This window comes from Lynx canadensis, chromosome B1 (genome assembly GCF_007474595.2).
Source record: "Lynx canadensis isolate LIC74 chromosome B1, mLynCan4.pri.v2, whole genome shotgun sequence".
NCBI classification, from domain to species: Eukaryota; Metazoa; Chordata; class Mammalia; order Carnivora; family Felidae; genus Lynx; species Lynx canadensis.
Window position 1 is genome coordinate 71,168,896 of NC_044306.2, and position 72,089 is coordinate 71,240,984.

The following is a 72,089-nucleotide window of genomic DNA, read 5'->3' on the forward strand; positions in this document are numbered from 1 at the left end:
AGAGAGATGGTGCGTGGGAGCAGGGCAGAGGCAGAGAGAGAGGGAGAGAGAAACCCAAGCATGCTCCCGCTGAGAGACCCCTACGCCTGACGCGGGGCTCGATCCTACGCGGTGAGATCATGACCTGAGCCAAAATCAAGTCTGATGGTCAACTGACCGAGCCATCAGTCTGCCCTCTTATAACCAGTTTTAAAATATGTACTTGAAAAACAAATTTGTATTTGTGATTTCAAGTTAGAAGTTTACAACTAATAGAAGCATTTAAAAGAGCTTAAGAATTGTCTCATTTATAAATGCATTTATTAGATTTACAAGACATTTCAAGTGTGTGGAAAGGTTTTATTTATTATGACAGACAACTGAAGTATTTGTAAGGAAATGGAATATGTTAACTTCGTATACACATACTGAAATGACTTAGAGCACTTAATTGTTTAATGCTTAAAAATCCTTATAAAATGTAATAATATCTACAAGCAGAATTTAAAATTTCCAGGGGAACTTCACTCTTGACTTTGTGATTTTTGTTACATTAAATAAATATTAATAATATTAATTAAAATTAAAAATCATTTTATAATCATACATTATATATATATATTATAATCATAAATTAAAATCATTTCTTCTATCATTTCTATCTAAAAAAGCTAGCTCAGGACCACCCAAATGCTCACACTGATAGCTTAAAAGGTACTGTAAGTATTTCAACTCAGGACAAATGACAATGTGATGCTGGCAGGGACGGGGAAATGGTACAGACCATTAAGGGAGAATTGTCAGTGCTCTGAAATGTGAACAGTTTGGTTCCTATTCAAACAATAGTCTCTGAGTATTTACTCAATAGTTAGTGGGATCGGGAAGAAGCCAATTTTCCATTCAAAGACAGTGCATGCACGAAGAGATCCACATAGCAGCCCATTTCTACTGGAGAAGGCAAAATCAATGTTAGGATTTTTTTTTTTTTTTCAAAGCACTTTCCATTTCTCTATGAGCGAGCATCAGTTTTGTTTATTAGTTCATTGGTATTTTTGTTCATGTGTGTGCTATTTAGCGGGGCTGACTTCTCTGGAAATATTAAGGAGTTTAAAGTTTAGATTAAACACTTAAATCACCAGTTTCGTGTACATTACAGAACACATTATTGGCTTCCAGAATTTCACCAGATTGCCAACTGCAATTGTGTGTGCACATGCAGAAACACTCAGTGAAGATTGGTTGGCCTTTTAATTTTCTCTCCAGGTTGCTAGCTGCTCTAGAGGGTAAGATGAATTTACATTCACAGTCACAGAAAGGATTGTCTGAGGGAACATTTTTTTCCCTTCCCAACCCTTGATAAGGGCTCTGGAACAATTCTATCAATTGTTAGACACAGAAGTTACAAGACGTAAGTCAAAGAGTTCCCATAGTTTTCCATGGTGTGGAAAGTGATGTGGGGAGTGATGGTGCCCTTACTGGACATCGGGAGTACTGAGGGGGTGGAAGATAATTCGTTCGTTTGGGGTTTGAAATTCCAACTGGCTGGTGGTTGGAAATGTAGGACTGAAACAAAGGCCGGAAGCCAGAGTGAAGGAGGAAGATTTAAAAGTTAAGTTTTCAGGAGGTGTCTGGGTGGCTCAGTTGGTTGAGCATCCAACTTTGGCTCAGGTCATGATCTCACGGTTCATGAGTTTGAGCTCCCATCGGGCTCACTGCTGTCAGTGAGTGTCAGTGAGTGCAGAGCCTGCTTGGGATCCTCCTCTCCTTCTTCCTCTGCCCCTCCCCTGCTAATGCACTCTCTCTCAAAAATGAACAAACATTTAAAAAAATAATTTTTTAGAACCGATATAGAAGCCTAAGATTGCCCAGAAAGAATGTGCGGAGAGAAGGGATCCCAGAAACATCTCCATACAGCGTACGGCAGCCTGAGGGGAAGCTTGAGACAGAAATGTGCACGTGGGACCTGGAATTGAACCATGAACTAGAATCTGCCAAGGTGTATGTGGCTCACGCAGTGTGGGCCGCGCACGCGTGTGTATATGTGTGTGCAGTAGGTGTTTAGCATGAGCCTACGTTTAATGTGGGCGATTACACATGCAAATATAAATTCTCAAAAAGTCTCCAAGAATTCTCTTTAGGGCACCAATTCGTGAGCGCTGGGAAGCAGCTCCCTGTGGGGGCGGGGCATGCATTTTCGGGCTTCACTGCAGTCCACGCAACTCACACAATCCGCGTCTATTCACTTTCAGGCCCACAGCTCCCTGCCTGTTGTTATCCGCCTGTGTGTTTTTGAGTTCGTGATCCATGGTTTGCGGGATTTAAACAGAAGAAAGTTTCGTCGTGGGTAGTGGGCAGTGTGGTGTGACATTTTGGGCTGAACTGTTTCCATTAGCTTTCCTTTTTGTGAACACCTACTTCACTTTGGATAGTGTTATGCGTTGAACTGCATCCTCTCCAAATTCATATGTGGAAGGACCAACCCCTGGTACCTCAGGATAGGACGACATTTGGAAATGGAGTTGTTACGATGTATTTAGTGAAGATGAGGTCACGTTGGAGTACGATGGGCCCCCAATCAAATATGACCGTGTCCTTATAAAAGAGGAAATTGGGACACAGACACATATACAGAGAGAATGCTTTGTGGAGATGAAGGCACAGATCTACAAGTTAAGGAACATCCTAAAATTGCCAGAGAAGCACCAGAAGCTCTAGAAAAAGCACAGACCAGATTTTCCCTTACCTCCCCTCTCCCCTAGGAGGAACCCCCCGCCCCTTCCAACACTCCAGTCTGGGACTTCTGGCTCCCAGAATAGTGAGACAATAAGTTTCTGTTATGTAAACCACTGAGTCTGTGGTACTTTGTTAAGGTATCCCTAGCAAACTAATGCAGAGGGAAAGAATATTCTTACTGAAGACAACTTTTTGCCACTTTTATTTAAGATCACAGGAAAACATCTTTTTTCTAGAGACTATGAATTATAAAATTTGATAAAGAAACCATGCATAAGGATAACATTTGGCACATTTAGACAAAGATACCCATTTAGTTAACTGTGTGAACAAATCTCACAGCTGAGAGACAAGCAAGCCTAGGTTTGAATCCTGCTGCCCCCAGGACTGATGTGGCTTTGGGGGCATTGGCTAATGTCTTTTTAGCCTAGGTATTATTTATAAATATTAATCTCAAGAGTCTTGTCATATAGCAGTGTTTTAAGGCATAAATGAGGAGAAAACAATAAAAAGGCTGGCGCAGTGCCCACACAGGATAAACATTGAACAAACTGTAGCTTATATTATAGGCACTTATCATTCTTACTATTTCATTTTAAGAATCACACATCAAAGCATCAAAGTGGTGCCCAAACTCTTGGGACTTTAAGGAACTTGACTTTTTTTTTTTTTTTTTGGAGTCATGTTGAGTTATGATATGCTTCTAAAAAAAGCTGAGACTTCTTGGTACGCAAGTGTGGAGTTTAAGGAAAAATGTAGACTACCCCAATTTAATTGGAGTGGAATACTCTGACCCTGTGAGTGTGTCATCCAAAGGTGCTTGCTTTAGAACTGGTGTGGAGTTCAAATCCTCAGAGCCCGTTGCTCATAGTGGCTGCCAAGTGCACTTTACAGGCGTCTTACCCCATTCGATGTCATGACCGGTGTATGAGTTCATTTCCGCACCACAATGGGAACTCCTGCAAGTAGAGACCTAACTTCAGTCTCTTCTTCTTTATCGAGACTGAAGACACAGATTCATGCTTGCTGGATACGTAGACAGTAATTCTCAGTAAGCAAAATAAAAGAAACAGCAATACTACTTAAAAGATGGTGTTACTGCTGCGGTTTCTTGGTCTAATGAAATTAAAATTATACTGCATGAAGTGTTGGTTAGGGTAAAGTTATGGATAATAGTATCTTTTACCCTGATTTCGTTTCTCCCTTTAATGAAACTATCTATTCCCTCTTAAGATTAGAAGAACACTTTTGGATGATTTATGTTAAAGGGGTACCTTTGTCTGGGCTCTTTTCCAGACCTTTTCTACAATTATTACAGTTACAACTTCTGAAAATGCTTGGCTACAGTTATGCCTGGTTAAATATATTATCCAGTCTCTAAAGCCTAGAGTAGACATTTATGCGTGTATTAAAGTAAAAAAATTAACCACTTTACATATAATTTTATTATTTCTGATCCACTTTATAAATCCCATCTTTCTAATTCACTTAAAAAGCAAGCTGTCCTGCAAAGAGTTATTTGTAAAACAAAACAAAACAAAAAAATGGGTGAAGAGACTGAACATAAGACATCTTTTGAAACAGAATGTTGTTTCTTGCTTCGGTGTTATTCCACTAGCTGCCATTCTCTTTTCTTTGTTACTCTTTAAAGTACAAACCAAGGGGCACCTGGGTGGCTCAGTTGGTTAAGCGTCTGACTTCTGCCCAGGTCACAATCTCATGGTTCATGAGCTCAAGCCCTGCATCAGGCTCTATGCTGACAGCTCAGAGCCTGGAGCCTGCTTCGGATTCTGTGTCTCCCTCTCTCTCTGCCCCTCCCCCGCTCACGCTCTGTCTCTCTTTCTTTCAAAAATAAATAAGCATTAAAAACAAATTTTTAAGTACAACCCAGGAATTAGACAGTCCCAGCTGAAATATAGGGTCAAGAGCTAAACAATATTTCAGCCCAAATTTTACGGAAAAATACGTGCATTTGATAATCTGATAAGTGTGAAAACTTTTACCTGAGGTAAAGTATTGCAGGACTTTATGTTTTAATTTGCAAAGGCATTTCCAGAATAGTAGAAAGAGAATAAGCAGTATTTTGTTTCAGCTTTTAGCAGCTTTCGTTATTTTAAATATGGTTTATATTCATAATGATGGAAATTTGTAGCTGTTTGTAGTTTGGTATCCTGTGGAAAATGAGGGGACCTCAGTTCAGTCCTCAAGGACAGCATTGCAAAAATACTTATTCCTTGCAACATTTTGTTTATAAGCAAAGAACTGAACAAGCCCAAAGAGTCACCTTTACTTTTAGCTGACTTGGGAATAAGCAGTGTATGTGGGTTATTATTCAAGATTTTGGTTTCAGTTGGCTTGAAGTCAGTGTAAGAGGTGTGTGCGTGTGAGCAAGAGACAGAAAGAATATCAATAGATTTTCTTGAGATGAATAGAAATCGATCTTAATCAGGATTTTTGTTTTGGTTTGGTTTTAAGTTCATTTATTTAGAGAGAGCACGAGTGGGGGTGGGTGGGACAGAAAGAGAGGAAGAGAGAATCTCAAACAGATTCTGTGTTGTCAGCACAGAACCTGATGAGGGGCTCGAACTCACGAACCTTGAGAAATAACCTGGGCCGAAATCAGGAGTCTGATGCTTAACCGACTGAGCCCCGGCTGGGCGCCCCTCAATCAGGATTTTTTGAATCAAACTTCACTCAAATATCACCTGCTGGAGTCAATCCTTCATGCGCATGGAGCGTCCTTGTGCACACTACCTGCTTGAGTTTGCCAAGAGTGCAAGGCCCTGACCACTCTTTCCCTGGGCCATTTCTTAGGGTGGTATGTTTGTCCTTTAAAGACAAAGAGCAGACTTACTTCGTGCTTGGATTTCCCAAGCTGTGTTTATCAGCTGTGATGCAAACCCACCAAGCGTAAGACTGGCCTTCTGCGTCCCACCCGGGGATAGGAGGAATCAATGCAAACTTGATGCTCATGCTACCTGCTCTGCTGTTTCCTTGCCTCTGACCCGGGAGACCTGTGTCTTCTGCCAGAGTCCATGAAACACGGATAGACTGATGGACTAGCTTACAAGAAGGGCCAAATCCCAGACCCAAACAGTATCTCAGAACTTAGATTGGAAATCATATGCAGTAAAAGAGAGCACTGATGAGAAGGGCATAGATGATTTTGGACTAAGAATATCATTCAGGCCATCCAAAATACAGTCAAAATAGAGCCAATTTTCTTTCAATTTACCATTTTTTTGGTATACAAATCTCCAAAGGAACCACAATTAGTTATAAACCACATTCAACATAATAACAAAACAATTTTTTTTTTTTTTGCGCTGAGGTAAATCCTTAAATGCTAGTCTCAGCTCAGAGAAAGTATTTCAGAACCACTTAAAAAGTAGTTTAGAAAAATAATACACTTGGAAAGTTTTAAAAAGAATTCAATATTAGCATATTTGAGTTACCTAACAGCAAAATAATGAAAATGTGTTTATGATTTGGTTGCTCAGAGCAGCATTTATTTGAAGTTTGGACTGTCTCCTTATTGGATATGGTGTGGAATAATGAAACACTGTAATGTAATTTTAACAATCCAGATTTTCTTTCATGAAAAATTGTGGAAATAGCAAGCTTGAGTTGAAAGCATTGGGTTGCAGGTACCCAGCATGGATCCTGAAGTATCTCTAAGAATTGCAATTAAAAGGTGTTTATATTTGGAGATAGGAGATTCTGATTCCTTAGGGCCCTGTTAAATTAGGTGCAAAATGATACGTTCATAGCTGAATTTAAAAAAAAATGTTGTCAGAGCTGCTTAACATCTGGCAAAATAATCTTGGTTTAGAACAGAGATTCCTATACATTGATGGCTTCCCCAAGAGTAAGCCACCACAAATACATGCTACTCATCAAAAGGGAAAGAAAATAAGCTTTATAAAAAAGGGAAAGTATAGACCCTATATGTGTAAATGAGATTTCAATAAAAAGTGGAAGACTCTTTTGATACCATAATTTTACATTTTGCAACACTTACTGTTTGTGAGTTTTTATGGCTCAGAACTCTGAATTCATCATGAAAAAGTGTCTAGTTGGGATCATTTCACCCATAATAATGAGCTAGCTTCTCTTTCCATATGCATTTTATGCTTATTTCTGTCTCCTTTTACCATGTGCTTTAATGCTTATTGCTTATTGTTAAATTTGCCTATTTTCTGTTATTTGTGTGGCTTCTGGGTATTGCTCTTTGAGAAAAGAAAATAACCCATGTATTTATAAGGAATATGTTTAGGGACTGGGCTGTTCTTTACAGGTTGGGAAGGATGGAGGAGTGAGGAAAAGAAGGAAATGTTTCTTTGTTACAATATACTGATGGCCAACATCCTGGGGATGGAACAGCTTGTGCATTTATGAAGAAGGGATCTTTGGATTGTATTCTTTACTGTGAAAAGTTTCTCGACATTCTGCTCATTAAATGAGTTCAAACTGCCAAGACTGGGCTGCAGCACATTTATTCCTCGCAATAAGAGTCAAATCTATCGCCATATTTACAGATTGAATCAATTGAATACACACACACACTTATATTTTTTACATTGGCTTTTGCAGTTTCTTAAAATAAAGCAAAAATCGCTCTAAGTATTGAAATGTACCAATTTCCTTTCTGTTCTTCTGAGAAAACTATTGAGGTGCTAGGAGAGAACAATATGTGAGATAACAGCTACCTGTGTTCCAGTTTTCCAGATGAAAGGGTTGCTTTCAGAGACATATTATTTCCTACCATAAAAATGTTGCCACCTCATCAGCAATTGCGTAAAAATAAAATTTAGTTTCCTCTACTCTTTAAATAAATTTTAATGTCTCTAAAAAGTAAAAGAATATGAATCTTTCTATCACCACTGACTTCTACCTTGGCCTCCATGATGGTCTTGGGATAAGCCAGCAGGTTGCCACCTTATTCCACAGCTGCCTTCTCAGGGGCACCTTCCTCAATGACCCCCCCGCCCCAAGGAAAATGCAACCTTCACATAACCCCCAATTCCTCTCATCTGCCTTTCCTACTTTATCCTTTCTGTTGGCACTCATCATAATCGAGCATAATGTGTATGTATTATACCTATCTGTTTATTGTTGATCTCATTCCTAGACCATAAGCTCCACAAGGACAGTTTGTTTGGCCCCATCCTATTTTCCAAATGCCCTCAGTGGTGCCTGGCACACTGCAAGGAAGTGCTCAAAAAATATTGTTTGAATGAATGATTCCATGTCTGCAGTTCTGTCAATCATCTGAGGCAAAATGGTACCTGTACTTTTTCAAAAAGTAGAAATTCCGATTTAAAAAACAATGATGAAGGTTTTTGTTGTTTTGCTATGTGTTTTGTGTTAAGCTTAAAGGTGTAGTATTGCTTGCTAGATTTTCCTTTTTTATTTTGGTCTCAGGGAATCTCGAGTGCCCTCGTTTCCTTTAAAGGATTGTGTTGTTGAAGCCATTACTACGCAGCTGTGGTGGCTTCCAGGAGTCAGAGAAAGATATAAATGGGAAGGTCTTTCAGAGACACTACCTGTACCCTTGAATTCTGCTATAGAGGCTTTACCTCTAAAAGGGCTTCGTTCGTAGAATCAATCATCCCTCCAGAAAAATCAATGGACCTGCTGTTACATCTGCTTAAAATGTATGTTTCTTTGCACATGGAGACTGTTTTTTTTTTTTAATAAAGTAACTGACTTCTGTCTTTTCTCTCCAAGTATTGCTAAAAATAAACACATATTTCTTATCTTCCATTACATAATTCTTCCCTTGCAAGAATTCCATTAACTTAAAAACAGATAGTGATCTTTTTCTTGCTAACTTAAGGAAAAAATTATAAAAAGGCAAGGCGGTGAACCAATAATATAATTTACACCATAAAGTGACATAAAGATTTATCATTTGGAATCCATATGAGGATAACTCTTTCACCAGGTCTCTGTTCAGCCATATCTACAAAGGGTAATCGGATCACCTCTATCCATCAAGAGCTACCCTGGGGTTGGTGAAGAAGCACTCTAGTAGGATATGGGATGATCTTTCTAATCGTTTCTTTACAAATATGTAAACCTGAAAATGCACACACTAACGCTTATCACTTCAGACAGTTTTATGGATAAGATTTATTAGATTAGATCTATGACCAGAGATTATACCGTTAATAGTATCTTCTTTGATGAACAAAAAGAAAGAGGACAAACCAAAAAAGCCAGACTCTTAACTCTAGAGAACTGGTGGTTACCCGAGAGGAACTGAGGGTGTGTGTGTGTGTGTGTGTGTGTGTGTAGGTAAAATAGGGGATGGGGATTAAGAGCACACTTACTGTGGTGGTGCCTGAGTGGCTCAGTGATTTGAGTGTCTGACTCTTGATTTTGACTCAGATCATGATTCCAGGGTCATGAGATTGAGCCTTGCATGGGGCTCCATGCTGAGTGTGGAGCCTGCTTAAGATTCTCTTCCTCTGCCCCTCTCCCCTACTCATGCACTCTCTCTCTAAAATAAAAAAAAAATAATAATAATAATTAAAAAAATAAAAGAAGGAGTAGAACTTATTGGTACACCCGAAACCAATATCACATTGTATGTTAATTGCAATGGAATTAAAAAACAAATACCTTTTTTCAAAATCTGACATGGCAGCTTTCCTCCTATTTGTGGAATGATCTTAAGAAGAAACACTAAAATTAAAACACGCTTGCCAAAATTTCCCAGATAATTTTATTTTATTTTTTTTTAATTTTCTTTTGATGTTTATTTATGTTTGAGAAGGGGGGGAGGTGCAGAGAGAGAGAGGGAGACACAGAATCTGAAGCAGGCTCCAGGCTCCGAGCTGTCAGCACAGAGCCCGACCCGGGGCTCGAACTCACGGACCTGAGAGGAAGTCAGTAGCTCAACTCACCGACCTGAGAGGAAGTCAGTAGCTCAACCGACTGAGCCCCCCAGGCGCCCTTCCAAGATAATTTTAGAAAAGCGAGCCACTTCTTCCCTACCCACTTTCTACTAAATTCAGCAGCATGAGAATTTCTTTTAAAAAATGAAGCGAATTCTTTGTTCTATGTAATGTTATGTTGATGTGCTAACCGTTGTTGTAAGCATTAATACACAGTTTCCCAATGAATGGCACTGCAGTATTGTCCATTCCGTATTGTGTAGAATTTGTTGCTCTTGACATCTATCACCACGTTCACACTTACTACACATATCTACACGTACACAACATCCACCTGGCTGGCTACAATATATACACACAATTGTCATTCTAGTGGAAATAGTGACATTAGGTGAATTTGTATACTTTCTAATGGTAAAACGTGAAAACAATGCAACCCAATGTGGTTCCCATCCTTTGGTTTGCAGTCGAAAGTCTTACAGCCAAATTTATTGCCTCAGTATGGTAATCTACTCGACTCAGTTGTCTTAGAGCGGTTATTCCAACTTCTTCAAGAAACTTTGTGATCTTTCTCCTTAAGTGATTTATCTCATACGGTGCTTTAGTTTGTAATCTGCTTCACATTCTTTCAGAATGTCACATAATCAAATACCAAAAATGAGAGTACGTTTTCTGTTGTGAATAAACATGCATCTACCTTTAATTCCAACGGTGAATAAAACTTGAATTTCATTGGTTAGAACAGCCGACAGAACATCCTGAATGCTTTCTTCATAGGAATATAGTCCCATTAAATTTGTTTCTTTTGGTGGGCAAATATTCAGAATGTCTTTCACCTGTGAATTCTTCATCAGAGAGTTATTGACCTTAAAGGCCAGTCCTAATGTTTTAGAACATGTGGATGATTTCCTGTGTTTTTACTAAGCCCCTACTTTTTTTTGTAAATTTACTTATTTAAAAAAATAACAATGACTTCTATGTAGTATAATCCACTCAGCAACACATCAACATAAACCCGCATCTTTCACGAATTTAATAATCTTTTTTGCCACATCAACCTCTAGCTCTGGTTCAACACATTAAGAAATCATCCATACGGGGCTTTTATTTTTGTTCCCAGCCAAAATGAATTTCTTTGTAAACTCCACGATTTCCCATGAATCCATGAATTTGAAACTACTGAGCACCATAAGCAGTGCCCTACTCTAAGGATTAATGGGAAAATATTTGGGGTTTTCTAACTCTGACTGAAGGCTGGGTGAAATCAATTATTTAAGCACTATAAACCAAGGGCTTGGGTCTCAGACAACGATTACAAAGCAGACACACTTTAACACCCAGAACAACCATGTGGATCTTGTTGACTTCTTTACCATGGCCAAAGGGTGAATGAAATATCATTCCTGTCTGCTGATGCCATGGAGATTCCTTCAATCTAAGAGCAGCTGGAGGTCCCATTTACACACACACACACACACACACACACACACTTCTTTTTAGTTGTACAGATGTTAAATATAAAGAATGTCTACAGCTTTTATTAAAGTGATCAGAAAAGCAATTGACTTTTTCTACTGTATCTGCAGCGGTTTTCTGGGTTTCAAACACTCAATTTGTACAAAGTAATAAATGTCGGTGCTATATAAAGGAAAGTATTATGTTTCTTACTGTGCTCTAGAAATAGTCAAATGTTATGGAAAAATTTATTGAAGACTCAATGTGACTTTTACAGACTATCTGATTTTTACTATGCCTGGGTGCTCAGCACTTGTGTGAACCCAATGTTTCATATTGTAGTTAGGTGAGTTGTTTCAAATACATGACTTTCAGATTGCTAAAACTTCCAATTCAAAGAAAATCAATGTGTATTTTACACAGTATTGGAGAAAGTGGGAGAGAGGAAAGATTATAGGAAGAAGGAGGTGTTCACCAACAATTGTGTTTAGAGCTCTTATTTGGAAGATTGGCACCAGCTTTCATGGCTTTGAAATCTAATAATCACATAAAGCCTCCCTCAAAGTGCTTGCAGCTTTTGGTGACAGTTTTTCCTGTATAGATCAACCTGCAGTAATATATCAAGATCAAGGTACATTTCAAAGAGAAATTCTCTAAAAACAAATCATGGTCACTGCTGATTAATCATTCAAAATCATAAATCTCGTGTGGTGAGTTGACAGAAACCAGACATTGGCACGGAACTGAAAAAAACAAACAAAAAAACCAAAATGAAACAACAGTAACAACAAAACAAACAAAAAAAAACAACACCAAAAAAACCCCAACTATTATTCCTCCTTGTTTGTAGTGATCGATGTGACATTTTAGAATCGGTCCCAGTCGAATCTCTTCTGGTGTCTGTGATTCAGACCAGAGCATTCTACTTCAAACCTTTATTCACTGACCGCTAATGGAACGTTGTGAAACTATGGATAGCTTCACATTTAACTGACCATTTTAAAGGTCTCATCATAAACATAAATACTGAAACAAAAAAAAACAACAACCCTCCAACGTATGGTAAATGATCATAACTAAATTAAAACTGTACCTCATTTTTTGAGTTGTAGCTTATGGAATTTAAAAACTATAGCAACTTGATATGAACCATCAACTAGTTTTAAAATATATAAAACAGGGACACATGGGTGGCTTAGTTGGCTCAGGTCATGATCTCACGGCTTGTAAGTTCGAGCCCCACGTCAGGCTCTGTGCTGACAGCTTAAAGCCTGGAGCCTGCTTCGGATTCTGTGTTTCCCTCTTTCTCTGTCCCTCCCCTGCTTGCTCTCTGTCTCTCTCTCTCAAAAATAAGTAAACACCAAAAAAATTTAAAAAAATAAAAATATATAAAACATAATTATGTTTGAATGTCTTCTGGTCATTTTATCATACTTCTATGTAAAAAGAAAACATGTACATATATATGCATACTTTAAATGTAAAATTTTATAATTTCTTGTGGTTGTAAATCTCTGATAAAATGTTTTTTTTTTCTGAATAGGGTTTTCACTCTAGTTTTAATTATACAACACTGATAAAAACGTTTTATATATACTAAAATTCTGAAACATAATGCTTAAATATAAAAAGGAAGAAATCTGGTAGTGTATCTCTTTATAGATTTCTTAGCGGATGGAACTTTTAAAAGTTAATTTATGTCTCTAAATATTACTTGTTGCTAGATTTAGACAGTGTTCAAACCCAATTCTATCTGTTTTGTTTGCTTAGATGTACCTGTTCAGAAACCTTATCACATAGATAAGCAGGTAGGAATAGAAGTCTTATTATTAGAATTGGGCACAATTCTTTGCAGTCCTTCCCAGTTATCACTCCAAATAACAGATTATTAAAAACCATCTTGCTAGTAGATCACTATCAGTTGGGTCTTGCCCTAATTTTGTTCAGAACAAACAAACTACCTGTCTTATGAAAAGATTTTTCACCAGTTATTAATCATTTCCTTTCGCAACACCAATGTTAATATTTTTATACCTTTGTTTTGTTTCCCAGAAATTTATACCCTGGAATAATGGACTGCAGTAACTTTGAGACGGGGATAGTGGTATCTTGGGAGGGAGATTGAACAGGAGGTCTTGAACCTCAATTAAAAGTATATTCTCATGGTGCCTGGGTGGCTCAGTTGGCTGAGCATCTGACTTCAGCTCAGGTCATGATCTTGAGGTTCGTGAGTTCCAGCCCCACATCAGGCTCTGTGCTGACAGCTCAGAGCCTGGGGCCTGCTTCGATTCTGCGTCTCCCTCTGTCTCTGACCCTCCCCTGCTCATGCTCTGTCTCTCTTTGTCTCTCAAAAAATAAACATTAAAAAAAAAATTTAAAGTATATATTCAGGAGGATCAATTTAAGACAGTATATATGTGAGAGTTTAAAAACATAGAAGTTGAGAATCTGAAAATTCATGTATAGATCCCCCCTGAAAAGACTTTATATATACCTAAGGTGTATGCATACCACAGCTGGTTTAGAGCATTTTAATTTACCATGAAGAATTTCTCTTCTTCAGTTCAGATTAGGTGATTGTGAGGGCATCATCACAGTTTAAGTGGGTTTTATTTCTGTCATCCATGTGCATAACCATCTTTGAGGGAGGTAAGAAGAACAACGATAATAGGAAATGTTCCTGTCAGTATCCTGTGGTACAATAGGGGATTAACATTTTTTAAAGTGACTATTCATTTTATTTTTGAGAGAGAGAAAGAGAATGAGAGAGAGAGAAAGAGAGAGAGAGAGGGAAAGGGTATGAGCAGGGGAGGAACAGAGAGAGAGGGAAAGAGAAGCCCAAGCAGGCTCTGTGCTGTCAGTGTAGAGCCCAATGTGGGGCTCAAACTCATGAACCATGATCATGACCTGAGCTGAAATCAAGAGTTGGATGCTAACCGACTGAGCCACCCAGATGCCCCAGGACTCACATTTTTATAAGTAGTCTCATAACATATCTCAAAGTTCTTTGACTTTCAGGGTAGCATTATGTAACAAAACAAAACCAAAAAACAAAACAAAACAAAAAACATTAAATGACTTTAATTTGTAGACAAAGAAATAAGATTTATGCAAAGGTTTATGTATTATACAAGTTAAAATACAGGAGATCCTGGGAATGATTTAACTTTTATTCATCGATAGATTAGTATAAATTCTTTATGTGGAAAATCCAAGGAAATGAAACTCTTATCTTTATCCTTTATTTGAATAAATATCTCATATTTCTGAATTTTGGTTGTGCAGCATTTCCCATCTCTTCCATCCCTTTGGTGTTCGTTGCAAGCTAACGAAAACTCCTGACCATGTTTGTAATGAGAAGCATGCTATTTTTGCACCATGGCTAGCATTTTCTCTTTCCATTTAAAATCTACTTTTAATAATGTAATGTTTGTTTTGTTTTCTTTGGGGTTTGTTTTTGTTTTTTGCTATGATGGTACATGGAAATATTTTCTTCTTGGAAATGGTAATAATAGCTAGCTTATTTTAAATACTTTTTTGATCAAAATCAGTGAACTTTATCATTAAAAGTAATAACACCCTTATGTGTACTATGCTTTATATATATATATATATATATATATTTATTATTATATATATTTACACCCTTATGTGTACTATGCTTTATATATACATATATATTTATTATTTATTATATTTATTATATATAAATAAATATTTATATTTATTATATGTGTGTATGTGTGTGTGTATATATATATATATATATATATATAGTCAAATGCTCCTGACTAGTCTATTGGGAAGATATTATCTTATCTTCCTTGTTAAAAATGAGAAAACTGTGATTGAGAAAAATTGCATATTTTGTTCAAGGTTATATTTGTAGAAGGTGGTCAGCCTAGAATTAAAATCCAACTTTTTTTTTAACTACAAAATTGTGCTTGGGTTTGAATTTTTTTTCTCCTAAATGTTTTTAAGAGTTACAGTTTAGAAGCTGTCATTCCATGTTCCTAATTTTATTTGATCCAAGTTATGTCAAAAGTATTGTGACTTTAATTGCAGATTAATATACTCAAATAGTAAAGTGAAGTTTCCAGTATGCTTAAAGTCATCTCTTCATTCAAATAAAAATTATATATTCTTTAATTATGTATTCTGATAGACTGGTAACTGGAATATTGTCTTGTTCTCCTGTTCCTGAATCTTCAAACTCATAACTAATTAATGGTCAAATATATCTAAGATTATGAACTCCACTTTCCATTTTATTTCACTCTCAGGATTCAAGTCTCACCCCTGAGTTCCTGCTGAGTTACGAAATCTTTACTGACTGTTTTGAATGTTTGTTATTTTTACTTTTCTGTGACTAAATAGAATCTGCTCCTAGGTACTCATTGTTATATTTCATTTACCACTGGAATATCCATTTCTTCTTTACTATTTACTATTGATCTCTGTGTATTGCTGAAATTGCGTGTTCCACCTTTCCAGTGCCCTGTTAGCACTTATAGTTAATTTTCGTTTGCTTCTTAGTATCTGTTTTATCCAATTATCATTATTTTGGTTTGTAGTAATAGGGTTGGTAAAATGTTCAGAATTTGTGAATATGAAATAAAATAAATGCTCAAAAACTTTCAATAAAGAAGTGGTAAAATCTATAACTAGGTATCCTGAAAGAGGCATGTAAAAAGAACTTAGAGATTCAAAGGCAGGTGGCGTTAGGTTGGGCATTACAGTGTCTGTAATTTCACTTCAAATACTACAGAATTGATGGTATAGTATTACATGATTCTTATTATGATGAAGTTAAAGCTCTGTTGCTGAATTCTGAATTCTAATAGGGAATTCAAACTCCAGGTGTCCTCAGCTGGAATTCTAATGTTACTATATACACGCTTATGTCTCCCTCTTCCTCAGCACATGAGGCTTTTCTAATCACATAGTGAATGTCATGAATGGTTTTAATTTGTGAGTTAGATATTTTCTAATTACCACAGTAAATGTTAAACTGGTTCCTTATTGGTGAAATTAAAAATATTCAAGATACATGGATTAGTGTGCTTCTTATACTTTCATCCTTTTGAGAACGGTACGTAAGAATTTAGCAAGGTGTAGACTCTTTATTCTTAGAGATGATGACCGAGCTCAGTAGTATATAATCACCTTAGTCTCAGAATCCATGAACATTTATTGAAAATTCCCTGAGTATATATTATGAAATTGAAAGTAAAATTAAAATATTTATTAATTTAAAAATAGTGATAACAGTATTGTGTTAAACATAAATATTTGTGAAAAATAAATTTATTTTTAAAATAAAAAAATGGGAAGAGTAGCATTGTTTAACATTTTTGAAAATCTTTTCAGTGTCGAGTTTAGAAGAGGACATGATTCTCACATATTTCTGCTTTCAATCTGTGAGATATTTTGTTTTGGTGGAAACATATAAAGAAAACTGAGTTTTCTTCATAACTCATCTGACTTATTAAACTGAAAAAAAAAGTAGTTTAAAATTTCTGCAGATACAGTAAAACCTTGGTTTGCGAGCATAATTCATTCCAGAAACACGTTTGTAATCCAAAGCACTTGTACATCAAAGCAAATTTCCCCATAAGAAATAATGGAAACTCAGATGATTCATTCCACAACCCAACAATATTCATATAAAAATGATTGTAATATAATAAATAAAATGCAAAATATAAAGAAAAAGAAACAAATTAATCTGTATTTACCTTTAAAAACCTTCATGGCTGTTTTGAGGGAAACAAGAGAGAGGAGGGTGATTGTGTAGGATGACTTTCACTGTCACTAACGGAATCACTGTTATCTATTGGTTCAATGGAATCTTTTTCTGCATGGGGGCCATTATATATGCTCACAGGGATGTTGACTACAGTGCATATTAATAAACTCTTGTCATATAGTGTACTTAATGTAACTGACAATAAGACAGCGAAGGGGAGGATCTGTATCTGCAGACAGCCTAATCTAGAGTGAAGCAAAGCATCCCTAAGCTTACTCTTGTACGGAAAGCAAAGGACTGTCCGTCGGTGCCTTGAAGTGACAAAAAAATACACTAGTGCCAGTTGTGGGCACCTTCCAATGTTCTGAAAAATCACTGATTTCTGCCAAACACCACAGCCTGAGACCAAGCATCTGAGAATGGGAGATGATCACCCACAATCCCGTAGTGAGAGAGACAGAGACAGAGACAGAGAGAGAGAGAAGAGAAGAACCATTGGCTCAGTTGTGATCATGTGACATTCAGCATCATGTACTACTCCTATTGCAAGACATTGCTTGTTTATCAAGTTAAAAGTTATTAGAAATCTTTGCTTATCTTGCAGAACACTTGCAGAACAACTTACTCACAGTCCAAGGCTTTACTGTAATTTGGATATATATTTTTGGTACTAAATCACAGCATAAGAAGTGACGGTTTATTGAAATTCATTGCAGTGTGGAATCTGAAATGAAATCCGTTAACATTTTGTATTCTGTCCTATTAAAATCCATTGTCCTATCTTGCACTTTTTTTAAAGTTTATTTATTTTGAGACAGAGAGAGAAAAAGCACGCATGCACACGAGTTGGGGAGAGGTGGAGAGAGAGGGAGAGAATCCTAAGCAGTCTCCACACTAGCAGTGTGGGTTCCATCTCATGAAATGTGAGATCATGACTTGAGCCGAAATCAAGGGTCAGAGGCTTAACTGAATGAGCCACTCACGCGCTCCCCCCCATCTTGCACTTTGAATGGAGCTTTTATCTATGCATGGTTTTGTAAAATCATGCATTTGTCATTATAAAATACAGGTGCACTGACTTGTGCAGATAGTACAAATGTTAATGAACTTTATTTTACAATTGTAAAAAAAAATCACAGTCATTAACCACTAATCTCATGAGAAAGTTTAAAACTGCCAGTATAACGAAGAAGACAAAGTCTTAAAACTCTAAGTTTTGCTTAAAACCTCCAGTTTTATCACTGGCAGCAAATATTGTCAACTCCTTTCTTTGAAGGAGTAGGCTCACTTCATTCAATTTTGAGAAAATGCTTGCCGACTATTCAAGATTGAATAACCGTATTTTGTCTTTTAGTTCCTCTTTCAAGTAAGAATAGTGTTCCATTAAAAAAAAAATCTAGTTCGGCTGTAACTCAGTCACACAAGTGTTTTACCTTGAGTCAACCATCGTGCTTTGGTAGGTACATTCCATAGACTTTCCATTTTGCACTCAGAACATTAAAAAGACACGTTCTCAAGGGTCTAGGGTTCATAAAATTGATAAATTTTATTGCTTTCTCAAGGACATTCTTAAATGGAACTTTCCCCCCTGTGAATATACTGGCAATGAAGAGCATTGGTACAGTTTGGTGCCACTGCTTTGATTTGTGTTAAGGCTCCAACAGTTTTCCTCACCACTACTTTTGTACCGTCAGTGTAAATGTTGAAACACTGATAAAAAGCAGAGTATTGCTTCAGAATAGTTTTGATCTGGCAGATTCTCTTAGATACTCACGTTCTAAGGACTGTTATCCTAGCTAAATTTTTAAAAATTCACTGTGTCTAACCTCCAACACAGACAATTCAGTTTGCATTAAGGTAAACAATCTTGCTTCTGGAATCTTGCTCTGGTTGAAGTGAAGCTTCCATGCTTGGTGGTAGCTGGATCTCTACGAAGACAGAGAACTGGACTTCAGTGAGTTTTCAGGACAGAACCATGAATGGCTTCCTTACTCGTCGGTTCAATTTCTACAAAAACTACCTTGAAGGTCTGCCTGACAAATCTGAATAAAGTTGGTTTATAACATTTGAGAAATCAGACAATGCTTATGTAAAAGAAGGTATTTTCCCTCTGGGTTCTTCTACATATAACTTATGGGACCTTGTACAAGTTATTTATTATTATATCTCAGTTTCTCATGAATCGCAGACCTACCACTGAAGGCTGTCAAGAGGAATATATGAACTATTACATATGAAAAGTGCTTAGTTCATATGACAAATAAAAGTGCTTAGTTCAATGCTTGGCACACAATGAGCCCTCACTAACACTGGCTACTTCTCGTATTGTTATTGTCATCATCACTATTATTGAATATGATTTAAAGGAATTTGGATTGGTCGTGGTAGTTTTTGGATGCCAACAGAGTCACATTGAAAAAGTCATAAAAAGTATTCAACGAGACAAAATAATTCAGTTAGGTTGGCATATAGGTATATCCAAACAAGGATAGTAAGGGCTGATGATGAAGAAGTTGACAGAAGAGGACTTTGCATGTGAGCATAAGACTTTAGAATTTAATTTTGTAGGTAATTGGGGAGCCATTAAAGGCTTTTGCGTGATGTAATTCGAGCTTTGTTTTGTTAGATTAATCCCTTAGCGGAATGCATATTGGATTTCATAGGGGTAACTGAAGATGGCTACCGCACCTGGACTCATGGAATTAAATTTGCCATTTTTACACAATTATCCATCAGATTTTAATTTAAAAAAATGTAAGTACAGGTTTTGAAAGTGTGGGCCTCAAATTAAGGGATATTGCTATGCAAAATGAATAATGTGGTGGGAGCTTCTTCGGGTCAAAGTTAGTTGTGAGCCAAAAACAAATGGAAGACGAATATTGCCAAATATTAATTACATTTTGTGCCCATACAAGATTTTTTTGAGTTTTACTCTATTATACTGGAAGAGGTTTAATATTTTGTCATTAAATTATTTTTCTGCCTGAAAGACATAAAGGTTGGGAAGAAATTCCTTTTGCACCATGGTATCTGTATAGCTTTTTTGATCTCTAAAACAAAAGATTGGACCACATGAAAGTAGAATGGTAAATTCACTATTCTTTGCCCCCCATTTACTTATAGGAATTTTGTCACTAGCTTCTCACCTCTTATTGTCTGGAGCCTGAGAATATAGTGACGATAAAATCTTAATGCATTGCTATGGAGGTGCAGTAAAATCATGGATGTTTACTGCACCACGAAAGCAATACGTGGATATAAAAATAGCCATGTAGTCTCCATCCCTAGTATTGGGTGAAAAACAAAACAAAACAGAACAAGAGTATAAATCTCAAGCTCTTAATTCATTACTGTGATCCACGGAGCCTCTCTTTTCTAGTTAATGTCTCAGTTGGGAAGACAGCAGTTGGAAGGGATCATGCGACATGTTCATTTATTCGCTAGCCACACAATTTTGACTACCTATTGATCTTTCCCTAAAATTCATCCGTAAATAAATTTGTGTTCATCTTGTGTGGTTGAAAACACTGCAATTTTCTAATTCAAGTATGGCTAACATGATTAAGGTATCCATGGAATAGAAAAAGTACTCCGAATGTGACTGAGCAATTAAGTTTGGTCTTCTAGTGTGGAAAAAATGTACTCTCCAGGGGGCTCCATGTGTTGGCACCACCCAGCTGTTTGAAGAATTTGCCTGATGAAAGCAAAAATTGAAGGAGAACAAGGAAAAACAGGTGGCGTGTCAGGAGCAGTGTTTCAGTGTGACATCCGCAGGTGGCTCTGTGGATCCAGGATCAGATTGACTCACTTCAAAAGAGTCCTCCTCCTTGGGGTGCATCCAAAGTCTGCTAAAACTAAAGGAGAGCTGAAAGTGTTAAGAGAATCCCAAAAATAGAGAAAGAGGGAAAGAAGGCGTATCAAGTTGCCGGAAACTTTAGAAAAGATTTGATTCTGTTGAAATAAATGTAATATATATACACATACATGTATATACGTGTATGTATATATGTATGTATATATGTAGATATATACGTATATACGTATATACGTACATATGTACATACATATATGTATATACGTATATACATGTACATACATGTGTGTATGGATTTATGTATATGTATATATGTATGTGTATATATGTGTGTATATATATATTAACCTATATTAGTATATACATGCTATACATATTACTATTATTTTAGTATAATATTAAAATTACAAAATACTGTGTTTTGTTATGTTCATATTTAAAACAAAACAAACAAATAAACAAAAACAGACCAAAAAACAGACAAAAACACCTTTCAGAATTCCTTTTGTCTTTTACTGTTGTCCCACGCCAAACCAGTAGGGTGTGCTCATGACTCAACATTCTGCTTATGACAGCCCACCCTGTTATCACTATGGGTAAACAAAAATAGCATACATATAGGGGGCAAAATGCCCTGTTCACACAGTGCTCTTGCAGTCACTTTCATGCCTCATTAAAATGACATGTTAAGATACACTTCACTTGCTTTGGTTCCTTTGCTGAAATGCTGGTCAATCTCTTCTCTAATTCTTTTTTCACTTCTCCTGGGGAGTAATCTCTCAATACAGGTCCCAATTACCAAAGCTTTCTGTCTTTCTGAATCTCTCTTTTAAAAAGACAGCTGGCATGCTTCAGAATTGGATACAGGAATCTTTCTGGTTAATAAACACTTTTGCAAAATGGAGACTAACTACATTACGTCGCTAAATCATGTCTAAGCTTCATCCCGCGGTATCCAGAAGGACAATGCAGAGGCCATCCAGCCATCTATTTCATTGCTTTCAACTTTTTAGGAGAGCTCACTTCTCTTGCCGCAAAGTAATAAAGCTCAGTTTGGCAAAATGGGCAGAGTAGAACTGAGAGACAGAAATTAAGTATGAATACAAACAGTTCTTTCCAAGACAAAAATAGACAGCAGAACATTGCATTAACTTCCTTGTAGACTTTCTTTGTAATTTGTGGAGGTAGAATATGCTTAGTGGCCCTCACTGTGATGTGAAAACTTGGGTCCTGACAAAATGGATACTGTGAGCTCATGTGTACCCCCCACCCCCCACCCACTAGGCAATGACTGTGTGGACTACTATTGTTTAATTGCACTTGGCATAGCTGAAAAGGACTAAACTCAAACATTTCACAGCATACCCAAATCCAGACAAACCAACAGTACATTAACTCTTATTGCTGTTCTAGGTCAAAGTTCAAAGTTCATTCTTCTACGTTCAAGGTAAGATATATCTGGGTATTCTAAGACATCCTAGGGGTCTCATCTATGGGTCTTTGTTTGGAGTATTAATATGCCTTTTTAACAGGGTAAAACCAAAAGCACATAAAACAGAGATTACATAAAGTATAGGGTTTATAATTGTTAAGACCTTTGAAAACTAATTTACTAAAGGGGGTGGGGTGCAAATACAGTGATGACCACCAGGTATTCTACACATGCTCTTTCTTTCAAGACCTTTCCTGTAGTTGGGGCAGGGACCATATGGCTGGTTCTTGCCAATGGACTCTTTGCAGACATGACATGTGTCAGTTCTGGGCTGGACCAGTTCAGAACCCATGTACCTTTTCATATCAGTCTTCCACTGTAGCCAATCTGAAGGTCCCGAATTGCAGCTACTGTGGGTGCTGGGTATATGACAGTCACCCAACATGCATCAGACTTTATGCAGTGAGAAGTAAACCTTATGCATGTCAAGCCTTGAGATTTGGGTTTTTTTCTGTGTAGGGCAACAATGCCTGATTCAAACATGAGGATACCCACTAGTTATTTTTCACTAAGAAATTAAAAAGTTTAATTCGAGTTTTATGTATTTATTTTGAATAGTATATTCATGGAGTTTATAATTTAAAAGTTTGTTGTACTACAGAGCGAAATCTTTCTTTTCTGAACTCTGACCACTCATTTCCCCTCCCTGGGGACAACCAATAGTTAGTAATTTTTTATATTTCCAGAGATATTTCACTTACATATAACAAATTCATACATTAAAGTACTCTTTTTTTACAGAAATGGAAGCATACTATACATTATTCTGCATTTTGCTTTGGTTTTATAGGGCATTTTATATATTAGGGAAATTTACCTTTTGACTATAACATGTGCAAATGCTTTTTCTCACCCTCATCTCTCATTTTGAGAGATGCTTTCATAATTAAACAATTACTTTGTTTTATTTGAATTAAAATATCAAGTTTGGAAAGATCACTTTGAGATTATATTTTAAATTCTCAACTGTTTTCTTCTCTTTTATTATTTAATTTTCATATATTTATTTATTTATTTTTAAGTGTTTTTTTTAACTTTATTTATTTTGAGAATGATAGAGACAGCGTAGCAGTCAAGGGGCAGAGAGAGAGGGAGAGAGAGAATCCCAAGCAGGCCCCACACCATTAGCATAGGGTCTGATGCGGGGCTTGAGACCATGAACCTGAGATCATGACCTGAGCCAAAACCAAGAGTCGATCGCTTACTGAGCCACCCAGGTGCCCCTCATTTTCATATATTTAAAATATTGATATACCCGAGGTAAAGTTTGAGGTATGGGTCCAACTTTAGTCTTGTCCAGATAGCTACCTGGTTACCTCAATTTTATCGAACACTTTCTTCACAGATTTGAAATGTGATCTTTATCATATCTACTTTCCCAGATGATCTTGGACCTATTTCTAGACTTGCTATTCTGTCTCTTTGATCAGTCTTCCTAAGTGTGTGCCAGTACCATTTATTCTTCTGTTCCTATTACATGGTTTTGCTACTCATCACTTCAGTAATTTCCTCTTGTCCAAAGATGTTCATTCTAACTGATGCTTAGCACAGTGTGGAGGTTCTGGCCTGGTGTGGCAGGTCAGGAAAACAAGAGTAGGTCTACAGAGGAAGGAAGCAGGGGTGTAGAAAGGGAAGTCCTCTCAGAATCATTGGAACTTTCTAGGGACTGTGGCCTGGGTCATTTCTTTCTTCTTTTTTATACCGTGGGCTATGGATGTGAGGCAATGTAGAGTACTGGGCAGGCAACCATAATGGTGGATGTGTATATTTTATTTCTCTCTTCCTGATATTCATCTTGAATAATCTGCTGCAAACTCCAATTCTCTTCAGTTAGGAGAGGAAAGTGGCTAGTTATCCTTTTTTTCTTTTCCTTTTCCTTTTTTCTCTCTCTCTCTTTAATGACCCAACTTAGTAAAAAAAGCAAAATAAACACACCCCAACAGCCAAAAAACAGACTAGATTGACAAACATTTCAGGCAGATCGTAAGTGATTTTTTTTTTTAGCCTATTCAAATCTCTGGGAGACTGAACAAGGTAAAAATATAGTCCCATAGGTTTTTTTATTAATATGATTTACATCTTTCATTTAATCTCTTTAATAAGGCATGGAAAGGTCTTTGAGAGTAATGGATAATTCTGACTAAGAGGATAAATGAACTAGAAAGTATTCTCAAAATCTGATATAAATTTTACAAAGGAAATTCTGGAGTACATCATTGCTCCTTAATCATTTTCTGTTAGAAGCTTTTTAGAAAATTGTAATGAAAAGCTTGACTATATTCTTCGAAGTTTTTAAAAATGAAGTTACTCAAGGGGCACCTGGATGGCTCAGTTGGTTGAGCATCCGGCTTCAGCTCAGTTCAGATAGCATGGTTCCCGAGTTCGCGGCCCACATCGGGCTCTGTACTGACAGTTCAGAGCCTGGAGCCTGCTTCGGATCCTGTGTCTCCCTGTCTCTCTGCCCCTCCCCTGCTCATGCTTTGTCTCTCTCTCTCTCTCTCAAAAATAAATAAACATTAAAAAAGATTAAGAAATACTCGAATCAGTTCTAAGTATAGGTAGTAATCTTATTTTCTTGTAAATAGGCTATTCATCATCTGTCTCTTACTTTGGAATTAGTCCTTGTTTTGGTCTGTGTGCTTTAATTTCACTGAAATATGACAGAAGATGAATAAATTAATAAATAAATGTTCACACAATTTCTTCTTTCCTCAAACTATCAAAGAGAATATTAGAGTTGCCAGCACTGATTTGCTCCTGTTAAAGAGTATAATGGCTACCTATTGCCATGATAATGCTGTGTATCAAATCACCTCAAATTTCAGGAACTTAACATAATAATAATTTACTTACCCCACTGATCTATGGTCAGAGATTGTGTTTGGGCTTAGTGGGGCTTTTTGTTTGTTTGTTTGTTTTTAATTTATTTTAGAGTGTGAGAGATAGAGCACACAAGAGCAGGGGAGAGGGGCAGAAGGAGAGAGAATCCCAAGCAGGCTCCTTGCTTAGCTCAGAGTGCAGCATGAAGCCCCATCCCACACCCTTCTGATCATGACCTGAGCCACAATCAAGAGTTGGACGCTCAATTGACTGAGCCACCCAGGCACCCCTAGTGGGGCTATTTTGATCTTGAGTGGACTTGTGGACAAGTCTGATGTAGACTGGCCACCAGCTAGGACAATAGCAATATCTGGACCGAGTATCACTCATCCTCCAGCAGGACATCCTGGCATATTCTCATGGCTTTGTCAACGAGAAAGAATAAGAGTGACTCCAGTTGGGTAAAGGCTTTCTCAAGCCTCTGCTTGTGTCCCATTTCTCAGAATTTCAGTGGCCAAAACAAATCACATGGCTGAGACCTGTGTCAAGGTTGTGTGAGCTATAGAGTTTCATGCCAAAGAGCATAAATACAGAGGGGTGAAGAACTGGGCCACTAATATAATCACATGATCGCAATGAGAGATGGAAATAAATGTTTTATAAGGAAGGAAGTTATTAATTAATTAATTATTATAATTCATCCCCAGATGATAGAATTATCATTAATGCCACAGTGGGAAAGAAGAGGAAAGAAAGCTTCAGGGACTTGGGCGTAGAGAAAGGTTTTCCTCTTTCGGATGGCGAAGAGCACGGTTAAGAAAGAAACCTATGAGGAAAGTGGAGTGAAAACAAAGGGCACTTTAATGAGCGTCTCTGAAGACTTTTTATTTCAGTCACTTGAATGTCATCTAAGAGGTCATAGAATAAAATTCCTCTTTGATCACTTTTGGCTTTCGAGCTGTAATTTGTTTGTGTCACAGCTCCGTGACTGAACTGCATTGATCTCTACATTCATAAGTGTTTACTGCAGGCACTCTAGCTTGCGTGCTTAGTCATACACCCCTTTTACTTTTTCAATGCCTTCATTAATTAGGTCTCAAACTGCAGTGTCCTCTGGGAAATTGAATGCCTTCCGAAGTGTGCTCCAAACCTATCCTACTGTTCCATGTATACTTTGTGACGTGGGGCTGGGATTCCCCAAACCCTAGCTTATTTTTGCCAGAGGAATCCCTGGCAGGTTCTGCTAATAGGGGCCATTAACTGGAGTCTGGAGCAGAGGAAGGGGCATGCTCCTTCCTGAATGGTCATTCTAATTATGGCCCTGCATCCCAACATTTGGTTTGGGTAATAGTTGGTACCAGTTGCCAGTTTTTTCTGCACTCCGAGAACAAGTTTTATCACGCTGGCTCAGGGGTGTCAGTGCCAGCTGTCTGATGTTCCCTCCACAGAGGTCTGAGTCTCAGCTCTGCTGGATGTTGTTGCACTGAGCTCTTGAGACACTAGCGCCCATAGTAAACTTTTGCTTTAGGTTTGAACTCATGTATGACCTAAAGCAATTTAACCTCAAGGGGCCTTAGTTAAAGAGATAATAAGGTTGTGATCACTTCTAGTATTGTCCTAATACTTTCTTTTTCTATGCAGTGCACTCCCCCTCCATACACCCAAAACGTGTGGAGAAGTGAAACAATTTCAAGTGTTTAACTTAAAAAGCTATTTATTTGGGGGTGCCTGAGTGGCTCAGTCAGTTAGGCATCCAACTCTTAATGTTGGCCCAGGTCATGATCTCATGGTTTCTGAGATGGAGCCCCTTGTTGGGCTCTGTGCTGATGGTGCAGAGCCTGCTTGGGATTCTCTGTCTCCCTCCATCTTTGAGTGTCCCCTGCTCTCTCTCTCTCTCTCTCTCTCTGTCAAAAATAAATTAACTAAAAAAAAAGCCATTTCTTTTGTGTAAATTATTCTAAGCAATTGACCTAATGGATTTCTTAGATTCACTGAATTATCAGGTTGCTAGTAAGAGAAACTCTACCATAGAAGGTAAATATTAAAAAATGTGGTGACCAATCAAAGTTGAAGAAAAAACGTATTATTTAGAATAATAGAGCTTGCCTATGTGAGACCACACTGGAAATTTAAGAGAACACCTGTAATAAGAAGACAAATTTTGATGAACATGAAAGAAATTTGCTCCTTAAAATTTCAAATAAGCCTTTTATTTTCTGATTCAAAAACTTTCTAAGAGTTGAATTTTACTTTATAACTTTTTAGTGTAAATCCCTAGCTAACTGTGAATCTCTTCTTATTGTCTTCTTTTTGTATAATCCTCTGAGAGCATGCACTTATAATTCCAAGTATTTACAGAAATATATCCTAGTGGAATATGATCCTGACTAAACTAGCTACTATTGAATTTTGGTATTTAAATTAAAAGAGTAATAGTTTTCCTAGTGTTTATTTATACCGTCTTTTCCTAGTATTAATATATATTTCTAGTGAACAGAAGAGCTTATGGAAATAGAATAGGCAAAATGCAGAATTTCTTGTCTTTCTAGAATGTCATGGGGATAGAAAGTAATGTGACTTTGTTTTTCCTTTGACTGTATTAATAATAATGTGTCATCTCTGGCCTGGAGACTTTAAGAGTAGACACATTTTTTTTTTCTTCCAAGATTTATTTAAATACAAGTTAGTTAATATATAGTGTGGTTTTGGTTTCAGGAGTAGAATTTAGTGATTCATCACCTACATATAACACCCAGTGCTCATCCCAGCAAGTGTCCTCCTTAATGCCCCTCACCCCTTTGGCTCTCCCCCATCCAATACCCTCAGCAACCCTTAGTTTGTTGTCCATAGTTAAGAGTCTCTTATGGTTTGCCTTCTTCTCTGTTTTTATCTTATTTTTCCTTCCCTTCCCCTTTGTTTATACATTTTGTTTCTTAAATTCCATATATGAGTGAAATCATAGGATATTTGTCTTTCTCTGACTGATTTATTTCACTTAGCATAATACACTCCAGTTCCATCCATGTTGTTACAAATGGCAAGATTTCATTGTTTTTTGACCACTTAGTGATATTTCATTATATATTATGTATTATATATATATATATATATATATATATATATATATTACATACATATATCATATCTTGTTTATCCATTCATCAGTCGATGGACATTTGGACTCTTTCCATACTTTGGTTATTGTCGATAGTGCTGCTATAAACATTGGGGTGTATGTGCCTCTTCAAATCAGTATTTTTGTTTCCTTTGGATAAATACCTAGTTGTGCTACTGCTGGGGAGTAAGATGGTACTATTTTTAACTTTTGAGGAACTTCCACATTGTTTTCCACAGTGGCTGTACCATTTTCCATTCCCACCAACAGTGTAAGAGAGTTCCCCCTTTTTCACATCCTCGCCAACATCTGTATTTTCTTGAGCTGTTGATTTTAACCATTCTGACAGGTGTGAGGTGGTATCTCTGTGGTTTTGATTTGTATTTCCTTGATGATGAATGATGTTGAGCATTTTTGCATGGGTGTTTTAGCTATTTGCATGTCTTCTTTGGAGAAATGTCTGTTCATGTCTTCTGCCCATTTCTCAACTGGATTATTTATTTCTGAGGTGTTGAGTTTGATAAGTTCTTTATAGATTTTGGATACTAGCCCTTTATCTGATATGTCATTTGCAAATATCTTCCCCATTCCACAGGCTGCCGTTTAGTTTTGTTGATTGTTTCTTTCTCTGGGCAGAGGCATTTGATCTTGATGAGGTCCCAATAGTTCATTTTTGCTTTTGTTTCTTTGCCTCCAAAGATATGTCTAGTAAGAAGTTGCTATGGCCAAGGTCAAAGAAATTGCTGTCTGTGTTCTTTTCTAGGATTTTGTTGATTTCCTATCTCACATTTAGGTCTTTCATCCATTTTGAATTTATTTTTTTTGCGTATGGTGTAAGAAAGTGGTCCAGTTTCATTCTTCTGCATGTCGCTGTCCAGTTTTCCCAGCACCATTTATTTAAGGGACTGTCTTCTTACCATTGGATATTTTGTATTGCTTTATAATAGTAGACAAAGTGAAATGCCATGCTTTATCCTGGCTTTGGTATCATGCATGCCATGAGCTCTCTGCTGTATTTTCATTAAAGAGTTGCCCTAGAAATTTCATTTAAAAAATCAGGGATAGGATGGCACCAGTTTTCAAATAACTGAAAAATATAAAAAAAAATAATAATAATATACACAAAGTTTTGAGGACAAAACCTCTTGCTTAGTCAATTATTTGCATTCTTAGAAAAAAAATATTTTTCAAAGTTAAGGGTAAATTCTAAAGCACACCATTCTTTTGTTGGATTAAGACGCTTAAAGATGAAAATGTGCGATTTTTAAAAAAAAATTTAAGTTTATTATTTTGAGAGAGATAGAGACAGTGTAAGTGGGGGAGGGGCAGAGAGAAAGGGAGACAGAGAATCCCAGGCAGGCGCTGCACTGTCAGCACAGAGCCTGACATGGGGCTCGAACTCACAAAACCATGAGCTCATGACCTGAGCCGAAACCAGGGGTTTGACACTTAACTGACAAGAGCCACTCAGGCACCCCAAAATATGTTGAATTTTTAAATACTACGACAAGGCAGAGCTCCTTCTCTGTTCTTTCTGCTTGTGTATCCGCTCAACCCCCGAAAGAAGTAAAATTAAAACATTTTTATTTATCAGATAATTAAAAAATTTTACTTATATATTTCTTTTCTTATTTATTGTGGTAAGAACACTCACTTAATGTGAGACCTATCTTTTTAACAAATTTTGAAGTTGACAATACAGTATTGTTAACTATAGGTATCATGCTAATACAGGAGACCTGGTGTTTATTCATCTGTGTAACTGAAACTTTGTACCCATTGAAAAATGACTTCCCATTTCCCATTCCTCGTCCCTTGGCAACCCCCACCATACTCTGCCTCTGTGAGTTTGACAGTTTTAAATATCTTATATAAGTGGAATCATGTTGTATTTGTCCTTTTGTGACTGGCTTGTTTCGTTCAACATAATGCCCAATAGCTATATCTGTGTCACAAATGGCAGAATAATTTTTTAGGCTCAATAATATTCCATTGTATTTATATACCACATTTTCTGTATCCATTCATCTATGCATCAACATTTAGATTGTTTCCAAATCTTGGTTATCATGAATAATCTCAGATACTTTGTGTTTACCAGCATGTATCAAAAGAAATACTAAAGGAATTTTTCTAACAATGAGATTATTGCAGATGGAAACCTAGATGAACTGTAAGATGAAATGAAAGCGACGGAAAGGATAAATATAAGGCAATAACTATAAGTGGGTACTGTCTACTAAAAAATAAATACTAATGGCATATGGCGCTTAATATTAGAACATATAGCAAAGTAGCCCAAACTTGAGAAGATAATTGCAGTCAAAATATAATATATATCATTATATATATAATATAAAATATTATAGAATCTGTTATACTGAGTGGTGTCCCCCCAGAATTAATATGTTGACACCCTAACACCAATGTGACTGTCCTTGGAAATAAGGCCTTTAAGGAGATAATTAAAACTGAATAAAATTGTAAGGGTGGGGACCTAATCTGATAGAACAGGTGTCCTTATGAGAAGAGGAAGGGACACCAGAACTTTCTCTCTCACTATGCACTCACAGAGGAAAGGCCTGTGAGGATGTGAGGATACAGGGAAGGCAACTATCTGCAACTCAAGGAGAGAAACCTCATCAGAAACCAACACTGCTGGCCCCTTTCTTTGACTTCTAGGACCAGAACTGAGAGAGAATACTTTTCTGTTGTTTAAGCCATCTAGTCTGTGACATTCCACTATTACAGTCTGAGAAGACTAATATAGTTACCAAAGTTTGTGCATTGTCTGGGAATGGATAAAAGTACTAAATTAAAATAGACTTTAATAGATGAACAATGCAAATTATAATACCCAGTCTAACAACCGAAATAAACAAATCCATATATACATACATAAATATGCAAACACATAAACACATAAATATATAATATAATATATATAATAAATATATATAAATATATATATAAATGTAAGATATAATATGTAAATGTAAGATATATATATATATATAAATGTAAGATATATAGAAATGTAAGATATAAATGTAAGATATATGGTTCAAATGTTTCTCCCATTCCATTGGTCGTCTTTTGCTGTATTGTTTCCTTTGCTAGACTAAAGATTTCTAGTCTGATATAGTCCCACTTGTCAATTTTTGCTTTTGTTGCCTGTGCTTTTGATGTCACAACAAAGAAATCATTGCCAAGACTAAGGTTGTAAAACATTTTTCCTGTTTTCTTCTAGGAGTTTTAGAATTTCAGGTCTTACAGTTAAGTCTTTATTTTGAGGTGGTTTTTTATATATGATGTAAGATAGGGATAAACGTTTATTCTTTTGCATATTGATATCCAGTTTTCCCAAAATCATTTGTTGAAGAGCTTATCCTTTCTTGATTCTATAGTTTGACACCTTTGTTGAGGATTATCTGACTCTATATGCATGCATGCATTTTTAGGCTCTCTGTTCTGTTCCATTGATTGATAGGTCTGTTCTTTCTGCAAGTACCATACTGTTTTAAATAATGTAGCTATGTAATATATTTCAATGTCAGGAAGTGTGGGGCTTTTAGCTTTGTTCATACTTCCAAAGATTATTTTGAGTTCCATATGAATTTTAGTGTTTATTTTTCTATTTCTGCAAAAAAAAAATTCATTGATATTTTGAAAGAGATAGCATTAATTTGAAGATCACTTTGGGTCTATGTAGACATTTTAACAATAAGTCTTCCAATCAGTAAACACAAGACATCTTTCATTTAAGTGTATCTTCTTCCATTTCTTTCTGAAATATTTTGTAGTTTTCAATGTATTAATTCTTCCTCTTTCATGCTATTTCTCAATATTTTATTATTTTTGATGCTATTGTAAATCGGGTTGTTTTTTCTTGATATTCTTTTTAGTCTATTTGCTGTTGGTGTATGGAAAAAAAAATAGCCCGGGGGGTTCAATCGGTTAGGCATCAGACTCTTGATTTGGGCTCAGGTCATGATCTCATGGTTCGTGAGTTTGAGCCTCATGTTGGGCTCTGCGCTGACAGCATGGAGCCTGCTTGGGATTCTCGCTCTTCCTCTCTCTCTGCCCCTCCCCTGCTCACGTTGTCTCTTTCTCTCACTGTCTCTCTGTCTATCAAATATTACATTTCTTTATTTTTGAGAGGCAGAGTCAGACAGAGCGCGAGGGCAGGGAGAGAGTCAGAGAGAGAGGGAGACACAGAATCCGAAGCAGGCTCCAGGCTCTGAGCCATCAGCACAAGCCTAATGAGGGCGTTGAACTCACCAATCATGAGATCATGACCTGAGCCGAAATTGGATGCTCAACCGACTAAGCCACCCAGGCGCCCCAATCAAAATAGATAAATAAACTTAAAAAAATAATAAGAGAAGGATATTCCAATACTTCTCTTTCAATAGCAGATAGAAAATCCAGACAGATGATCTTTGCAGTTCTACCAGTGTTTGCTTCATGTTTTGATACTCTGATGTTGGGTGAATATATATTTATAAATGATATATCTTCATGGTAAATCGCCACTTTTATAATTACATAAAGTCTATATTTTTCTCTTGTGATAGGTTGTGACTTAAAATCTAGTTTGTCTGATATAATCACGGCCACTCCTGCTCTTTTTTGGTTACCAAGTAGCATTGGCATGGAATGTCTTTTTCCCCCCTTTCACTTTCTACCTGTTTCTCCTTCAATCTAAAGTGGATCTCCTGTAGACAACATATAGTCGTATCTTGTTGTTTCAAAATCCATTCAGCCACTCTGCGTCTTTTCACTGGGGTTTAGTCAAGTTACACTTAAAATAGTTTTTGATAGTGAAGGTCTTACTACTGCCATCTTGTCAACTGAGGGAGAGGCTCTTGAATGGTAGTGCCCTCCGTCTGCTATACTGTTAGTCCTCTGGAGCAGGAGCATGCCGCCACCCAGCTCTCCCATGTTCTTGCTTCCCCATGCATCTGGAGCATGCTGGGTCTTACCCACACTATGAGACACGGAAGGCAAAAACCAGTGCCATGGACAGCTCCTCACCCACCAAAAAGTTGGAATGTTGGAAGTATATTTCAGTTTTCTCTTTCTCTCCCCAGCAAGAAGCTAGAAGCTGGGATGCCCCCCCCCCCCACCAATCATGCCACACTGAGCTGGGGTGAAGGACTATGATGAATGAGTGCCATGAATTTTCTTACCAGCTTTGATGTTTCTGCTTTTGCACCTACCTGGGGTGCAGGAGCCTCTTAACTGGTTTCCGGATCTCTTACAGGAGAAATTGGTTCATGTGTCTCCAATTGAGTCAGTGCCTCCAAGGGGGGAAGGAAGTTCTAGGGCTTCTTGTCTGCCATCTTGCTGACTTCATCCTGCTTTTATCCTGTTTCTAACCTAAAATGTCAGTGTGCTATGATGTCATGGAGGCTGGCAGAAGAAATGAGATTCAGAGACACTGGGCTTTATTACTCACATTACAGCAAGCTGCACAAGCATCAGTACGTTTGGTACTAGTCCTCCAAGCTGCAATTCATACATACAGAATGGTTTGAAGAAGGCCATGCAATATCTGTATGTGCACTGAGTGGTATTAAGAAGGCAGAGGAGCTATGAAACTGTGTCTCTCATACGGAATAGTAAGCATGCCTGCTGGCTGGTCCAGAGGGACACAGTCTTTCAAATCTGTAAGAAAACTTGCCTTTTATGTTGGAGAAGGACACTGTCTCCATCTTCCACAGTTGATTGCTATACACAATCCTTCAAAACGTAGCTCAGGATAAGAGGAGTCACGGCCTCTGCTCTAAAGATGGGCATAAGCATAAGGCACCCATGAGAATCGTCTCCCAGTGACATTCGCCAAAATAGACCATATGCTGTACTATCAAGTAAATCGTAACAAAATTCAAAAGTTTGAAAATATTCCTAAGCTATTCTCTGGCCACAGAGAAATTAATCTAGAAATCAATAACAAGAGTAAAAATAGATAATCTGCAAAATGTTTGAAAATTAAAGTGTACTCTTCTGATTTGTACGTACGTTGAAGATGAATTATGACAGCAGTTAGAAAGTGTCATTTTCATTAGATAAAAAATATTAAGCCTTGTAAAATGCGCCTAGACAAAAGCTGAGAGGAAAATCATAGCATTAAATGCAAAAATTAAAAGAAGAAATTCTAAAAAATCATTATCTAAGTATTCTTCTCAAGGTCCAACAGAAACCATAGGAAATTAAAGCTAAAAATCCTAAAATAAAAATAAATAATGGAGAACATAAACCAATAAAATCCTGAAATCAAACAAATAGAAGCAAACAGCAAATCGAATTAATTTATTTGAAAAAAAATATAGAATTGATGAACACTTTAGAAAAACAACTTATGAAAAAGAGAGCAGATAACAAACATACTCTACAAATATAAAGAATGTAAAGATGGGGTGCCTGGTGGCTCAATTGGATAGGTGGCTGACTCTTGATTTTGGCTCAGGTCATGATCTCACAGTTCATGGGATTGAGCCCCTTGTTGGGCTCTGTGATGACAGGATGGAGCCTGCTTGGGATTCTCTCTCCCTCTGTCTGCATGCATGGGCATGCGCCGTGTGCACACTCTCTCTCTCTCAAAATAAAAAACTTAAAAAAAAAAAGCAAAGATGATATTACTAAAGATTCATAGACTTGAAAAGATGATATACAAATTACATTAAAATGGACACATCTTGGGACCCCTGGGTGGCTCGGTCAGTTGAGTGTCGAACTCTGGCTCAGATCAAAATCTCCTGGTTTGAGAGTTCGAGCCCCACGTCAGGCTTGCTGTTGTCAGCACAGAGCCTGCTTCGGATCCTCTGTCCCCCTCTCTCTCTGTCCCTCCCCCCACTTGCACGTTCTGTCTCTCAAAAATAAACAAACATTAAAATGGACACATCTTGAAATACAAACTTACAAAAATTGACACAAGACAAAGCATAAAATCTCAAAGCTCCTGTGTTTATTGAAGAAATGGAATGCATAATTGAAACTACTCATATAATGCAATGCCATACAACAAAAGAGAGTGAACTGGTGCAGATAACATGGATCAATTTCAAAATGATATAATGGCAAGGGAAAAAAAAGTTAAATATCTAACCATACAAAATATATGATACTGTATGAAGTTTGAAAACTGATAAAATTAATCTATGGTGATAAAAGTAATATGGTGGTTACTTTTGTGTATGGGATAATGATTAGATGCGGGCATAAAGAAGGTTTCCAGGGGGTGGCAATGTTCTTTATATTGATCTAGGCGGTTTTTGTGTGTGATAACCTTGTAAAACGTCATCAAAGTGCCCCTTTAAGATATGCATTCTTTCCTGTATATATGCTTATTGCAATAGCATTACAGCTAAAACAACAATCACAAAAAAACTGTGGATAGAAAATGCTCTCGTTTCTTGAAGGTAATATCTGAGATTGCCAAAACATTGTCCCGCCCTTCTCTGTTTGTACTTTTTACATCAACATCGCATTACTCTTTTGGGGAAGATTAAAAAATGGACAATCGTTATTAAACTCTATGTGCAGGATTGGATTATGTCAGTAAGGAATTAAAACCAAGTTTATTTTTAGTATTTAGGCCATCTAAATTCACTCGCTGACTTGAAGGAAGAAAAAAAAATCAAGGTTTATGAGGAGTCTCAGTGGGGAGTGTTTATATTAGATACTTAGCACTGCAGGATGCTGTGAGTTGGAAAACATAGGCAGATCCAATTAACAGATTCTGCACTGTGGAAACTGAACCATATTAGGCTTTTGGACAGCTTTATGTGTGAACGTGAGAACATACTCATAAGAAATGTTACCGTTTTATCCCATATAACTTCACGAGAATTTTTGTATAGACCAGGGATTTGTGGTAAAAACAGAGGTATGTTGGCTCCTCATTTGTGGAATTCACTAGTAAATTCCTTGAGAATCATTATTTAAGGGAGTAATACTGGTTTTGAAGGATGAGTAACAGCACATCTGCCTATATGAAACAAGGAAAGAGAACATATTCTTTGACTACTACTCTCTATTCTAATGATTTGGACCCTCCACACAATGGAAGGACTTCTCCTTATAAGTGTGTCAAATTAACCGAGATTCTCGCCTGTGATCAGCAGCTTTCTGATGAACCTTCCAGCCCTCCATCAGACTTTTCCAAATAATGCGCTGTTTTGAAAAGACTCATTCATAACGGTAGACTATAGATTACTGCAGAAGTGTACGTTTTCAAAAGGAAATATAATCTATTCATAAGCCCCAGGGCTAAAATTTAACCAATGATCTCTTTAGAGATTAGTGGAATTTGAATTGGAAACTTAGTTTCTAGAAACTTATACTGATATTTCTGACCTTATTGACTATAAGGAATGTTTCGGAACAATGATTCTTAAATTGCTCTTTGTAGGTCTCTGGGGAATCAGAGCAAATTCCAAAAAGATTACAAAAACCAATGCTGTGAAAACTTCAAGAACTCTTCGGTGGCACTCAGATCCATTAGCAGAAGCTCCTACCATTACATTTGCCTTTTTTTCCCCCTCTTTGGCTAACATGTAACCAACATTCTTGCTAACGCATATTTTCAGGACTAAAACGTATCATATCCAAAGGTTGTCAGTCAGGAAACCAACCAAGTTGCATGTGTGCATATGTGTGTGTGTTCACATTCATGTTTATATTTCTTCTAAGTTGTGCTTCATGTTTGGGTTCAGGACAAAAGGAGGATGCAAGCAGAAAAAAAGATTAAAGGGTAATTGGAAAAGTTGCTGGTATAAATATTGAGGAACCATTGACCCAGAATAGTCATTCTTAGTAAATACACACTGTGAAAATTAAAATGTCAGAGCTAATGCAAATGAATAAAGCCTTCACTTATTATTTCTGGATCAAACATCATATGCAGAGGGTAGTGTTTATTGGAAATTCAGTGAATGTTGAGGTAGTCTTATTTTCTTTTACTCTTCTGTAATTCCACAGGAAATATTTGCATTCATATTATAAATAAAAATAAAACAAAAATTATAAATGAGGCTTTTCATTAATGGCAATTAAAAAGTGAAGTAATTGCCAGAAAGTATTCTTTGAAGGTAAATTTAAGGATCAGACTTCTAAAATACTTGCTTTGATGAGAGAAACTGATGTTTCCAGTGGAGAGCTGTCTACATTTTATTCCTCAGAATAACAAACACTTTCAGTAGGAGGCATAGTAAGAGGTTAGTGATTAAAGAAAAAAGAAAAAGAAAAAAAAATAGAGTAGATACATGCATTTTATTTCAAAAAAGGTAATTGTACCAGCCTTTCTCTACACTTAACTGGAACAGATATCCATTTTTAAAATAATATTCTCTTAGACCCTTTGTGACTTTTTGATTTCAGAATCCAAGGAGTAAGTCATATTACCTAAGGAATCATCTTTCTTTCCTCAAAATAACTTATTTTGAAAACCGACAGGCACCTGTGTGTCTCAATCGGTTAAGCATTGGACTTGGGCTCAGGTCATGATCTCATGGTTGGTGAGTTTGAGCCTCACATAGAGCTCTGTGCTGACAGCTCAGAGCTTGGAGCTTGCTTCAGATTCTGTCTCCCTCGCTCTCGGCCCCTCCCCCATTTGCGCTCGCTCGCTCTCTCTTTCTCTCTCTCTGTCTCTCAAAAATAAACATTAAAAAAGAAAACACATCAGTAAATCTTCCTCAGGCTTGTTATTTATTGCAGAACATGCCCTCGAACCAATTAAAAGTTTAAAGAGCTATTGAATCTACAATTTTAAAATACCTGAGGTTCAACCTGCAGAAAGTAATTTTTTAGAGGGGAAATAATTGGAAAAATGTTCCATATGCTACTGCCTGGTTTTTATTGGTTTAACATGTAGATTTCCATAGACTTTTTGGAACACAGAGAGGGCATTTTTTTTTTTTTTTTAAATCAGGAGGGTTTTGTTTGCCAGGTGAATATTTCAGAGCTCTCACTGCTCTGATAGAAAACAGCTTTAGATTTGGATGGAGCAGTCCGTGTGAGAGGTTCTGATGAAATCACACAGAGCGGCTTTCTATGACAGCACTGATTTATACATAACATTAGAGATGATTATATAATCTGTTGTCAACAATTGATTCTGCAATTGTCAACTTAGCAATTTTTAAGGAGGAAGGATGATGACACATGGTGAACCTCTTGATTTTAAAAAATATATACTGCCAAATAACACTGGCAAAGGAATTTTTATTTTATTGCATGCTGTTTACAAAAAATAAAAATAAAAAAGAAAAGTAAAATTTCAACAATTCTTGAGCCTTCTGAGGAACTCCGTAAACCAAATCTTACCTTACAGGTTCGCCATGACCACCCTATTATCATTCTTAGCACCTACTCTTGGTCTAGCACATAGTGATGCTCAGCAAATACTTGTTGCAATCAATACAACTTTTATATTTGTGTTGAGAGAGATGCCAACTATAGATAGCATTTATTAACCCATTCCTATGTGCCAGGCACTATGTTAGGTCCTTGCTGTAGTTCAGTTTTCTCATTTAATTTTCACAAATAACCTCGTGATGTAGGCATTGGATTAGAGACCACTACTGCCCCCATCTAGAGATGAGAAGACTGAGGCTCAGTGAGGTGAGGTGAAGATTGAATGGCGAGTGAGAAGCAGAACCTGGAATTGAAAAGAAGTGTGCCCAATGCCAGAGTTTCTGCTTTTCACCAGGAAGCACCCTTCTTTAGAGAATATTTCATGATCGCCAGTGTTTGAGTTTAAACAACTAAATGTCAATTCTAATTGGTCTTAAAGGACTTCCAAATTATAAGGAACAATTCTAGAAGTAATACGCAAATTTCTCAATGGAAAATTGGCATTCCATGGGAAAAGAATTGTACTGTTGGCTTTTGTTTGTTAGTTTTGAGTATGGAATGTTGGAAATTCTACTTGGGGAACACACACACAGCTAGAAGGTTGCCACCAGTTGTTTTGGCTTGGCCAGGATAGACTCTTCGAAAGACCAAGACCATGAGAAATACAAGCTGGTGGCTGGTTCTAGAGTCATCCCAGAGTCCTTTTCCCAGAGCATAATGTAATTCTGTTCATGTGGACTGACATCAAATTCTCCCCAGTGATGGGCTAAGTAAGAATGGTCTTTTTTAACTTTCACAGTTATGTTGAGTGGTTAGTAAAGACAGCCAAAAATGAAAAGGTGAGATGTACTTGTGATCTAGGGAAGCTCTGAATGTTGATGTTTGCTGATTTCATATTATGGGTAGCATAGCTCTTCGGGCAAGCAAAATTAGAGACAATAATTCTTTCTTTAAAATGTTTATTTATTTATTTTGAGAGAAGAAAGAGAGAGAGAGAGAATGCATGAAGGGGAGAGGGCCAGCGAGAGATGGGGAGGGAGAGAATTCCAAGCAGCTACACTGTCAGCACAGAGCCTGACATGGGGCTCGATCTCACAAACTGAGATCACAACCTGAGTCGAAATCAAGAGTCAAATGCTTAATGGACTGAGCCACCCAGGTGCCCCTTTACTTTCATTTCTGACGTGCACTTCGATTTTTATTTTAGCAATCCAATTTGCTCAATGGAAAATAAAATGTATATTACACTGTCATGTTAAAAAAACTGACTAATATGTAATGGCAAAACTATTACATATATGCTAATAAGTCATGATTTAATACCATAAACTGTGAAATCATATGTAAACAGGAATGTTCTGATCTTTCTAAGAGAAAAGACATTCATACCTTTGTAATGTCAATAATAATATATCAACTGTTCTTTACAGATATATTTTTGGATACACTGGGAAGTTATGGTGAACTCTCTTCTTGTATCAGACAAAGGGGGCATTTTAAAAATCCTTAATAACATGGGTAGTAATTAAGACATAATTGGCTTCTACTTATCGAAAAGATGCATAACATCTTGAAGAAAGGCAATAATTAGCATTAGAGGGCAACTTAATGATTTCATTACATAGCACTGAGTAACTTTTAAGGATGGAAGAATATTTACGTAGACTTTATTTGCTGTAGGATGGCCCACTAGGACATAGTACTACCATATGAGTCCTGTTTTACCTTTCACTTCTGGTTTTTCCTTTCTATGCATGTGCATTTGCTCTGAAACAGACAAACTTCTGATTGATTCTTAAATCACTTAAAATTGTTCTGAAATGTATTTGATTTTCATTTATAATTTTTGATCTGTTACAATATCAATCTTATTTATCTTTAGATTTTTTTTTTTATGAGTAGAAAAGATAAAATTTTCTGGCCAGGGCATAGGAAATGACCTAAATTCCTTAGAATGTCCAGGGAATTTGCCAGTACTCATGAATGTTAAGTAATGATCAGAAGCCATAGTCTATGCAAAGCTTGTATAATTACCTTCTTTGTGATTCTCTTCTAGGATTTCTTATACCCACAAAGCTCTCTGGCTCAAACACATCCAAGATTGTTCCAGAAATTTTTAGACATTCTCTGAATGTACAATGAGATGCTTATCAAGTGCAATCTGCCCCACCTCAACTGAAGCAAATGGCAGAATTTTAGTACATTTGGGATGGGTTTAGGATAATAAAATGGGAAAAGCTCTGGAATCAGTAAGAATTGGGCTTACGTTCTAACTTAGCTACTTCCTAGCAATGTGACCATGAGCAAGTAACCCTCTGGTCCAAGCCTTTGTTTCTTCATGTGTAAGGATGAGAATTATAGCACTTACTCTTTCGTGTTGTAAAGATTAAATCGGGTGATGTCTTCCTTCAATTCATTTATTCATTTAATAGTATTTGTCGAAGGCCTACCTTGTGTCAGTTGACGTTCTTCTAGGTTCCTGCGCTAGGTGTAGTGTTGGGCCTTCCCTCATGCAGCTTCAAGCATCGTGCATTAAAGCACCTATCAGAGAAAATAGTATATCATGTGTCTAGTAAATATCACCCATGGTGAGTGCCTTGAGACAGATAGTTTTGTGCACATATAAGGGCCCAAAGCTGTCATATAATAACTTCTCTCCAAATAGAAACAAATGTGAAGGATCAAGAAAAATTTAACCTCACTAGATACAAAGAAGAGCCACAGCCACTCAGGACATATAATACGGTTAACTGTTTAAAATCAGGGAGATTATAAGAAGAGTGAAAACTGTAAAGTAGTTACATGTAGGCTTTTGATATATTTGAGTTAACCCTCGTCTGCTCCCTCTCCTCCCTCCCCATCCTCCACAGGCTTCATTGACAAGGAATTCTATTTGTTCTGGTTCACTTCATGGTTCTTCTAATAACCTGCAATTAGTTGGAAAAATAATTTTGAAATCAATCTGATGAACAGATTTACTTACAGGGCCTATTACACTCAAATCATAACCAGATGGTATTTCAAAATCTGATCAACTTGATGCATTGGCAGCAGGAGTGGCGTAAATATATCTGAATCCTGGAGCCATCACAAAAGATTTAGTGCGTCACCCTCACTAAAAAAGAGAGATGCCAAATGATATGAAACTCCAAAGAAAAATTTCAGAGAAAGGGTGAGATGTGGAGGTTTTGGAAGAATAGGAACACAGATGCTCACTTTGGCTATTTTCCATAAAACAATATAAGAAGAGGCCACAAAACTGAAGTATGAGTTGGAGGGGGACTTAGGTATTGGAAACCACCCCCAAGAGTTCAAGAAGAAAAGACCATATATGACTTCTTGTTACTTGGGAGAAAAAAAAAAAAAAGCATAGTCCTAAGACACAGAAGAAAAGAAAGAATTTCAGGACAATCTAATGAATGAATCAATATTGAACTAAAATTTTTTGGCTAATATTTCTTTAGCTATGGCATTTGAATTAATAGGAACTGAGATGGGCAAGGGAACAAGGGAGGGAGCCAGCAAGGAGAGTGGATCTAAAACATCGTTGTTATTCTTTGCGGTGTTGCTTACTCTTATGTTGTATAACCTTTCCACTCATGCCTGTGTGTGATTAGCACATAGGAAAGAAAGGAATTTGATGCTGGGAGAGACTCCAATGATCACCAGAGTTCTCCTTGGTAGAGAAGGGAACAGTCGGGGAAGCAAGTTGATTTGCCCAAGTTCACCCAGAAGAAAGTGGCAGAGTGTCTTGACATGTGCTCTTGCATTCTGTCTGCAAAATTAGTTTATCTATTGTCATGTATCCTGAGGTTCCACTTCTGGAAACCTCAACCATTTGGTAATGTATGTTGTCTTAGAAAAGCATCCATTTCATTGAGAATTTCAAGTGAATTAATACAGCACGGCACCTTCTTTTATCTTTTAAATAACCATGGGGTACCTGGGTGGCTCAGTCAGTTAAGTGACTGACTCTTAAGTCGAATCAGGTCATGATCTCACGGTGGTTCCTGGGATCAAGCCCTGTGGTCGGTTCTTCGCTGACAGCTGGATTCTGCTTAGGATTCTCTCTCTCTTCTCTCTCTCTGCCCCTCCCCCATGGGCACGTACTCTCCCCTCTCTCTCAAAATAAATGAACTTAAAAAAATAAATATTTAACCCCATTTATTGTTAATTACCTCATTTTATGTTTGGGATATACTTCTCTTCATGTTGTATGATTTGATTGGCACTTAGATTGAAGTTTTTTTTTTTAATCAGCTTTAGAAATCGATTTTAATACCCTTAACGTAATTCTTCCCTCTTTTTGTCTTCATCATTTTATTTGTCTACTTTAGTTTTTTTCCCCATTACTTTGATTGTTTATTTCATTTATTCTCATTCTTCTGTTGATATTAAGAAAGCATTTAAGGGTATACATTTGCCACTGACTACAATTTTGGTACATCCCGTATGTTATTTTTTTTTTAAGATTTTATTTTTTTAAGTTTATTTATGCATTTTGAGAGAGAGAGAGGAGGAGGGCAGAGAGAGAGGGAGAGAGAAAGAATCCCAAGCAAGCTTCATACTGTCAGCACTGAGCCTGAAGTGGGGCTCGAGCTCACCAACCATGAGTCATGACCTGAGCCGAAATCAAGAGTCAGACACTTAACCAGCTGAGCCACCCAGCCTCCCCATCCCATACGTTTGCATAAATGTCAGACATTTGTATTTCTACAGATGTTTTTAAAAATAAGTTAAAATTACTTAAACTAAAAAATAAAAATAAGATGAAATTGCTTACAAAGTTTGTACCTTTATTAATTTATCCTTTTCTGATAAATATTTACTTTCTACTCTGCAACAGCATGTTTCTCTGTGTTTAAACTCACTAAATCATATTTAAAAAGAAAGTAACCTACTTTGATTCATTTATTGCATTTTACCTGCAGTTGTACTTAGTTTCATAATAATTGTACCCTCTGCCTCTGTTCAGTAGTATTTGTATATTAAATCATTACCACCTTGATTATTTTTAACACGTTAGTATCCTTTTGGATTTGCAACATGCAGTCATTTGTACAGCAGAACATCACTAGCTAACAATGCTTTGTTTGTTTACCATATCCAATAAAGTTTAAAGTTTTGCTAGGATACTTTTTTCCAAAACACTGATACCCTATGCATTTCTAATTTTCCAATCTAATCTTTCTTTTGAACTCCTTGTATCCCCAGAAAGGCAAGACATTTCTATCCCCCAAACCTCCCACATATGATCTCTGGGTTTTACTTATCTTGTAATTCTAAAACTTTCCATTTTTTTTTTTTTGAATGTCTAGGTTAAAACTTGGTTAGCAATGGCTCAAATCTCAAACACATGTTTTGTTTGGCACTCTTAGTGCTTTTTTTGATAGTTGGATTCTGTGTGTATGAAAAAAATGCGACGTTTACATATAGATTTCTGGCTTCTCTTGAAATTTGTTGATCTGGCCCATACTGCACAGAAATGAAGCGAGGGATTTAAGGAGCTTCTGCTGTTTTTGGACAGTGGATATGCCCTCTAGTTCAGCATGGTCCCCACCATGCCTATTCATGAAGGCTGGACCTCTTTGGTTATCAGCCATGTTCCTCAAGCCCTGCAGTCGCTTGAAATTGTGGTCATTAATCTAAAGATCTCAACCTCGATTATTATTAAAATATTATTTATTTCATATAACTTATTTTTAGAAAAAATTCAAATACTTCAAATGTATATACATGCCATTAAACCCTATTTAATATGCACTTCAGCTTTTTTTGTTGTGACCTATTTTAAAATTGTGTTTAGTTAATCTGTAGCTGTGAAGATAATGTTTTCTATTTTTTTTTTCAAGCTACACATGTTAGCAGTATGTCTTCTGAGATCTGCTTATTTGAAAATACCTTTCTCTCTTGTGGCCTGCACCTACAAAGGACAACTTGGCAAGCTCTGCCATTTGGGGGATAATCTTTTTATTGCTCAAAACTTTAGAAATGGGTCTGCTATTTTTCTACCATTTAGCATTGGAATGAAGTAAGGACTAAACTGATTTTCATTATATTAAAAAAGTGTTTGGATGCTTTTGTTATTTTTTTCCTTACCATTCTAACTCCATTTTTTTTTGAGATATATTACAATATAAGTCTCTCTGATTTTTTTATGCTCAAAGATTACTGAGCCCTTCTTTTTTAAAAACAAAATTTTTAATGTTTTTATTTTTTTTTTTTTGAAAGAGAGATTGACAGAGTATGAGAGGGGGTAGGAGCAGAGAGAGGAGACATAGAATTTGAAGCAGGCTCCAGGCTCTAAGCTGTTAGCACAGAGCCCGATGCGGGGCTCGAACTCACGAACCGTGAGATCATGACCTGAGCTGATGTCCGACGCTCAATCGACTGAGCCACCCACTTGCCCCTATTCTGAGCCCTTCTGATCTTGATGTTGGTCATTTATTTAGCATAGGAACATTTTAATTCATTAAATCTCTCATCATTGCTTCTACTTTAGACATCGTGCATTCTCCTGCTGTAACTTCTATTAATTTCTGGTTACATTATCATTTTCTATCTTTCATAATTATGAATTTTTACTTAGTGTTTACTTTCCTTATGTTATTTTTCCTCTGGATTATTCAGAAATTTATCTAGCTTGTTCTCCACGTTAGGATTTTATGTCTATTGTCAATATTATTGTTTCTTATCTTCAATATGCACTTTATTATTAGTTTTTTTATCTTGTCTAACTTTTTAATGGGTTAAGGGTCTTTTAAAATATCAGATTTTTTTGAAAAAGCAGCCTTTTTAAGGTTTTTGCACCTGTTTCCCATGGTTCTCACCTTTGTCTTGTTTGTGTTTTTCTGAGAACGCCCTATTTTTGGAACAATTTTCCTAGCTGCTCAACTGGTTAGCCTTTAGAAAATGGCTCTCTTTTTTTTCGCTCTGCAATAATTTCCCAGACCCATATGTTTTGCTTTTCTTTACTCTTATTTGAAAGAGTAGAGATCTCTCCAGAACTAGTGTTTTCCACAAACAGGCTGTATTGACTACTCCTGTCTTTATTTCACAGATGTCGCATGGATTTAGTCTAGCACTGTCATTGCATTATTGTGCACAGCTCCTAAGCCACTCCTCAGGCTATTGCTATCTTTTCTAGGTACAGTCATTAGATTGAAAAGCTATGAAATACATCAAAAATCTAATCACCATGTTTTTGGATTCATTAAGGCTTTTACTTTCCCCTTAAATGAGGGGCTACATTTTCCAAAGTGACATCAAGCACTCTGATCCCTCTTTGTCCAACCCATTTTACTTTCTTGTTGCCTAGCTCTTTTCCTTAAACTTTTTTTCTAAAAGGATGAAGAAAATAGTTTGTGTGTGTATGTGTGCATGTGTTGGGTTATTGAAGTGAAGGGTAGGTTAGATTTAGGCTAAGCCAGGTTGGTACTCTAGATTTAATCAAAATGTGACATCTATTCAGTACTGGGGCCAATGCTTTGTTTTCTTATAGAAATGTATCTTATGTAGCCTGATCCAGAGGGCAGATCTTAAAAGGTAGCTAAATGGTCTTCCCACCTTACTTCAAGTTTAATCCATCTGATTCGTGGTACATAGAATCTCTTCCAGATTGTGTGTTGACTATCCTAGTTTTTATTTTGGGTTTTACATGTTTCTTTATATTTTCTTCAAGTTTTACTTATTTTTTGAGAAAGAGAGACAGAGAGAGAGAGAGAAAGAGAGAGAGATGAGGGGGAGAACGTGTAGGGGAGGGGCAGAGAAGAGGAAGGGAGAGAATCTTCAGCAGGCTCTGTGCTGTCAGAGCAGAGCCCAATAGGAGCTGTAATCGAGAACCATGAGATCTGACCTGAGCCAAAAATCAAGAGTTGACACTCAACCGACTGAGCCACCCAGTGCCCCGGGTTATATATTTTTCTAAGTCTTCATAGACAATGTTTGGTGAAGTTGAGAGAAGCTGCTTTGAGCTGACTAGTTGTATTTTTTTTATTGGAGAGTCGAAAGACACTTCAAACCAGCTTGATGAGCTTGTCTCTCATCCCATATAGCTGGAAATGCCAAACAGAAGGAAGCGGAGACTGTTGCCAGAAACAGGCACAGTGAAATAAAGAAAGTTTTTGATGTTTCGGCAAGATAATTAATTATGAGTAGCCGCAGGAACACAAAAGGGCGTTGAAAATAATTTTCGGCATCTAAATGGATTTTAATATCATATGCCATTAAGAAAATTTTACATTACATTCAAAATTCTTCAAATGTTATTATGTGATGTAAATGATACGTTGGTTCTAAAAGCAAACCTTGTTTAAAAAATTCTTGATACTTGAAGACACCCGATTTTATTATCTAAATATTCACTTAAGTAGAATAACCAGTTCCTGAATATTTTGCATTATCTGAGATCTTACCATGCATTCTCTGCGCATCCACACACACCTACACATACTGCCTTAGACTATTTGTTGTCGCGCTTTAGTTCTGGGGGAAATGTACTGGCAATTAAGATCTACAAATATAGTAAATAGCGGACCCCCGTTACCCAATAATGCAATGAGAGAATATACACTACGTTCTTGACTTAGTATTTCCCCTTACCACCTGAAGCTTACTTTTTTTTTCTTTTTAGGAATTCCAGACAGCCTGAAGTCTGCTGAAAAATAAACGCCCAAAAGCAGTTCTTTTAAAGCTACGTGAAGATGTTCTGGCAGTTGCTGTGGTTTCCAACCACCCACTTTTATGTCTCATTGTTTGAGGCCATATGCAGGGCTCTTTAAAAGTTATGATCTGCCTCATTTCAACTTGCTTTGCAATAGCTGCCAGGGCTCCCTTGCTTTCATCTATGTTGTGCATATGGTCAAATATTTTATGGACAATCCAGGGCTGAACATTGCCACAGCATTCTTTTACCTGGGCTCTTTGACAGCTATGTAGAGAATGAGTACTAAAGAACAATACCTTGGGAAGTTTCACACTGTGTTTGAACTACGTGACATTAAGATCCAAGTCTAATCAGTCAATCCAGGGATTGTGTCTTACGTCCTTCTGGTGTGAAAAGGTTTCCTTAAATACAATGGAATCCATTTCTGCGGTATGCAACCATCAGTGAGTGCGTGTGTGTGTCGCAGCCGCGCGTGTGTGTGTGGAGATTGAAAGAGGAAAAAAAAGAGAATAAAGAGAGCTAAAATACGTGTGTCTAGATAAACGGGGATATTTCAACGCTACCCTGACTATTTTCAAAGATAGTCTTTGAAATAACAATTGGATAATTCCTCATTTCATAGAATTTACAGAGGACTGAGTTTTAACATTCTATATTAATCCATGTTATAAATAAAATAGTTTAATTTGTTGAAATGTTTTAACTGTATTATCTCACAATAAATTCCTGATACTATTTATTGTGCAATGGTAGTACATCACTCCCAACCTCTTTCATGATGTGCAGCTGTAAACCATAAACTAGCACCTTTATGGGTGTCTCATGCCAGATTTCATAGTCTTTCAGGAAAAAAAAATTGGACAAGATTTTACCTGATGTTATATGCCTGCAAGCTATGATTCTGTGTCAAGAATTCATTATCTTTAGTGAAGATATAGGTATCCAAATAAATAAATACAATATAAACCATGTCAGGTTCAAAGAGGCCTTGAGGGTAGTTTTGCAAGAGTCAACTCCAAGATTCTGTCTAATTTATAACAAAGTAAGTAAAGATGATCTTTCATCAGAGGTATCAAAATTGAAGTTGAAAAATAATATTTTGAGAAGAAAAATCTGTCCTCCATATTTCCTTCTCTTTTTACTTGATTGCTTCAACAATAATATGATTCTGCATTTTACTGAGATAATTCTGTTTATAACAATGCTTCAGAAAGGAACTCCTTTACAGAAGTCCTCTGTAATTTGCTTGTGCAGATTACATTGTAGATTAGAAGTACGTGTATGTTTGGTTCTTTGACCACTGAGTCACTTCTCAAGTGTCTTTTGGAAAGGGGTAAATGCACATCTATTTCAGGACCAGCAAACCTTGGAATTAGGTCATCCTGAACATAAAATACAAGCAATTAAGATGAGCCATCCTCAGGGGATCCTGGAAGGATTCTTTAGCAAATAATTCTTTCAACATTCTCTGTTCACACTACCTGCAATCCCACTGTTAGAAAATAGTTTTAGGATTAAGAATCTTTTAAGAATTAAAACACCTCTCTATGATGAATTCAATTGTCAGTGGAACTAAAAATAATGACTCTTCTTTTCCTTTGGTGAACTTTCACTGCTCATATGGTAGGGTAATCAATCATGGACACCTCTTCCCTGCCACAGAAGTGGGGACTCGGTCTTTGCCGACTAATCATAGTTCCGTCCCACTGAACTTGGGGACTGTTTACCTTGGTCAGATAATCCAAGCAGAACCAATCAAGGCCCCTTTGAGGGAAATGATATTGTATGCTCAAGGAGAAAGGGTCTTTTATCCTCTGTGATCATAGATATTAAGTATCGTACAAAGCTACAACTTCCAGACCCATTTTTCCTTCCATGGACAAAACCCACCTAAAATAAATGATCATATGAAAAATAGGAGTGGATTCCTAATGACATCATTGGAAATTTTGGATCCAGTTATGTATAAAGATTATATAACCACTTGGATTTCCCAATTAAAGCAGCCAATAGATTCAATTTGCTTTAAACTAGTTATGATCAGGCATTTGCTATTCGCAAAGAATTCTTGGCCACTATAGGTATTTACTCCCCAATAGTTAGCTAAATGCTGGCTTAGGTCCCAAAGAGTATCAATGATTGGAAAGCCTGGAGGGGGTTGGAGGGAGAAGTAATTTGGAGCAAACATTATGTCGGAAACATTATTCTGGAAAGGCCAGCGGATCGAGAACACTGAAGAAATGAGGGTAGACTATGGAGACACTCCTGTGGATTCGAGGTACCAGAAGGAAGAAGAGAAGTGCATCAAGGAAGGGTGAGAGATGTATAAATCTAACGTTGCTATAATCAGCACATTGCTAGAAAGAGCTCCAGGGAAATCCTGCGTTTTGTTTTCACTGCATTTTAGATACTTATCAAACAGTAAGTGAGCCTTCATAGCTTGTGCATTTAGAGTTCTATATTTCACTGCCACATATCAGAAATATGAAACCAGGAATGGAAAGAATGTCCACTGTGACACTCTAATCCAGAATTTTCATTGTTTAAACTTCTTTAAAGCTTAAGCAATTTTGACAGAACAATTGTGTAAATTCTATCAGCTTTCCTGTTTATAAAATGGAAACTTTAGTATTGCAGTTGGTATTGACAGTTTTCTTACCTGGGAAGACATATTTAGGTGATAAAGTCCTTCAACAGAAGGTATTGTGTCCGCAGTTCAGAAATGACCTAATTTCAGTAACAAGATTTAAGCGTTACACTGACATAAATTGTTACCTGTATCTTATAAATTTTCTAAAGCCAAATTCAAATGGGTGGTATCTGCTCACGAAAAGCTACCTCTTGGTTCTTTCCCCCAGAATATTTGATGAAAACCATAATGTATTTTATTTCTCTAATTATAACAAATTCCCAAAAAAAAAAAATATGTGTAGGCATTCAATGTCTAGTTTTTGTGACTATGCATATGTGTGGTGCCTCTAATGGCCAGACGAGAAGCACAATACATCACTTCTTAGAGTGTCGATAAATGGGCAGACCAAAGCAAGGGCTGATATTTCAAAGGAGTAATTAGCATTTGTGGGGAAAACTGTGAGGGAGTGGAAGATAATTAAACCAGCTAATAGCAACAGACTTGAATTTCAGAGGGCCACCTGGATATCTTGTTCTCCGTCACTTTCTCTTGTGTTTCATTTCCCTCATTTGAACAGGTCACAGTCTTAAAATTTTTCATAACATCTGAGACAAATCATTGAATAATTCCTTGGTAAGGTGTTTGGAGCCATATTTTTTTGATTTTAGCATTTAAAACAGTCAGCTTCTACCATCTTTTTCTTTTCTTGACTCTTCTTCTTTTTTCTATCTTTTCTTTCTCTTCTTCTTCTTCTTCTTCTTCTAAGGTGGAAATGGTCTGGGAATCATAAGTGCCAAATTCTTTCATCAGGCCCATAACACATACACGAGTGCCATAGTAAATGCAGTTACTTCTTGGAGTTTCAACAAAACACATTTTCACTCATTCAAAGCTAGGGGGAATAAATCTTGAGGTCTTTTAAGAAAGGTGCCATTTGGACCCTAGTAGCTGACACATACTGGATTTCACACAGAAGATCACAAAAGCTATCCTGTGGGCTCAGTAAATTCTGGAGGTTTTTCTAAGATTTGCCATGACTCTCAGTATTGAGCCATTCTTCTCATCTCACTGTTTATCTCTTGACCTAGCAACCTGGATAAATATGAAAGCAGAAAATAAGCTTTCAGAAGTCACCTATGTTTAATCAAAGAGAGTACAATTGAGGTCGGTTAACATCTGAGGGAAATGCCAAATGTTATATCATTGTTTCTCGGCGTCTTATGACTTATTTTTCTTCCTAACAAATATATTGCTATTATGTATTTTTACCTGTGGCTTATTCTATATTGTGATAACCTTGGGCTTTAATACACAAATTAACGCCCTTGGAAAAATTTACCTGCTGGGATATAACTTAATTACAGGCATGATTAGATCATCGTAAACTCATAATCATCATAATAAAATCATAATAACTGTAAAATTAGGAAGTAAGTTCCAGTAAACAAACTATTGCCAGCATATGTGCTGGTATGACTCACAGCAGAGACATGCACCCCGAAAATGAATTCTCCTCAACATTCCTTTCTAGCTAATTGAGACCAAAAGCTCAGCTGAGTCCCTGCTAATAGTCTTTATTCATCTCCTTAAGTCACAGGAATAATAACGTGAAACTAATAGAAATGTGATGGCATGCAACACACGTGGAAGGGCAGTAGTGTTCACCATATTATAACCCAAAGACCACCTGTCTCATAAAACCTGGGTACTTGTTGACAATTTAGGTTTCTTGTCATCCTTTTGAACCATTTGATTTGATGTCTGTAGTGGCCAGTGCCAGGAATCTGTATTTAATAGGGTTCCCCTTGTGACTCTGGATTGTTCTTAAGGTTTAAGAGCTGTGTTTGGGAGATAGAATTATCAGGTTTTGTTGGAATTACCACATCTTTTTTTTTTAATATTTATTTAAATTCCAGTTAGTTAACATACAGCGTCATATTAGTTTTAGGTGTACAATTTAGTGATTCAACACTTCCATACAACACCCAGTGCTCATCACAAGGTCACCCTTTAATCGCCATCACCTATTTCACACCCGCCCCCCCTGCTTCCCCACCCCCAGAACTACCACCTCTTTGAACTGAGGATGGAGTGATTCAGGTGCAACTGGAATTAAAGAGCCATGGTTCAGCCACTCGTTCACACATGTCATTGAATAGTAGCTCCAGATTTCTTCTGCAGTAGCAAGGTGAACCTATGAGACACTAGCCCAGAAAAGGACACCAGTGACTCTGCCTGTAGTCATCGCTCAGAAGTGCTTTGGATCCTTTTTACTTTTAGGGGTAAGTTGGTGGCAAGTCTAGTACAGACTGGTCCACATAGTCAGGAAGCCCAGACAACTTAGAAACTGAGAGTCTAAGAAGATAGATGTTCAGAATTGTTCCCTAAATAGTCCTACCAGAAGATACAAACGTGATACAACCACCTGAAGAATATATGATTGATATTAATGGTCCTGGGTTGCAGCCAAAAAATCTCAGAGGTTAGCTGAGGACATGAAGAGATTCATCATTCAATGCTTTATCGCCAGACCAGACATACAACACAAGACGTTTTCATAGAAGTGTTAGTGCATCGAGCTAATTTAATGCTTAAATTTCATTCAACCTACAACTATTTGTAAGAAATGTCTAGCCTGTTTCAGGCAAAGACTTGATGTTAAGGGAAATGTAACTACACGTTTATTAATTAAAAAACACAAGTGAAGGGATTTCACCAAATATGTATGGACACGTCGAGTAGGAAGGGGCGGGAGAAGGGCATGGGGGGAGTTTGTGCTTATGCAGGGAGTGGATGTTAAAAGAAAGCGTCTGTAAATTATAAGATACATTTGTTACAAGAATTTGCCAGAGCTTAAGGTTCTGTACTTAAAAAACATTCATGTTTGAAAATCCATTGCAGTTTATCTGGTTATTGCTTGACTTTATTATTTTACAATAAATACTTCATTGGTTGTTTACTTCATTCTTGCCTATAACAAATTTTTTGTTCCGTTTTTCTAATGTGTTAACCTCAGACCGGTGCTTGCCAAATACGTGGGGATGACTGGGTGGCTCAGTTGGTTAAGCGTCAACTCTTGATTTCAGGTCAGGTCATGATCTCATGGCTCCTGTGTCGGGCTCTGTGCTCACAGCACAGAGCCTGCTTGGTATTCTCTCTCTCCCTCTCTCTGTACCTCCCCTGTTCACGCTCTCTCTCTGTCTCTCACAAATAAACAAATAACTTTAAGAAAAAAGTACTATTAGATGGAGATACTCTCCACACAGGAGCTGATACATACTTTGCAGTATTAGTAAGAAGGGGTTTCTCCACTAAATGTGATACATAACTGAACCTGCAAGTCAAGTCTGTCATAAGTTTTAAGAAAACAGATGATCCCTCACTTTCTTCTTTCCTGTGTCTGAGTTTTCTTATTTATGAGTGCTCTGATTCCAAATGTGGTGAGTGATATCAAGCACTAGACCAGGATTCAAGGCACCTATTAAAAATGACCTATATGATTGTAGCCTAGTCATTGCCGCAGGTTTGAGTTGACTCCCTCCATAAAAGAAGGAAGATTCGAATGACTCTTTCCTACTAAACAAAACAAGAACGTGCTGAGTAGCGTGTCATAAAAATGAAAGGCAGAGTGTTTTTTTCAGAGAAGCTGAAATCTACTAGAAGAGGTAAGCATAAAAATAAATGTCGCTAGGGTGCCTCTTGAGAAATGTCAAATCTTTTGGAACTGAAATTCAATAGATTCAGTCCCTTCATTACATATCCTGTAGAAAGATCTCCTGACTCATATTTCTGAAAATTTCTGGGAGATACATCAGCGTGATCAGTTTGGGCTTCAGCGTTGGGGTCTGAGTTCCCATTCCTGCTGAACACTTGATTTAACTTAAATTTAATCTCCTGTATCTAGGCTGGACAGGGAACTCAAGCCCTTTCCTTCTAGAGAGGCACCAGAGCACAGAGGTTGATTGGTGACAATCTCCATGATGAGAATTGAAGTCTGGCTATAATACTTATTACCTATGTAGATTGACCAAGTACCTTAACCTCAGACGTCTCATTTGTAAAATGGAGTGATGATTGTTTTATATTCATAGTGTTTTGTGAAAAGCACATATGATCATGTGATTATTTAGGCAGATACTTCACATAGAATGTGACACATTGTAAATACACAACATATTGTTTGCTATCATCTTAAATTAAAAAAATAATGTTTATTTTTGAGAGAGAGAGAGAGAGGGAGAGAGAGAGAGAGAGAGAGAGAGAGAGAGAGAGAGAGAGAGAATGAGCAGGGGAGGGGCAGAGAGAGAGGGAGACACAGAATCTGAAGCAGGCTCCAGGCTCGGAGCTGTCAGCACAGGGCCTGAAGCAGGGCTCAAGCTCATGAACTGCGAGATCATGACCTGAGCTGAAGTTGGATGCTTAACAGACTGAACCACCCAGGCACCCCATCTTTAAAAGTCATTTACACTGGCATTTGTATGCATAGCACATACTCTGGAGGCCAGAATATGTTGGGAGGATTTATTACATTGAAAAAATAGAAATCCTTGTCTATTAGATACCCTTGTTTGTGAAGAGCACATATGCCAATTTTTTTTTTTTTTTTATTTACTGTGGTCCAAAAGTAAATTGAAGTGCATGGCAATAAATGCAATATTACAAGATGCAAAAACAGAGAGGAGGACGTGACGAACTCTGCCTTGGGAAATGGGAAGTGGAAAGACTCAGGTGATATTTGAATTGAGTTTTGATGGGCCAATAGGAGCTTATCAAGTCTACAAGTTACAAGAGAGCATTACAAGCAGAGGTAAAGAAATGTACAAACGCTATAATTTTTCATTCCCTTAATAATTTTGCAGAATGTTTATTTGGCATCTACTACACGAAAGGCACTACCTTAGCAGCTAAGGTTGTAGGAGTAGACAATAACCAGTGTAAAGGCAAACACAGAGAGGGTACCATGTGTTCACAAGGAGAGATGTTCAGGTTCCCCGAGACTGCACAGCAGGAAGTCCTAACCAGGCCTCATATCGGGTTTCCTTGAGGATGTCAAATTTAAGAAGGTGCTCACGTTTGGTCCCTCAGTCAATCTTGTCAGGCTTACTTCCAAAATAACCAGAATCTTGCAATATTTCACCACCAGTACTACCCCTACCTGCTGCAAATGACCGTCATTTCTCGCATGGACCATTGCAATAGTCTCCTGACTGTCCTTCTTGCCTGTCCCCTTCCCACCTACAATCTGTTTCCAACGCAGCAGCCTGAATGACCTTGGTGAAACCTGCAGCCAGTTTATGACACTGCTTATCTCAAAACTCTCTGATGACTCCTATCTTACTCAGAGTAGAGTCAGAGTTTCATGATGTTGTCAGGGCCCTCCACAGGCCATAGGGTCCTGTTGCCTCTCTGGGTAGCCCCCTGAAGCTCCCTCCCTTGCCCCTTTGTTCCATCCATGCTGGCATCCTTGCTAGCCCTCCAACATGTCAAGCATGCTTCCTCCTCAGAGTCTTTCTGATTACTGTTCTGTCTAGAATGTTCTTCCCCTAGATACACACCTGACTCATCCTTCATCTCCATCAGATGTTTTCTTAAATGTCATTGAAAAGCTACACTTTGACCACACACTGTAAGAGCCGCCGCCATTATCTCAGGTTGCCATTTCTCCTCACCCTGATTTATGCTGCACATTGTGCTGATTGCCATCTGATATGCTTCATGTTATTTATTTATTGTCTCTGTTCGTTGCCTAGAATGTGGACCGCAGGGGCTCACGGATGTTAATACCTGGGTCTCCAAGGGGGGCCGGGTACTTAGTAGGCCTTCTCTAAACGTTTGCAGAGTGAATGAATAATACATGAGATGTGGTTGGTAAGTAAGTTTTAGACAGGTGAGAAGGAGGGCTACTGGAGAGGTCTCTGGGCAGAGGGAACGGCAAGTCCACTGGCTCAGAGATGGAAAAAGCACGGTGAACTGGAAGGAATAAGAGAAGTTCAGTGTGGATGGAGTACAGAAAGCAGGAGAAAGTGGAGCCATATGAGCTTTTGTTTTCCTCTACAGTTCTTCCACAATGATCAAAAATGAGATTCATGGATGTTTCAGACTTTGTGATGGGAAGTACAAGGCATGTCAGGATTATCAAACGATTACGTGAGAGCTACAAAACATGTCGAGTTCGTAAAGAAATTCTGCCCTACTGTGCTGAATTTGTAGGTTGGACAAACTTTCCTGCAATAATTTGATATTCTTATTTGATGGAGAACACTCTCGGGGACACATCGTTCAGGTGGCTAAAATGGAAAATGTGGCTTTCTTAATCTTGTTTCTTCTGTCCAATTTTAGAGACTGTCCTTTCTTTGCAAGACATTTTTGAAATATTTCAAAATATTATATTCTCTTTCCTTGGCTCTGAGGTTCTTTCTTTGGCTGTTTCTTTTAAGCAGCACGAGTTGTTTCCTCCTGGCAGAGGGCTGCCTTGGCTGAGTGATGAGTGCATCGCATCTGATTTGGGGGCCAGAGCCCGGCCTGGGGATCATGGAACTTGGGCTGGCCACTGTCATCCACAACTTGAAATGGAAAGTTGACTTTTGAAAAACACACATGGCGAAAGAAAAAGTTCTTTTCTTTCAAACATGGGAATAACACCTACAAGAAGATCTATTCCCCCAAATGAGAACTCTGCTGAAATGGTTCAATCAAGGGAAAAATCTACGTATAAATTTACTTACGAAACTAGAAAGTGTTGCTAAAATAAAGCATGCTGAAAACTGTTTGAGTTCCATCACATTATTTTAAAAATCCTCATTGGCTCCTTAAGCTTCAATCATTTCTTCATGAAGAAAAAAAAAAAATCTCTTTGACTTGGAGCTACTTACAATCTAGATGAGAGGAGCTGGAGGGAGCAAAGAAATTGATCACAGGGTCTTAATCTGTGTAGGTGTGTCCCTGAGGCCTGCTGGGGCCTTACCTGTGTGACCGCTGCTGCTGGCAGGAAGGTGTCCGTGGAGGAGACTGTGGTTGGCTGGGACGAGGCCAGGGTAAAGTAAACTGAAGTCTAGCTTTGAAGAAGGGGGTGGACTTTTGTGCAGGGTGCCTTAACCCAACGATGCTGCTGACCTGATCTTCCTTCCTGATCTAAGAAGGAAGAAGGAAGACAGATTTGTTATGGTTTAAAAAACAAACAAACAAACAAACAAAATGGTGAAGAATTGCACCTGGACACAGCATCCCAAATTCTGGATGTTTGTGGACTGTTGCATGGAGTTTGTAGCTGTGAAATTCATATGTCTGGTGAATAAAACCTGCCCACTGTGTGAGGGCGTAGGTCTGGGCATGTCGGGGGTATTTGGGATGAGTTCCAAGACTAGTAGGGAATAACACTGTGAAGCAGAAAAACTAATTAGGTACGAGGTTTGGGGGTCGGGGGAGGAGGGGTTCATATGAATTACAACCTGATGAAGTACAGAAAAGCTAATCTTTTTGAGAAAATCAGTGGTCATTGATAGTGAATGTCATGATCAAATACCCATCTTATTTATTTGTTTATTTATTTATTCCCATCTTATTTATTTTTATTTCACAAACTATTCAAGGAAAGGTAACTGGACAGAGAGGTACAGAAAAAAAGAGGAAGAGTCTTACAAGCTGTTCCACTCTCCAGATGTAATCATTTCATATCTCTCTTCTCATAGAATAACCATTTAAGAAATACTCTATAAAGTTGCTTAACAAAGACTTAAGTGCTGTATATAAAGTTTAAAAAGTAACTAAGGAAACAAAAGTGATAGTAATAATATGTGAGTAATAAAAAGGAGTAGGAGGGGGAAAGTGTCTGATTGCTACTTTTCATAGCAACAAGTCAGTAGATAAAATTTGGAGTTTGCAAACTAAGCTTTAGAGGCTAAATCTGATTATGTGGTTCTATGGAAGTCATAACCTGAAAAACTATGCATTAAAGTGCTTGTAGATAGTTAAAGTTGTGTTTAGAAATCAAGATAGAGAATTAATTGAAGAAAGGAAGGGAAAACTGAACACAGGAGTTAGTTTCAGGCCATGGCAATAAGACAAGTTGAAAATGAAGAGATCTCGGTCTGTGGTTGTGTTATGGGGATCAAAAGGCAGAGGCAGGTAATGGGAAACTCATGAAGAGGAAAATTTTACTGAGGTATAGGAGATGGAAAACCAGGGCATTGAGACAGTCATCCATGCAAACGATGATGATGATATGCCTTGGATGTTAAGGAAATGGAACGAGGGGATGAGGCAGGGGCCAGGGAAGAAAAACGACTTACCATGTTGCAGTCTCACTGCAACCATGTCAGCGGCTATAGAGAAGTGACCTATAGTCCAAGGGATGCAAACGGATGGAGAATGATGATGAGAATTCAAAGCTTGTGTCCCGTGCTAAAAACAGGGATTGGGGACTAAAGAAAGTGTTGACCCTTTCACTTATGTCTCAGAGAGAAGACTGAATTGACATGGCTTCATTCGAAAGTTCTGGGAAAACTGGTCTTTCTTGGGCCATCTGGAGAAATAAAGTAGAAGATGCTTATAAACTGTAGTGCACAGGGTTTCTTGAAATCATAGGATTGGAGGGAAGGAGAGGCTAGTTAAAAGCATCTGGAAATGGGAACAGAGGTGAGAGAGGATGGAGCAAGACTGGGTTAATCTAGTGGGGGGGGGGGGTGGTGGTGCCCAGGACTGCATGTGATACGTGTGAATTAGGAAGTGGAAAACTCAATGTGCAATCTAAACATAGTGTTTTGTTAAAAATGTTTTACACATATATACAACCCTCACTGGTGTTTAACATTATTCACGGATTATTCATTTAGTCATTTCCTGATTTGAAGTTATTCATATTCTTACCTTTAATATTGCAATGTTTCTTTTTTTTTCATTAATTTTCATAGGCTCAGGATGGGGAGAGAGTGAGCAAAGCTCTCACAAGCTCATGCATGGAGATCTGCACTATCACTATTTTAAGAAATGAATTCTGTGACTTTTTAGACAGGTAGACAGACATATTTTACTTGGTATGCTTAAATCATTTTTCTTTAAATTGTGTAAATTAATGAACAAAAATACTTAGAAGATTTCACTGAATTCAGATATGTTTCCTTTCCTTAAGGGGATTCAAATCCTTCCAAGTTGAAATTTGTAGTCCTGGCCCCATTTGACTTACATGAGCAAAAAGAAAAATCTTAAGAATACTTTTTATGACTGTTCACATAACTCACAAATAACTAGGTGGACTTTATTTAAGCCTTCAAAAGAATTCCATTTTAGACTAGACACTAATGTGGAAAATTTGAGAGCAAACAATTTAATTTTTAAAGTCTTAGGAGAAAGAGTGACAGAGAGAGAGAGAGAGAGGTGGAGACAGACCTACCTCTATCTACACCTACCAGATAGAGAGAGAAAGACGGGGAAAGAGAAGGAAGGAGTAAGGAGAGAGAGACAAAGAAAGTTAATTTATAAATTAGTTGGAATACCTTTCTGGATCATTCCTCTGAAGTTTATATATATATATATATATATATATATATATATACACATACACACATACATATATACATATACATATATATACACATATACATACATATACACATATACATATATACATATATATATACACACACACTTTATATATGTTTTATATGTATATATGTGTATATACATATATAAATGTATATATAATTTTTAATTAATTTTAAAATAAAATTGAAAAAATCCTTTCCCATTCTATGTAGTGCTTATAGTGCATATGTAAGCACAATTTGCTTAATGCATAATACATATGTTTAATTTTAGTTGAATATTTGTTTATGGAAGACACACAACTTAATAATTTCTCTGAATTACACAATGTAAATGCAGCTTTTATATATTAGGAAGGAAAGCAGAAGATGCTACATGAATATATGTTAGTTCGGCACTAAACATTTATAAAATGTGGGGGGGGGGAGCAAAAACGCAAAGGCCAGATTCACCAGACACAATTTCTTCTCCATGTAGAACTCCCGTGGACTTCAAAGGGTTTACTGCTCAAAAACCAGGCTCAACACGGGGGAGGGAATGAAAATCTGCCGCCAATTGCCAGTTGCAGAGTCTCAGCCAATTTTTACAAACTTGGAAGTTGTCCTCTTTGATTTTTTATCAGTGAAAAATGTCTGGAATGACTGGAGACACTTCTGAAGTTTTTCACTTTTTTTTTTACATTTTTACAGACTAAAATATAGTGGAAAAACTGGATTTTCATTAAATATGTCCCAATTATAATGTGTAGACATGAAATGTTAATTTCTGTATGTTCTTCAGGGACGACTAAACTTTTTTATTACTATTTCTATGCATTTATTAGAATCATACTGTTTTAGGCTTGGAAAGCTTTTGTCAATTATAGTGCAGAGTTAATTTATTTTATAGGAAGATGCTTTGAGGTGGTTTTCACACTTAGTTCCTATTTCTTACCCAGGGTGTGATGCATTTCCTGACTAGAGTCTGTTTTTCACCGGTGAAAGAGGAGTCTCCAAATATCCTTATCAATTGCTTTCCTTGTTTTTCAGCCAGTTACTTGACCACATTAAGAAAAGAGACATGAATTTGGGCTACAGTCCATAGAGAACAATGTTAGCCTTGATGAAAACCATCACCAAAAAAGTACAGAACAACCAAGCATGCATTCTGTTTTGTTCTTTTGAACACAGATACCTATAAAACGACCAAAAACAACAACAACAACAACAACAACAACAAAACAAACAACAATCTAAATGGTAAACCCCAGCAATCCTAAATAGACAGCATGAATAAACATCATTGCTAAGTGACTACCTTATCATTTACTATCAAATTTGCTGGCTGAACCATGCTTGAGGGAAAGTTTTTTTTGAATGATTGATCAATAACACATTAAATGTGTTTTGCTGTCTTTTATTGTAAAGTGCTATTGCAGGCATGCATACAGGTGTGTGTGTGTGTGTGTGTGTGTGTGTGTGTGTGTCTGTATGTAAGGTTCAGAATAACTTAAAGGGTGGATCCATGGTGATAGTTTTTAAACAAGCAAATAATCTCTCTTTCTGTGAACGCCAGAACCTAGTATCACACAAAGCCAATGAATAGACACGTGAAGCAGATGCATGTCTCTATTTTTCATGACGTCAAAAGAATTTTGAGGAGCCCAATGAACTATTTATTCGTTTAGTCCACGCGTTGCAAAACAATGCAATGTTTATTTCATTTTTGTCCCTTGTATTTAGGATTCCTTTTTCTAATTTGCATATAATGTGAAATATTTTTGATTCTTTGCAGGATCAGTTTGGTAGGTTTTTGCTGCTCTGTCTTTTGTAGCCTGACAGCTGCAGTGAGTACACGCATCTGCCATGTTGATGTCAAGTGGCACACAGTCACTTTTCATAACAGCTGTTGTTGGCGGATCATTTCAACTATCTTGGGGATCAATGGAATATAAACATTCATTGCACAAAGTATATAAAGCTGGGTTTACTGGATTTGACACTGTTTCTTATCAACATACTCTGTTTTCTTTCTAGCACTGTGATGCTAAAAATTGGTTCACAGTATGAACAACAAATTATTTCTCGTCTAATTGTCCAAGTATTTAAGAATGCTGCGGCGTTGATGTGACAAATCAGTGCCAGGAAAAAAGTTTTGTTGAAAGAATGGTTTTTGTGTACAGTGTCTACTTAAAATATATCACAATATAAACTAACATATATATATTACATATAATATGATATTTATTACTTTTGACATAATACATAAAGATATACAAAATAATGACATTGGTTCAATTTTAGACCAAATGGCACTTCTCCTAAAGTACCATCATAGGATATTATGTCTCCTATGGCTCTGTATATTTTGTCACAGTTTTGTTTCTACAAAATCAATCCTTTTAAGCAAATTAAAAAGAATATTTGACGATTTCACATTAAAATGGAAATGTATTAAAAACATACACACACACACCCAGGGGTGCCTGGGTGGCTCAGTCGGTTAAGCGTCTAACTCTTGATTTAGGCTCAGGCCATGATCTCACAGATCTGAGAAAAGCCCTGTGTCAACATCCACACTGGGCATGGGGCCTGCTCAAGATTCTCTCTCTCCCTCTGCCCCTCCCCCACCCACACAGTCTTTTGTATGCATGCGCACACACTCTCCCTCTCTCTCTCTCTCTTCAAAAAAAAAAAAAAAGAAAGAAAAAAGAGAGAGGGAAAGAGAAAGAAGAGAAGAGAAAAGAGAAGAGAAGAGAGAGAAGAGAAGAGAAAGAGAAGAAAGGAAAGGGAAGAGAAAAAGAAGAGAAAGAAAAGAGAAGAGAAGAGAAGAGAAGAGAAGAGAAGAGAAGAGAGAAGAGAAGAGAAAAGAAAAAAAGAAAAGAAAAGAAAAGAAGAAAAGAAAAGCTCTAGGTCTTGATTAGAACTAAAAGTATTGTAAGTTCTTTTTTTTTTTTTTTTTAATTTTGTTTTTTTCCACGTTTATTTATTTTTGGGACAGAGAGAGACAGAGCATGAACGGGGGAGGGGCAGAGAGAGAGGGAGACACAGAATCAGAAACAGGCTCCAGGCTCCGAGCCATCAGCCCAGAGCCTGACGCGGGGCTCGAACTCCCGGACCGCGAGATCTTGACCTGGCTGAAGTCGGACGCTTAACCGACTGCGCCACCCAGGCGCCCCAAAAGTATTGTAAGTTCTTAAGTGAAAAGAAATTATTGGTTACGTGGAAGAATTACAAAGATGAAAAAACATTTTTTAGTAATTATCAAATAGGGAAGGATTGTTGGAGATAGTCACACAGTTTGACACTGTGTACTTCTTTTCACCTTTTACCAGTCCTTGACATCAAAATCAACCCTTGATTTGTGAAAATATCTTCATGAGGAGAAATCCCCAGACCTTAGAATCTTTTGCAACCTACATTTTAGTCACACACAGGGAAGAGAGAACCTTTATGACAGGCTGCTCTTACTAGTGTGATTTGTTTCACATCTATTTTACAAGAATGGAGTCTTGGAAACCACATGAAGTCATACCTGTGGACTTTTGCTGGGGAACACACACATTAATAAAGGGCATGCATTTCAAACTACATCTTGTTTTCTCTGTGTAGCCATTCTCCTTTTAGTGACCTTCTCCAATTCCATGATTTTAAATACTATCTCTGTAGACAGATGATTCAGATGCTTATCTGCAGTCCAGATTTTCCTTTTAACTCCAGTTTCACTGGTCCAATCATTTGTGAGTTGCTCCCCCCACCTTGGGTATCCAATCTAACTCTTCATTTCTTCACTTATCCCACTATTCCTCTGGTTTTCCTTGCCCCCCAAAATAAGTTAACTTTATTCTACTGGTTTGTTGGGCAAAATAATTTGAGTTATTCTTTATTCCTTTTTAATTTCATACCTCCCATTCAATCCACCAGCAAATCTCATTAGCCTTTTTATCAAAACATATATTCAGCATCAAGTCACTTCTGAACTTGTGTATCCTACCACTATTCCCTCTCCTCAGAACGATTTCAATAGCATCGCAAATGAGGCTTCTCTTTTCAGAACCCCCACAGTGTAGTCTCAACACAGCAGTCAGATATTTAGAAAAGTCTGAATTTTAAAACTTGAGTCACAATGTGCCACTCCTCACTTAAAACCTTATAATAACTTCCTATTTCATCTTGAGTAAAAGTGGTGTTCTTACTGAGAACTCCCAGTTTCTACATGACTTCATTCTTCATTCCTCTCAAAACTCATCTTTTAAAACTTCTCTTGCCACACTGACTTTTTGCTGTTCCTCAAACATGCTGGGCATATTTTTGTCTCAGAGATTTGTTTTTTTTTTGTTTTTTTTTTTTCATTTTCCCTCCTTCTTCCTGGAATATTTTTTTCTCCAGTCATGAATAGATACAGGCATGGCTATCTTACTTATTCCTTTGGGCTTCCACTCAGCAAGGTTTTCTCTGGCCATTCTAGCTAAATGATCCCCATCTCCACTGTCATACTCTATCCTCTTACCTGACTTGAATCTTTTTAGGACATCTTTTTATCACCATCTGGTATTATATAGTCTGTACTTTTTCTTCAAAACAAAAGTTGCATGAGTGTGGGTTTGTTTTGTGTTCTAATATAACTTCAGAAGTCTAGAAGAGTGTGTGGCATGTAGTAGACACTCAATAAATATTTGTTGATTTGAATTGATGCTTTGATGTCATTTGTAAAGTCTCGCTGAATACTAAATGTATTCAAAAATTTGCTAGTAGAATAAGAAGAAATAAATAGCCTTCTCAATTTCTCTTAGTAGAACAGATGCGGACTCTTTTCTTCCCAATAAAGACAATAGTGGTCTTAATTCATTCAACACTTCTTGTTGGCAAAGAAAAACTTTCTGTGGAGAAGGAAGAGGCAACATGACCTCTAAAAAATTCCTCCTCCTTCCCTGAAGACAAAAAAAGGATATATTTACATAAAATTTTAGAATATACTCAATTGAATTGAGGAATATTCCCAATTGGGAAAATTGATATAAAATGTTTTAAAACACTGAGAAGAATCAGTATATTCTTACATGTTCATGAGTTAGTTTCTTATTATTATAAGATAATTTATGATTATTTTATCAAATACATTATTTTAAATTAATATCATAAAGAAACATCTTTGTAGAATGAATGAGAAAGAGGAATAAACATATCAGAATATTATAAGAGCCAAGATAACTTGTATTTTAATTTTTTAAAATATTTTATGGCCAAAATGTACGAATTTTTTTTCCTCTCATTTCTCTACTATGGGCAATTTCTGAGAAAAGTCCAGGAATGAAATAACTCTGAAATGTGAGGTCACAGTAACCTGATTTAGTGCAGAAGATGAGCAATCAAATACAAGACTTTTATTTGAAGATCCAAATTCTGTTTTCAGTTCAGAAAGATTCTTTCCTTTTCAGACACCTTCATAGGCACGCAGTGGGATATTTTGGATTTTGTTGCATACTGATGTAACTGTTGTTGGGCAAGTTACCCATGACTTCATCCCGCATACAAATGACAGCTGGGAAATTTAGTATGCATATGTAATGATTTGCCCCATATGCATAGAATTAAGGCTGCTCTGATGGTCCATGTAGGATCTGTTGTTTTACTTGGTTCTTGATCGTACAGAGTAGCAGAGTTAAGAGATTCTAAAAACGTTTAAACAACAATTCTAGTGACTCCCAGTGGGCGAAACATAGTTTCAAGAAGTGACTGATAAATATGTGAGTATGTAGGAATCTGAAGACTTGAATTTTGGGACTCAGCTGTATTACTTTTTCACCACATGTCGGAGTGGCCTCTGCTTTGAGCCTAAGATATCTCATTTTGAAAATGGGGAGAATAATTATTGTCTTGCTTAAGTACAGGTTGTTGGAAATATTAAAGTGTATAATAAAACAGTTGTTGAATGATAAGAAAAGTTTATATACATTTTTACATAAAGTGGGAATTCTCTGCAGAGAGTATGGAAGCAGGATCAAGGAAACATCAAAATTCCAAGTTAGATTATTAAAAAAAAAAAAAAGTTAATGTTTATTTATATTTTGAGAGAGAGAGACAGAGTGCAACTGGGGGAGGGCAAAAGAGGGGAGACACAGAACCTGAACAGGCGCCTGGCTCTTGAGCTGTCAGCACAGAGCCCAGTGCGGGGTTCAAACAGAAGAACTGCGAGATCATGACCTGAGCCGGAGTCGGAACTCCTAACCGACTGGCCACCCATGTGCTCCCCAAGTAAGATTATAAAATTAACACATAACTGATAAAGTAGGCATGTGCAAAGGCAACATAAACATGAAATATTTCTAGGGCTTAAAGTAAGAAGAACGTGCCAAGTCTGAACAATGTAGTGTGTTCAAAGCTGGTCAAGAGCAGTCAGCTTTGTAATGTTTAAAGAGAGAATGTATTCTGTAGGTGGTGTCTTAGGATGGGTTTCCTGACAGCAGACCCTGAAATGAGGATTCATGGGCATGTTACTTATTAGGAAAAATCCCTTGAAAAATATTAAGGGAGTAGGGAAGTAAGGAGGTCAAGGAGAGCTCTCCTGTCAACTCATGTCCTGCAAAGGATGATTTTGGCTGAATCCCACACCAGAGATCTTGAGACCCTGTTGGTTACACCTAGAACTTAGGGCAACAGAGTGAGACAGTGATGTTGTTAGTATTGTGAGTGCGCATCGTGGATTCACGTTGAGGAATCACACTGACATGCACGTTTGATGTGTTGAATTCTGACCCTGTTGGCAACATGACTCTAGAGATAAGTGGACATTTTAAAATATTTGTTCATTTAGTCATCTGTTCCATAGAATATATGTAGACATCTAGTTTGTGCCACATTCTGAGTGAGGTACTGAGGAATTCAAAGGGATTACAAACAGAAGACAATATAATGGGGAGGACAGAATGAGAGAATTTATAATAAACAAGAATGAGTGTTGTGGTATCACTAGGGCTTTACCTGGTTCTTGGCACCTATTACTGAAGAGACAGCAACGCAGAGGATAACCTTTAAGTGTTCTCTTGGTTTCAGATTCAGCTCCATCATTCATCACTGTGTGACCCCGGGCAAATTACCCAATCTGTCTGTGCGTCAGTGTTCTCATTTGGACCATGGAGATCATAACTCTGTATAACTACTCATTTGTTTTTGTGAAGGCTAAGTGAGGCAATACATTAAAAAACAAAACAAAACAAAACTCAGAAGACTGTTAGGAAGTTTATATTTATTTCTATTGAATATTCAATGCATATAAATAACCTCCATTTTTCTGAACTTACCAAGCATCTTAAACATAATTTGGCCTTTCATTTAGATCTGCATGGCAGAGGAAAAAGTTGTAGTAAAAGAATGCTAATGGCTAAGTCTCCAGGCAATTATATTTCACACTGTAAACCCAACTTCTGTTCTATAGTCCTACAACAAAATAACAACCAAATGTTGTTTAACATCTTTTTTTTTAGGATTTTTTTTAACATTTATTCATCTTTGAGAGACAGAGAGAGAGAGAGAGCATGAGTGGGGGAGGAGCAGAGAGAGAGGGGGAGACACAGAATCTGAAGCAGGCTCCAGGCTCTGAGCTGTCAGCTCAGAGCCCTATGTGGGACCCGAACTCACCCGAATCTCGGCTGCCAGATTATGACCTGAGCCAAAGTCGGAAGTCAGATGCTTAACCAACTGAGCCACCCAGGCGCCCCATTGTTTAACATCTTTATTGCAGTGCAAAGCAGGGTGGAGTCCAGCGACTGGAGAATCCTTCTCTTCCTGTTCTCACACAGTGTTCTTCACTATCATGGCCTCCCCTATTCTTCAAGTATTAAGTGCTACGCGGTACAATGCACATTTGAAGGCTAGAGGGGACAGAGCTCTGATTTTCACCTCAAGGAAGACTGGAAGTCACAAAATTCTTTTAAGTTTATTTACTTATTTTGAGAGAGAGAGAGAGCACATGTGTGCAAGTGGGGGAGGGGCAGAGAGAGGGAGAGAGAGAATCCCAAGCAGGCTTCATGTTGTCAGTATGGAGCCCCACGCTGGGCTGGAACTCACAAACTGTGAGGTCATGACCTGAGCCTAAGTCAAGAGTTGGACGCTTAACCGACTGAGCCACCCAGGTGTCCCTGGAGGTCACATTTCTTGAGGGAGACACGTGCGGTAAAGGCAGAGTGCTTTATTCCTCTCCTATTCACGCCATTGGCGATGGAGGGATCTTTACCCTAAACTTATGGCTGAACAAAGCACAATGACACTGGACAGAGAATATCAGCAATAGCTGACTAGTCACATAGGCTCACAGCTCAGGGATGAGACCACTGCACATCATGTAGGCCACATGGGGTCGCACTCAGGAACAGAACGACCAGTCAGGGATTGCGGGAGGCAGGCTTCAGAGGGTCTAGAGAGTGGATAGCCCCTGTTTCCAGTGGATAGATGTGATTAGCTTATTTGAATTATTCTCCAGGCTGGCAGGGAACTGAAACCTGCTCTTCAGGAATAGGCAGAAGCTGCACCTGGTCTATTTGATGAGGAGGGTTGTCTGGCGAGGGGATCTAGTCACCATAGAGGAGTGAGGAGACCTTGAGATTATGCCATTCTCGGTGTTCTGGATTTCAACAGTTGTCCAGGCAACGCACAATCTTCAGCCTTAATTTTAGGCCTTATACCACAAGGAGGAGTCAGAGGGAAGATGAGGCTCGTTGGCCAGTCATAGTAAAGAGAAATTTGGGAGAAATTACATGTTTGCTGGAGATATTTTGCACACATGATTGTAGGTGTGTAAAGGAAAGCCTCTTCCTTCTCGCCTCCGAAATCTTCAATAACACCTACTTCAGTCATGCAGGGTCTGATGCAAGTAGACCCTTAAAGTGAAAGCAAAACATTGCTGTGTGTAGCTGCAAGGTTGGCATGGGGTTAGAATAAGGGCTGCCTGTGGGGGTAGTGCTCATGAATCACATTCATTAGTATTTTTTGAGCTTGATTTTCTGAGTCCACATCTGCTTCCCAGTTTTGTCAGCACCCTGAAGCTCAGAACCTGGTCTTCAGTCATTTGCCAAATAAATACCAATCAGTGGGCTTCCTCAGCTGATGCCCTCTACCAGGCCATGTACTTTCTATATCTACATATGAACATTCTAGTCAAGTTGTGCTAATACTGAAATGTACTTGCTACGTATGATTTCTGATTAGTTTTTGCTGGTTCAATCTTTCTTTCTTTCTTTCTTTCTTTCTTTCTTTCTTTCTTTCTTTCTTTCTTTCTTTCTTTTCTTCTTTCTTTCTTCTCTTTCATTCTTTTCTTTCTTTCTTCCTGAAACTCCTTTATAGGTTATACAGCAAGAACAAATCTTTTAGAAAATAAATTACTTGACCTTTCCATTAAGCATTTTCACAGAAGTTACTTGGAGTAAATTTTATCCTTAGCCTGATTTTCTCTTTCAAATATCTATCTTTGACCTCGTGTCAGAAAATAGTTTGAAGAGAACATTATTAATATTCTAGGAACGGTGTCTGTGATGCGTTGAAAAAATAAAAAAAAAACAAGAAAATGAAGGGCAGAATATGACTCTGACTCTTATACTCTTCAAAAATATCAGAAATAGGTGAGGAAAATTGCACAGATCTAAAGTCAGATGAATGATTTCATGCACTTTTTTTTTAATCTTTATTTATTTTTGAGAGAGAGACAGAGTGTGAACAGGGGAGGAGCAAGAGAGGAGGGAGACATGGAATCCAAAGCAGGCTCCAGGCACTGAGCTGTCAGCACAGAGCCCAACACGGGGCTCGAACTCATGAACTGTGAGTTGGCCTGAGCCAAAGTCAGACGCTCAACCGAACTGAGCCACACAGGCACCCCTCATGCACTTTTATATAATTATTGAAAAAAATATATAATGTTTATCTATTTTTGAGAGACAGAGAGAGAGATAGTGTGTGAGCTGGGAAGGGTCAGAGAGAGAGGAAGACACAGAATCGGAAGCAGGCTCCAGGCTCTGAGCTGTCAGCACAGAGCCAGACAAGGGGCTCGAACTCATTAACTATGAGATGATGATGTGAGCCGAAGTTGGACACTTAACTGACTAAGCCACCCAGGAGCCCCAGCACGTTTATATAATTATTTAAAAAAAAAATTCTATTGAAAAGCCTATGGGCATTTGTTGGCTGTGGATAGTGCCCTTAAAACATATAGAGAAATAGATGGAGGAGTAGAAAGAGATGGAAGAAGGAAGTAGAAGTAGAAATTCTAAAGCACAGATGTTAGAGGTAGTTCAGGACAGAGTCCCGCAGAATATATGAATTCCAGGTTGTCTCTTTTTATTCCTTTTACCTTTCCTGCCAAGTTGCCCAAGAGGCATTTTCAAGTTATTTGACTCATCAACATTTTTTTTTTACTTCTCAGAACTCAGTAAGTGGTGAGCTCTGTGGTGGATAGCTCACCCACAGTATAATTTAAAAACCTGTTAGTCTTAACCTTAACCTACTTTGACCTTTCTTCCCATTCTTTTCTGAGGATGTGGTGAGCATTTACTGTTTTGGGATCCCAACCCTATTTTCCATCTCTTTGTAGCAATAGTACTTCATTTTGTCTTGGATGATGACCCCATACCATTTTTACCCAATATGATCACCCTCCTTTGTATTTATGCTATCATTCACATTTACATTTACATAATCCCATGAATCTCGGCTTTACTTATATTACACTGGTTTATAAATTATATCCTCGAGGTAAACCAACTCTTTTTGTTCCATTTGTACATTTTAACATTAAGTGAAGTGAGGAAGGAATTAAAGCAGATGGTCTGAGATCTTCTCACTCCCTTTTATGGATGGTAGGAATGTTCTTGGCAAAAAGAAAATAAAGTAGGTGACCCTATATTATCTCCTTGTCAATTTGACCTTTGGCTAGTGTTCTTTGCTGGGAAAAAAAGCCCTTAACTCTGAACTTGCCTTTAGCAGAATGCCTCTGGCTGAGGGTTTTCTGCAAAATAGAATCAAGGATCCAAAAGACATGGCTTCCTGGCTAATGTAGGCAATACCATTCCCTGGAGTTGTTTCATATTTAAATGTTCCAGCGATATGAGATATCCCATGAAACTCTTCTAGAGGATTCATCTATTCTGAGCCAGAATCTGGGGAGCTGCCACTGATGTCCCAGATGGCTGTTTTGACTGATCCTTATGCTTGTCTGCATCCTTAAAATTATTTGTAAAGTTGGATACCAGACAAAATCTCTGATTCCTGTAGGTCTGATCTGACAAACAAGTTCTGTAAGTTAGTTCAGTAACCAAAATTGGTAAAGAGAGGTTTGACCCTCTCACTAAAGATACCAGCTGAACATGGTCTACAAAGGAGTTTAGTAAGGTTCTCTTAGAGTCTCGTATTAGTACTAGAACATGTTTAATCTGTGTCTCAGAAGATCCTGGATGATTAATATGTATGGCTTCTGTATCTACCTTTGAATATATAATGTTATAGCTTGTTAAAGTGGGACCCAATGGCCTAATGGGACCCAATGAATGAGGCTTGAAGATCACCAACAAAACCATCATGGCTCAAGGTCATATCCCCATCTCTGGAGAGGTCTAAGTCCAGCACTGATCTATGTGGGCTATAAAAATCTGGGTCCCTTCTCTCAGTCAGGAGAACTCTGAAGGTTCATCTCAAGTTTAGAACTTGTCATTAGGCTGATTGAGGTCTTTCTTGAGACTGCACAGCATCCGTCACCTCTGTCCACCCACTCTTCCTTCTCTTGCCTTTCACAGATGTTAACTGTGAGGGCACACCCTTATAAACCTTCTGCATGCTAACTGAGGGTTGATGGGGGGTGGGAGGGAGAAGAGGGTGGGTGATGGGTATTGAGGAGGGCACCTTTTGGGATGAGCACTGGGTGTTGAATGGAAACCAATTTGACAATAAACTTCATATATTGAAAAATAAAAAAAAAAGGGGGGGAAATAAAAATAAAAAATAAAATAAACCTTCTGCATGCTAACCTCTGACCATCACCTCAGAGTGGGCCTCTGGGAACCCAGGCTATTACAGTAACCTTCATGGTTTTCACATTCTGTTCAAGAAGTTCACAAACAAGCAAGAAGTACATACTGTTATTTGACTCTTTGGTGTGTTAGGTAAAAGTGTGGGATGACTAATTTTTAAGGATTATTATTTAAGGATTTATTTTCTTAAATGTGTTCATATATAATTCCTTTAGGTTCATGGAAGAAATACATTTTATTGCATTGGTCTAAATTATATACGTGGAAGTATTTCAGAGAAAATTTAATGCTGTTTCATGTGAAATAAAATCATTTTTACTTTCATTGCCTTAAAAAGACAATACATAACTCTAATTAAAAAGTTTAATTGTTTACAGTTTATTGTTCACCAGCAATGGATTTGTGCTAATTTAAATTTCCTTAATAGAGTTTTTCATTTTGGGAGATATATATTCCTATGGCAATAATACTTAGATATTTCTGAGAAGGAAAAAAATAATATTGCTCTTGCTTTCAAGATAAAATAATGTATTTCTCTTTATGTCTTTTGGATTTTTTTATTTCTGGTTAAATATATTTCTATTAATTTAAACCATTTGATTTAAATTCTCTTCAAGATGACAGAAAATTTCAAACTGACTACCTTCTTAATAAATCTTTACCATTTTCAGGACGTTTTCTGAGGTCCTACAAATGAAAGTCATAGTAATATTTTTCCTATATTTTTCAGACTTGTGGCAAAGAAGTGAGGGGATGGTGGGGAAGAAGGAGGAACATAAAGAAGCACCCAACTAATTCTGAAAAGCAAAGGCATTTAAAAATTCTTCCTTTTGTCCACTTGCAAG